Consider the following 70,700-nt stretch of genomic DNA (forward strand, 5'->3'; position numbering starts at 1 on the left):
GCTCCCACTACCCAACGAGCAATGTCCAGTTCCGCGCCCAGCGCGTTCGTGGCCAAGCATCCTCTAGCCCCCGCCAACAGAGGGGCCACGAAGTCAGCATGAGACCATCTCATCCGATCCCGTTGTCGCCCAGCGACAACCCAGGGTACATCACTCAGTATATTCCGCTCCCAAGTGACCAGAGGAGCTCCACCGAGATAATATCTCATCTCGGCTTGGGGTCCTGATAGACACGCACCCAAAGTCCTTTAACACATGAAAACCCAGTTTTCATGAAACACATGAACATGAATGCAAGTACACGAAAACCCAGTTTCCTTTACAAACATGATCATGCGTGCAATATGCCATGTACATGAAAAAAACCATACCAACAACCAACATTTCATAATACCAACCAAACACACAACTTCATCCACAATCCATCCGACCCCCGAACTCCTCAGACTCAGTCCGGCATGTCCAACCAGATCACAATAATATGGGTTAGTGCAAAAATATATTTAAATCATGGAAAAATACTTACAGTACTATATTATAATTTTTGAAGGATCACGGAGGTGCAAAAGGTGGTGACACAGCAACGTAACAGTTCAAAATGCACTGTGGCAGTGGGTCTCAAAAACTCACTTTTGAACGGAGATAATCCAAGACCCGAAATTGATAGAGTAGGGCCTAGAGAGGTCGGTGAAACCAATGGTGGTGGTGGTTTGCCGTGGGTAACGGCGCAAATGGTGGTTTTAGGCCAAAGATGTTCAAATTGGAAATGGAGATAGATAGGCTTCACCGGTGACGGATCGGAGCTGGGGTTGGGTCCATTGAGTTGCTAGGAGATCGAAGATGAAGTGGTGAAGAAATGGTGACAGTGGTGGCACGACGGCGGCACTGGAGTAAAGAGAGTGCCACGGCTTGATGTGGTGCGTGGGGGCGGTCGGCGGCGCGAGGGAGGCTGAGATTGGTGGGGTGGTGTCGCCGGCCGGTGGGAAAGCTGATGGGAGGGGCGATGAGGTGCACGGCGGGGCGACGGCGGTGGGTTGGGTGAGGCGACGGACGCACGGGGAAGGGGAAGGGGAAGGGCTGTCGCGCGCGGGGGGGGGAGAGAGAGCTGGGGGAAAGAAAAAGAAAAAAAAAAGAAAGGAAAGAAAAGAAAAGGAAAAAGGAAAAAGAAAAATGAAGGCAAAGAAATGAGGTCCAATCCTCACATCTTGGGTCACAGAAAATGATCCAACGAAAATGATTTTAAAACAGCAAATCCATTAAAATAAATTAAACGTAATGATACAATGAAAATAAAATAATTAAATCTCACAATCAATTAATTTAAAAAAAAAAGAACAATTTAAATGTACAACAATAAATAAATATTAAGAAAACATAACAATTTAATTTTCACAATTTAAAGATCATAAAATAAACCATTTAAAATATCCGATAATTTTAAAACAAGCGAATAAATTTTTAAATTATTAAAATAATCCTTCAATAAAAATACACTAAAATACGGGGTGTTACAATGAATAAGTCAAAGATAATTAAATGGGCCACAAGACTCAGGCTGTGTTTGGTTGCAAAATTCAGCTGAGCTCAATCTAATTTTAAGCAGAGTCTAACATCCAAACACCAACTCTTAAATTACTAAACTCATCTTAATTCAAAACCTCCTTACACATGGGACTTATAACATTTTTCAACTTAACACATCTTTATACGTGGAACCCACAACTTTTCTCAACCTCCCATAAAAAGTACTAAACTCATCTTAACATCTAAACATACTTTAAATTTAAACTCAGTTTAAATGGGCCCCACATAACTTCATCCACTACTCAACCCATTATTATTCATAAAAAACTGAGCTCATTTCATCTCAACATCCAAATACAACCTCAAGGTGCACAACTTCATACGAGACCAACAAAACGCCCAAGTTAGAAAAAAATCTACTGCCTACCCATTGCGCGGTAAACACCCTTGCAGATGCTGGGGAACTCAAATATTTGGCTCTATTATCAAAGAGCAATACCGTCAGACAGCTAGGTTGGGTTTGGTATACTTGAGATAGTCTACCATACATGTTAAGCATGGTTAGGTTTGTGCTTAGTTACAGTTTCTTGACAAGAAATATAGAAGCTGGCTTCAGAGGATCATTCGGCAACTGTGAAACCTGAGAATTTCAGAATAAAGCCATTTCCAAAGGGCTGTCGAGGTACACAGAGGCTTCCAGGGACAAGCACACCTTCATCGTTGCAACAAAAGCAGAGGCTAGAAGATTTCTGAAAATTGACACACGTGAGTCCTCCATTACCTTTTAATCTTCACCCTGGAAAAACATGGATTTTAACAATGTAATGTAGTTTCACCAGGTTTCAAAAAGGCGTTTAATAGCAAGATAAAAATATTTCCTGAACCACAAATCTGGGTATACTTGTGCAAATCATTTGGTGTTAATATGTTGTGTCATGCATTCAAAGAATATACAGGGAAAAAAAAAAGCTCTATTCTTTCCCTCGGGTTCAAGCATATTTTCTGCTTTTAGGGTCCTTCCCTTGATTTCATTTCAACTTGAGCTGTGTAGGCTCTCTATATATACTTCTGTGAAAAAAAAAATCTCATCTTTTTTCCAAATATTCCATATGGTCCAAGGATACTAAGATAGGTTCATATGCTCATATTGTGAGTTTCTTTATTTCTAAAAGTATAAGTGTTAGGCCAATAAATGTGCATGCATGTGAAATATTTTTGGACTAACCACGTTTATCTAGGCCTTTACATATTTTTACTGATGGAATTTGTTTTGAGAGTCAGCAACATAGGTGCTTGCATGAGAAGATGCACTCTCTATGTTATGTAGTTTACATGCCAGAAATCTTTACTAGTGATGTTATATTTTAGCAATAGCTAGGACCTCACTACTACTAACATGTTGATTGTCACGGCACATTTGAGAAAAATGATCATTTGTTTAATTAAACTAGGTCTCTATCCTTTGGATAGTGAAAATTTTAGAATATTTTCTATTTTGGACATTGATAGATACTTGTTATGTATAGTGCATACAGATATATATATATATATATCTTGTGGTTAATCACTCTCCTAGTTTCTGGTTGTTAACCCATATGGATCATATTGTTTGTTAACAAAAAATAACGTTCTTTCTTTGTAGCTAAAATAAAACTTGACACGTAATTTTTAAAATGGTGCAGCGGAAATGAGAGGAACAAAGAATTTACGAGGTTGACGTGCTAGCAATCACGCATCAGCTCGTGGTAGAGGCCAAGGGACACAGCCTCAAGTACGCATTTTAAAAGATGAGACTGTTTCATTTTCAGATGAATCCACTAAAGGACCGAGTGTCGGCCTAGAGGAGGACACAATTCCCGTCAATGAGGCTTAAATGCGTAACATGTATGTTGCAGATAAATTATAATCTTTCAATTATTGATATTGTTGCTAGTAATATTAAATAGAATAGCTAGCTATACTTGTGGTAATAATATTATAATAACTACACTATGATCTTTGTTCTCTAGCTCGACCCACTCGAAAGCATGGACAGGGACCAGCAAGGTGCACAGAATTTGACCACATTCGCAAGTTTGGAAAAATTGCAGTGGATATTAAGGATGGGCAAAGAGGATTATCATGTCAAAATGCGACGATCTTTTCAACACAGGTGACATGGATTATCAAACTATACGCCAACATGTGGCATGCAAACTGGAGTCGTGCTGACAAACAGAACAAGGATGAGCTAACAGATCGTGCCTGGGTACTAATTGTGGAAAATTCAGCAACACTCTTAATTCCCCGTAAAATTTATTCAAACTTTATTCACACTAACATCTTGTGATTAGGCTGATTTTGAATTGGATTGGACCAAAAGCAATCATCGAGAGACAGTGGCAATGGCACTTGCTCAAAAGTATAATGATTTTCACTACCTATTACACTGCAAGTACCTGGAGTATGAAACACATGAAGTTGCTATTTCTGGAGGGACAAAGATGGTGGACAAAGCTGTTTGGGAATGTTTATGTGAGAGATGGGTGAGTGAAAACTTTAAGGTAACAACTTCCCATCTTCAAGTATTTTAGAGTTTATTAGCTGCTTTTAATTAGTAATGATTAAGGATCAGAGTAGGTTTCATCATTTCATACAGTTTCTGATAATAAACAAACACGGGTGTAAATTGTAGAACCTATCAATGCGGAACAAAAATAATAGGCAAAATCAAAAGATAAATCACACGGGTGGCAGGAAGTCTTTTGCTAGACTAATAGAGGAAAATGTAAAATTATAAATTAATATTTCAACCTCAGTTTAATTTCTTAAGCAATAAAGAAGAATGGTGAATATAAACTGATAAATGTGAATTCATTGAAACAAGAACAAGCTCAGAATTATGTTGCTTTTCATAGAGAGGTGCATTGGTCTACAAAAAATTGGAGATTTATTACTGAAGTTGCTGAGCACAATTACTTGAGTTCTAATGACTATGCAGTTATTTTTTATTGAAATATATAGAGAATAATGGTTGAGATGCCTAATACTAAAATGCTTATATTGTAATGTAAAATATGATGCTTGAGCAGTTGAATGAGATAGAACCAGAAGATAACATGGATGATACAACTAATGCAGTGTTCGAGGAGGTAATGGGAACTTGACTGGGCTATGCTAGAGGTCTAGGAAGCTGGTTTGGATTCAGAGATGAGATGAGATGATTTTAGATAAAATATGAAAGTTAAAAAAAAAATATTGTTAGAATATTATTTTTTAATATTATTATTATTTTGGGATTTGAAAAAGTTGAATTGTTTATTATATTTTGTGTGAAAATTTGAAAAAATTGCAATGATGAGATGAGATGAAACATTTTCTGAATCCAAACTGGACCTAATATACCTGAATCATCTCAATCATTACTGTCCAATAGGGAGTTTCAACGTCTTAGGGAGGAGAATGAGAAGAACAAGGCTGAGGCGGAGGGCTTCAAGAGGAAACTTGAGACATTTATGAGTGATGTGGAAAAAATGAAGTCTTATTTTGATGAATGTGACAGGCTCAATAGCTGTGTTACAGAATTAGAGTCCCAGAGGGAGTCTCAACGGAAGACTCCGAGAGATGCGTAGGCATCCTCCCCTTATGCGGGTTGGGGATTTTTTTAACTTTGGGACTTTTTTTGAACTTGCTGGAGTACAAGTAAAAGCATAATGCATCTTTTTGTTGAGCATGTTGGTTGCTCTATTTTGTGGGGACTTGGTTGGAAGTGGTAATTTCTGCCAGGACAAAGATACTAGTAGTGAGCATGTATCCTTTGGACAGTAGACCCTTTGCAAATAGGAGAAAGATTAGCGAAGTGGCCTTAAGAGCAAGGTACAAGTATAATATACCCTAATGCTCTCTTAATTACTTAATGCATTTCCCTTGTGGTTAAGCGCTGCTATTTTACTTGCATGTTAAAGACTAGAAAATGTTAAAAAACTCCATATTCTTTATAATATTATTTGACTTGTAGTGAGAATATCAATTGGAGTATTTTAACCTGGATAGTAGAATAACATGTCAACAAAATTTAATGATGGTCACTCAATACTAAATTGGTAAAATGTGCTTGACTATGTATCTGTGCCAATAGTATTAAGATAGAGATATATGTGTTTGAAACATATATGGACTTGTTAATTCAAACTCTCGATAGTTTGTGAAAAGTCATTTATATTTGCATTAGGTTGTTACCCTTTTATAAAATATGTAGCTGGAATATGTAACATATTTGCATATGTTACCCTTTTATATGCAATCCTCTCTTTTTATATTTGTCTATCATGTTGCTTTGATATAATCATACCTGGACGATACAGCCAACTCACATTTGCTGATTGTACACATTATACCTCCTCTGTTTTCAAGTTTAATTGGCACCCAAGGAGTTGAAGTTTTGTTATTGGGTAGGAAAAGGATAATAGGACATGGTTTAAACTGATAATGTGCATTTGTTTTTTTGTGATTGTGGGACTTGCACTTGACCATATCATTATACACTGATATTTGACAATCTATTTTTTACTTTTGCAGCTATCAATTATAGGGACAAAAGATCCCAAGGGTGACGATAGAGTGCCTAAGCAGAACAAACTTACATATCCAAGCCTCCATGCATGCAACTTTAAGAAGAATGCTCCACTAAAGATATAGAATCAACTACTAAACCTTGTTGATTTGCACAAGTGTGTTTGGATTGATACATGCAATATATTTTGTGTAGTATGCTTCAATGCATGTTTTATGTAAATATATGCATGTTGGTGACATGCAATGACACAATAGACCATATCATCAATATATGCATGTTGATATATGAAGATTTTTCTTGTTGTTTTGGGCAAGATTTTCTCATTATGCTAGTCATTGTCTGAGCATAAATCTGACTAGCATTGAAGTACACAGCTTAAGAAGGATTTTTTTTTCAAACAAATAATTTGGAATTTTCCAATTATTAGGGGTTCATCCAGGATTAATGAATTGTTAATATTAATATATGTACTAAAATTCAAATACATTCGAACTGCAAACTGATCACCAGGATAATTAGTGGTTCAAATGTGGGCACTAATTGTGGCATAAGTTGTGGTTAACAGTGGTTCATCCTCAAAATAGAACTTTAGCCCCTAATATGCAATGTGAGAGATGTAATGTGGCAAAATTATTTGTATCAAATCAATTCCAACAGCATATTTCTTACAAGAAATAAGAATGTTATAAGTAAAAAAATAATAATTTAATACTTTTTCTCGTATACTAAGCATGTCCAAAAAAATTTATGATATGGGAAAATAGAGAATTTGTGACAATATAAATGATCTTGTCCAAAATAGTTATTATGGAAAACTATAATTAATTAATATTTTCTATTTCTGAAGAATTATTTATGTTCCAAGTCGATTATTCTCACAAAATACAAACATGAAAAATAAGTATTTCTCGCATGATATTACGGTAAGAAATACATTTCTGATAAGGTCAAAAGAGAAGAAAAACATATTACTCAGGAACCTTTCACGCCAGAAAAAAATTTTCGTGTAATAAGAAAAAAGATTTTGTTGCCATATAATTCGTCAGTATTTACTATTTCCGATGAGTTTTTATGTCCTAGTTAATTATTTCCCGTGGGGATAAACTGTGGGGAAAAACTAATTCCTGTCAATTGTCAATGCAAGAAATACTTTTCTGGTAAGCTGAGAATGCATGCAAGAGTAACGTTTTACTGATGAACTTTTAACACACGAAATAAGAATTTCCTGCTGTATATAATGTCTGAAATATTTATTACCGGCGAGATAGTCTTCCAGAATTAAATTTTCTGGCAAATATGTTCCACTAATGTTACACTTATTTCTCATGAGAATTACAATATTTCCAATGAGTGTCACATGCTAGAAATACAAGTATTTCGGACAGCAATTGAAGTCGGTGGCATTTGTTAGACACAATGGTTTTCTGAATTTCCAGATTGTATTAATGGTACTATGGCAGTCTATATTTATACACTTTTACAAGAGGAATAATTCTGTTACAAAAGATTCCAATAATAACATAAAGGTAAAAATTCTATATTCTAGAGTACTCTAAAAAACTAAGGTATTGTGTTAATACACCCCCTCGAGTCCAGTGGGGTGTCAATTCCATTGAGACTCGTATGAAAAAGAATAAAATTATCTAAAACTAAAGGTTTAGTAAAGACATCAGCTAGTTGATCTTTTGAGCTGTAGTGGAAAACTTTGAGAGTATTTACTGCAACCCACTCTTGAACAAAGTGGTAGTCGACTTCCATGTACTTTGTCTGCGAGTGGTAGACTGGATTTGCAGTGAGAAAAGTTGCTCCAATATCGTCACACCAAATAGTAGGTGGTTGTGACAAAAAAATACCAAGTTCATGGAGAAGTATTTGTAACCAAATCAATTCAGCAGTAGTAGATGCCAAGGATTTGTACTCAGCTTCAGTACTGGATCTAGCAATTGTCTTTTGCTTCTTAGAACTCTAGGAGATCAAGTGATATCCAAGAAAGATCCAAAATCCACCAGTTGAGCGTCTATCGTTTGGACACCATGCCCAGTCAGCATTGGTGTAGGCTTGAAGGTTGAGCTTAGAAGACTTCTTAAAGATCAAACCAAAATTCAAAGTACCCTTTAGGTATCTAAGAATCCTTTTGACAGCAGTCCAATGAAGGAGTTTAGGGCAATGCATAAACTGACATGTTTTGTTTACAACAAAAGTAATGTCAAGACGTGTCAATGACAGATATTGTAACTCTCCTACAACACTTCTGAACAAAGTGTAATCATCAAATTGAGGTGAGTCATATTGAGACAGCTTACGAGAAGCTGTCATAGGTGATGTTATGGTCTTGGCTAAAAGCATATTGCTTCGAGCCAACAGATCTTTGATGTATTTACGTTGTGACAAAAACAAGCCAGTATCAGTGTAATCAACCTCAAGACCAAGAAAGTAAGAGAGTGTACCAAGATCTTTAACAGAAAAAATAGTAGCCAAAGCCGAAATGATATCTTTAAATAGGGAAAGATCTGCTTTTGAAGCAGAAAAACCATAGTCCAAAAGCCAAGTACTGAGTTGGGCAAACCAGGCACGTGAAGCCTGCTTGAGACCATAGATTGCCTTATTTAACTTACAGACATAGTTAGGGTAATCAGAATTGATAAACCCTTAAGGCTGCTGCATATAAATTGTGTCATGTAAAAAAACATTCTGAATATCAATTTGGCGTAAAGGCCATGCTTGACTAATAGCTAGAGATAGGATCAAACGGATGGTGGTTGCTTTAACAACAGGACTAAACGTTTCATTATAGTCCAAACCCGACTGTTGGTGGTAACCCTTGGCTACCAACCAAGCCTTTCTTCGAGCAAAAGATCCATCAGAGTTAAGTTTAGTTCTATAAACCCATCGGCATCCAAGAATATTAAAAGTAGGGAGAGGGGGTACCAACGTCCAAGTGTTATTTTGAATCAAAGCATTATATTCAAAGGACATAGCATCTACCAGTCAGGAAATTTGGAGGCAATTGAAAAACTGGAAGGTTCATCTGGAACGGCCACCGTGGTGTTGAGACAAGTCCGTCGTGGGTAATGAATCATGCCATCCGTGAGATTCCATGGACGAGAGGAGTTGGTTTGACTCCGTGTGATGATAGGAGACCTGGGAGGAACAAGGGAGAAAGAAGAAATTTGATTTTGTAAAGGAATAGTGGAATTCGAAGAGTTCGTGTGAGAGGAAGGAGAGTTTGAGGGATGAGTGTTAGCAACAGAAGAAGATGAGAGTGAAGGATTAGGTATGCGAGGGGAATTAGGGTTTGGAATATTGAAAGGGTATGGGCTGAGATGATGGGCTGGGCCTGGACCAAGAATTGATTGTTAAAAGAGAGGAAGAGAGATGTGAGTTTGGGTCAGACTTGATGGAATGGAATCGGGCTTTGGTTTGGAGAAGGGAAAGTAGCCTTCATCAAAGGTTACATCTTTAGAGATGTAAAGTCTATTTATGTTGGGCTCAAGACATTTATAGCCTTTATGGGAAGTACTGTACCCTAAAAATATACATGAAACAGAGCGAAAATTTAGTTTGTGTTTGTTATAGGGCCTTAAGTTGGGCCAGCACTCACACCCAAAAACTTTCAAGGAAGAGTAATTAGGATCTTTATTATACACCATAAAATGAGGTGATTTGTTTTTTAGAGTTTTGAATGGAAGCATATTTATTAAATGGTCAGAAGTTTCAAAGGCTTCTACCCAATAAGTTGTGGGTAGAGAGGAATGGGCTAGTAGAGCATGCCCAGTTTCGACAATATGCTGATGCTTACGCTCTATTAGCCCATTTTGTTGATGAGCATATGGGTAAGAAAGTCTGTGTGTAATGCTGAGTTGAGAGCATAAAGTAGCCATTGGCATAAATTCAGCACCACCATCAGTTTGGAGAGTAATTAATTTACAATCAAAAAGACACTCAATGAAAGGCAAAAAACGTGAAAAGATAGTCTGAATATCGGATTTCATTTTTAATGAAAAAAAACCTGTATAACAAGTATAACGGTCTACAAAAGAATCATAGTAGCGAAAACCATTGTTTGAAACAACTAGAGGTGGGCCCCAAATATCTACACTAATGATTTGCAAAGGCCTAGTGTAAATGGATTGGCTTGGCCTATAAGCTAGCTGATGGCTTTTTGCAAGAGGACAGGCAAAGCACTTTCGGGAGGATCTACTTGGAGAAAGAGGCAAACAATTGGCGTGCACGATCTTGGAAATGAGTTGAAGAGAGGGATGACCAAGTCTTTGATGCCAAGTTGGAAGAGTAGTCCGTTCTCCGATGTTAAGAGAGGCAGCAATGGATTTTATTGAGAGAAAGGCATACAAGCCATTACGAGTTGGACATGTGAAAAGGATTGTCCCCATCTAAGAATCCTTCACAGTGAAATGAGTTGCATGAAACTCAAAAAGGCAAGAGTTATGGATGCAAAATTGAAAAACAGAGACTAGATTTTTCGAAATAGAAGGAACGTGAAGAAGATTTTTCAGAGTAAAAGAAAAAAAGTTAGAAGTAAGGGAGTTGTCACCAGTATGTTGGATGGGAAGGCACGATCCATCACCGACGCGAATTGTATCTACACCAGAGTATGGTTCACTGTGAAGATTGAGGTTAGTGAGATCATGGATAATATGGTGAATGGCTACTGAATCTGGGTACCAAGTTGGGTCTGAAAAGGATGTGGAAGAGGCAGGGTTTGCGGCATGGTTGGCAGAGAAAGAGGTAGGGAGATCTATTTTATATGAGTGGTTGAATCTGTATCTGCATTAAAGGGCAATATGCCCTTATTTGTTGCAAACTTGGCAGTTGGGTCTTTGGCCACCATGTGTTTGAGAAACGTTTTCTAAGGAGTTATATAAAGTGCGACCACCACAATTGTTTTGAAATCTGCCACCACGTCCTCTGCCTTGTTTGCCACCACGAAAATAACCTCTTTCTCTTTTATCTCAGCTACTATAATTAGCAGAAGACTCAATGGAAGGTTTAGTAATATTAGCAACATGAGAAAGTCTACTCTCTTGAATCAGCAGTAATTGATAAAGCTCATGTGCCGTGAGAGGGTCAGATCTCGTGGTGACTGAAGTCACAAAAGCTTCATATGTTGGTCCAAGACCAGTGAGAATATAAGTGACAAAGTCCTTGTATGGAAGAGGATTACCCGTTGTTGCCAGTGTGTCAACTAGGTTTCTGACCTTTCCAAAATATTTTGTAATGGAAAGATCACCACGGGAAAGATTTGTAAGTTGAAATTTAACTTGGAATTCTTTGGCTTGTGAATGAGATGCAAACATTGATTTCAAAGAGAGCCATAGCCCTCATGCTGTGCTTGATGAAAGCACTTGACCAAGAACAGAATCTGAGAGGAAAGAGAACAAAACACTGAGCACCAGTTGATCTGTTCGCCTCCAGGTAAGGTAATTTGGGTTTGCTTTTGGCTGACTACTGCCATCAACAGATAAAAATTGCTCAGGACAAGAAATGGTTCCATCAATATATCCATAGAGGTCTTGACCTTGAAGATATGCAGAGAGTTGAACCTGCCAGAGCAAATAATTGTTTGTACTAAGTTTTGTGGTAACTACATGTGAAAATGAAGAAAGTATGGAAGAGTGAGGCTGGGGAAGAGAGGAAGGTGAGGGCAGAGCCATGGATCACGAGACAGCTAGTCGAGCTGCTCTGATACCATGTTAGACACAATGGTTTTCTGAATTTTCAGATTGTATTAATGGTACTGTGGCAGTGTATATTTATACACTTTTACAAGAGGAATAATTTTGTTACAAAATATTCTAATAATAACAGAAAGGTAAAAATTCTATATTCTAGAGTATTCTAAAAAACTATGTGTTGATGTTGTATTTCGCGAGCCTGGGCAACTCCACGCCCCTGGTATACGATGTGAATTATTTGGAGCCCCCGACAGTGTTCTGGTGCGGCTATTCAGTGGCGTTTTGTAAGTCCATGGTAGTGAATGAAAAATAAGTGTTGTGAAAGTAAAAATAGATGACACTAAGATTTACGTGGTTCAGCAATATGCCTACATCCACGGGGGTTTAGGAAGGGAAGTCTCCAATATAATATATTTGTTTACAATCACTCATGGATCATCATATCTCAGTGCATAAAGAAGGTCTGTTGATTGTCTTCTTGATCTCTCAATCTGTTTTTCCATCCCAATGTCCATCTTTCATTAGTCTTCGATTTTTCTTTAATGTTGTCTAGGCATCCCCTTTTATACACTTGCCTAACCCCTTACTATACATGACAGCCTGCCTTGAGTTAGCAAATCTTCCTTGCGTGAACCCTTTGCCTTCTCGCCCTAATCCTCTGACACTTTACAGCCCTAATATCTCTCTTGTCCCCTTCTTACCTTCCTCTGATATTTGCAGCCCTCATGTCTCTTCATGTCCTTTCTTATCTCTTCCTGATCTCCTTTTTTATTCTTAGTAATGACTTAGTGGGCTGGACCCTAATTTTATAGGCTATGGTTATTTTTTTCCCTCACACTAAGGTATTGTGCTAATAGCATTGATAGAATCTTGGGCGAGTCATTTATGGAGACTTTGGTACGAGTTGAAATCGGCAAAAAAAAGATATTTCTAGCATCAATTTTGACTAATTTGGACAAAGTAAATCTCGAGAAAAGGACAAATTTGTTGCGGTGAAAGCTGATCGTAACTTTGACAATTAGAAACGCAAATTAATCTACGTACCCATGCATTAATTTACAGATAGAGTAACAAGCAAGCAGCTAGCTCTAGGGATAATATATATAAAAATGATCTAGCGAGCTAGCTAGCTAGCTAGCTTCCAATTTTTCCAATTCAGCGCCCCTTCTACGTAGCACGTACTTTAAAGTAGTTTGTGTCTCAAAATTCTTATTGCACTTCCCATATACGACCAGAGAGTCTCAGCTTCAACTCCTTCATATTGCCGCCAGAAAAAAAGAGTGCCAAGTTTCTGTGAATGATTAATCCATCTTGACCGTCTCTTACTTTCTTGTGGCTATCACGAATACTCCTTGGTATACCTTTCCAAGTAAGTTTCCTTCCATTTCCACCAACTTCCAGACTGTAACTAAATTGCTTTGCCTCCTCTTCCTCGCCCATGAATCGCAGGAAGGCCATGTAAACTGGTGCCATTTCTAGATGGAAAGCCTCAAAATGCAAACAGAACTGACGTCCAAAACAATTGAAGACCTGCGCGCAGTACCAAATTTAATTAATTCCTTTCAAAAATTGGTGTAAACTAAATAAACAGATCTAATTGATCAATAAAGGATCAAAGGGTGAGATAATATTCGTATATTTGGCTTAATTTGCATTCAGCTTTTCCTTTGCTTAAGCCTATTCCTTCCCGAGACTCAATGAAATTCAGATTGACATGCTAAGCTGTCTATGTTGCAAAAACAAATAGTAAACATACCTCTGCAGAAATTCATACTTCTACAGCTGACATGCATCTTAAAAAAAAAATTAAAAAAAAAAATGAGTGCTTTATTTATTGAAAAAAAAAAAAAAAAAGTTGTCTCCGCTCAAGGGCAACTGCGAGGTTCCAATGTTCTTTTCTGGTACTCCTACTTCATGTTGAAGCTACATTAACATTGAATTTAATTCATAAGGCAAGGTGGGATTTTCATCTGCCTTTTACCCGATCATATCATGCACTGATCATGCAGTGTCTGTGTGCAAGGGTGAGGGTGTTGAAAGAGAGATTAACGGATCTTACGCTTATCATCCATATAGCATCCCCGACTTCTTGGGGACTAGATTTCACATATCTGTGGTTGAAAGAACACCCACCATGCATGTCAACTTTGTGATCATTCTTGAGATGCCCGACAAGGAGCGGGATATCACCAGTGACAGAGCAATAATTTCCACTATAAGGGCAGTTGAATGGGCGATGTTTGCAGTGTTTCTCATGTTTGATTTTGCTGTAGTACGGGAATATGTCGTGACAACCTAATACCTGGTACCTGCAAGGAAGCTCTAGTGACTCCGATACTTTCTCTAAAGCCAAGCACCTTATATTTCCAAGCTCATGGCGACATGTCGGGCAACTGTTGTGCACTCTACCCTTGCAGTTTGAACATAGAGTGTGGCCGTTTGGACACTAAGACATCAAACAAAAAAGAAACAAGTTATTATGACCGATGGGATTCAGATTTTTTATGGAACTTGTTATTAGAAATTGAAATGCTTAAATTGTCAATCAGTTTATGACTGTTAATTGCAAAATAAAACAGAAAAGGGGGGGTTATGACGATGGATTATGTCCGATATTATCATGACAAAGAAACATATCTAACAAGTTAATTTGCAACAACTGAATGCTAAGAATTGTAATGAAACTGGAGTCCTTCTGACATTGTTCAGGTTCTAAGTTGGGAATCTAAGAAAAAAATACCTGGTATATTGGAGGGTGCATTAGATTCATGCAAACAGGACACTCAAGTAGCTCATGCACATCATTATCTGAGGCCGGCCTTCCCGGATTCCGGCCTAAACCAGGGGCCGTGTTGCTATAAATGGAATTTCTCAACTCTGCATCAGAAGTTGCCAGATCTGAATCTGCCGATGCAATGCAAAACTCAGTGGCTTCCTTCAAGAAGCCGCTTCCGCCAGGGGCCATGTTTTCTTCCCTAAACTGTCAATTCTGGAATGCCTCTCCTCAGAAACAATATCTACTCTCTAGAATCGCTTTCTTGTTGTTTATGGATGGATTGACCCGGCCATACAGATCACCATGAGAAGTTCAGCAAACTGCTGCATTTTATATATTACATGAGCAAGATTGTTTCAGGTAGTTATGTAAGCTTGATTACAAGTGCATTGAAATTCTTCCCGAGTCAAATTTCGCATGGGAAACGAGGTTCTATTGAGATTGTTTCGGTAAACAAGTGTTAAACGAGCAGAGATCTAAGTGAATTAGAACTCTGCCAGAAAACCAGAGTTCTTAGCCTACGGGACACCAGTTCAATCTATCTCTTTAGTATTTCAGAGGAAAAAAAAAAAAGGATAGCTTCAGTTGTTATCTCTCGTCTATTCTCAATTTTATTATGGTTAAACGTAAATATAAATAATATAACCTACATATTTCTATTAATTTAAACTTTTGTGATAAATATATTTCACATGGTACAAGAGCAAGAGATTCCGAATTTAAATCGGCCTTTCTCTATACTTGACCTATTTAATTAAATATAAATAATAAAATCTATTTTTTTCAACTGCAGTATAAAAAGCAAATTTATGGAGCATGATCTACTTGATTTTACAACATTGAAACACTACCCTTCCAAAAAACGACACATATCAGAACCTTATGGAAGTCCATGCAGCTGCAAATGGGAAAGCATAACTTGCACTATCCACAAAGAATATCGAATAGTTTCATATATGTAGTTGAACACCTGCTGTTGACTCGATCAAATAATTATCAGTAACTATTGAGCACTTCACTACACAAAAATATCACCTATTTCTATTGATAAAAACAATAAATAGTCTCAAAACGTGGAGTTATACGACTCTAAGATTTCATAGCTAAGACGTTGGCCATGGTATCACAGCCACATGATTTCAATTATAAATGCTAAACTTTTACTGGCCGCTAGATTGTATTCCTCAAGGTGGGATAAAATATACGTTTTGAACGCTAGGAACCACAGATTCAGAATATTCACAGTACCAAAATAGTTGTAATTCGTGGGGCATGCATATAAGAAAGAGAACTACGAAAAACACCGTCAAAAGCAAATTTAACATGTTAACAAAAACGATTCAATGTCTAGACCCGTTTCATGTTCTTGGCATCTTTTTTTAAATAAGCCCAGAAAATAGAAGTTGGTTTCGTACGAAGATTCAAGTACACATGCTCGATCAAATAACATTACAGGCAGAATTAGAAAGTGAATAGCAGAGAGAAATTAGAATACCAAAAACAGCAAAACCCAGACGAAAAACAGAGCCCCTGCACCTGATGAACTCACAAAAAGGCGCAAAATGGCAGAGAACTGTGGCACACCCAGATGATGATCACGAGAGATAAGTCTGAGCCGAAATACCTGAATATTCAATCCACTCGAGCATCCAATAATTGTATCATATTTGGACCGCAACGACAGGAAAGGCAAGCCAGGTGACTTATGAGGTGGAGCAATGTCCTTGAAAGATGGATGGCTCCGGGAATTGCGTGCCTTAGCCTGATTTGGAGGCGGAACAACTGAAGAAAAGAGTCAAAGAAAAGGGAAAAAACAAAAAAAGAGTAAAGATTTGGATATGCTGGCCTTCCACTTCATGCACATTGGTCACCTGGTGATTTGTACAACACACATGTTGGCCTGGCCTGCCTTGGGAGCAATGTTCGTGCATCCAAACCTTTCATTTTTTGTCAATATATTAGTCTCTTTTTTTTTTCTGCTGTTGTTGTTTTATACACACATGCATATATGAATGGGGCTCTGTTTCTTGCTTTCTTTTGCCATTGACATTTCCCGCACGCAACGTTTAAATATATTCAATTCAAGTTTTGGGTGGCCGTTAAAAGTTGGGATAATAATATACAATCGACGATGAGCTGTGTTGGGAGATCACGGATCTGGCAAGGTGGCTGAATTTGATTGGTTAAATAATGGATGAAGTCAAAGAACAGAGAAGGCGACAAGAGGCTTTTGAATGTGAGAGGCCCAATTATCCAAACCTCGTGCGGAGGTGTTCCCGAGCTTATAAAGAGCTCGGGTTTCTGTGATTACAAGACGTGTCTCGTTCAATCCATGAAGGAATCCAATGTAATCAAGGATGAACCGTCCAAAATTATTTGAAAGTGGGAAGTGGGCCTGGTGGTGGGCAGCGAGGCCCCGCCCCTGCTGCCCCGCCCCACTTTCCCACCACCCCCGTATGGGAAGGCGGGCTACCCCGTTCCACCCATGCGGGGGCAGAGATCACCCTGCATGGAGAAGGCCTAGCGGGGGCGGGATGACCCTAGCGGAGCCCCGCCCCGCCCCCGTTCTGCTCCATATATATATTTTTTATTTATATATATATAAATATATTGTATATTTATATATACAATTTATTAAAAATTTGAAATTGTAATCAAGTCATTAGATTACCTTGGCCTCCTAAGCCAACCTTTATATAAGAGACCAAGACAATACAATAGTCATCCTTAAATAATGTGAGACTTATTAACAAGTCTCACATTGCTTAAGGATGACTATTGTATTGCATTAGTCTCATATATAAAGGTTTGCCTAAGAGATCAAGATAATCCAAAATCTAACTCTAATGAGTTTAATTTCTTTTTGTATATATAAATTTTAATTTATAATTTTAATTATATTATAATTTGGGTCTAAAAAAATTTTTTTGGACCAAAAAATTTTTTTAGACCCAATGTACTGTCCTAGGCAGGGGGCGGGGGAAAAAACTCCACCCTCGCATGGTGTGGGGCGGGGTGCTGGGAAGGGTACCCCCGCCCCACACCATGCGGGTATCAGCCCTAAGTGGGCCTTGTTTTTTTAAAAAACAAATAATAGCAGATATAGTTTTAGAGTATGCAATTCATGTACATTCTCTTTAAAAGAAAGCAGAGTCTATCATGAATAAAATAATTTTTTATACAAGACTTGCATACTCTAAAACTGTAAATATCATTCTTCTTTTTTGTCTCTCGGCCAAAAGTAGAGACTCCAAAGACTATAGATTATTTATTCTGAACAAATTTTCTCAAATGTTTAGAACAATAAAAGTGGGATCTTTACCTTTCCACTTTTATGATGGGCGAAGTCTATTACTTGCATAATACACGACCCAATAAAAGAGAAATACAGCCAACATAAGCAAATGCAGAGTTTTCTACATAAAAATGAAGCCTAGATGCAAGCAAAGGGTATTTATGTTTAATCTTCTTTCTTCCTCCTCTTTTTATTCATCTCAGGCAAGAATATGTAATTTTGAGTGAACTCCATTGTAGAGAGCTTGAAAGCCCCCAAACTTATCACTTCATCTTTATTTATAATAGATTTTACATCATAAAATCACCTGTTAATTCAGATACCATCTCATTTATCTTCTTTTTATTCTAATTTATTATTTTTGTCATTTACAATCATAAAATTATGCTCCTCTTCCATTTTCATGTCATTCGCCACTGTTGATTGTCACGTTCAAAAAATAACATAAAAGGTACATAAAAGAATCGATTGAACCAAAATGTTTAGTCATTTTAGTATTTGAAATTGTTGATTTTTCTAACAAAAATGTATATTGAAACAAAATAGAATTTCATTTTTAAATATTGTAATTTGTCATTTATATCTTTTTGTAAGATATATATTTTCAATTTTTATAGATGTTATTTTGTTGACATTGTAGATCAATTTCCTAAGTCCAACCTATAAATAGTGATAACAACTTGAGGGAAAAATAAGACCTTTGTCATTTTAATGAAACACAGTCAAAAATAGGGATTTAATTTTATTTCTACACACTACACACAAGTAAAGGGGATGTAGCTCAGATGGTAGAGCGCTCGCTTAGCATGCGAGAGGTACGGGGATCGATACCCCGCATCTCCATCCTTTTTCACGTTTTTTTTTTGGCTTTCTGCGGTCTGCTTAGATTCATAGCATCCCAGAGGTAGCACGCTAAATCTGACTTATTTTGATGTTGACATCACTTAAGTTATTTATGTATAGTATTGAAAGGAGATAATAGAGTAAATTTTGCGCAATACATTTAAAATGAATTTAAATATATTTATAGGATAAAATAAATTTAAATATATTTATGAGAAGTTAAAAAAAATCATAAATTTCACATATAAAGAAGTATTTAGTTAAAAAAATATTATAAATTGTATGTATAAAATAATTTGAGTTTTAAAAAATAAATATTTAATATTAAATTAAACTCAATTCAGTTCACTCCAAGTTCGGAAGGCCTTAAAAAAAAGACTTATCTAATATCACAGCCCACCACTCCATAATCTTGCATCTCATTCAGGGAGCTACATGTTACCATATTTTAATCTGGATCTAATGGTTATAGCCGTTCCAAAGTATACCTTGGCAGGTAATAGTATCGTCTCACAACACCCAGTTCTCAGCCTCACCTCACAGGATAAATGTACACACAAATCAACGTTTCTCAGAGCCTCTTCCCCCTTGCATGTTTAAGATCGACAAAAGATTCTGGCTGAGTTTCATAAACTCATTGGATAGAAAGTGTTAAAGCTCACAAAATAATTAGACCCAGAAATTGAATTCTTGAAAATGAGTTCTTCAAAGACAGTTAGGAAGTTGCAGGTGGTGTCCCCAGTCCCAGCAGACATAGACATTGCCAACTCAGTTGAGCCTCTCCACATCTCTGATATTGCCAAGGAGCTCAATTTGAGTCCCAATCACTATGATCTTTATGGGAAATACAAGGCCAAGGTGAATTTAATCTCAAATCCCACTTCAATGTAATAGATTTGTGTTGTATTATTATTGTTTTCCCTCGCTCTCGCTCTGTTACGACCATCTCTCGCTTGGTCGAGGACATAAGCGGGTTTCTTTTTCCTATTGTTTTTCTTTTTCTTTTTTGTGGGGAACAACGCAATACAAGTTCAAATTGAGAAGTCAATTGACCGAGCAAGCGAAAGGAAGGTTGATTCGGTTTTTGTTGTGGTATTTTGGATTTGAATGATTTGGGTTTATATCTTGTAGGTTTTGTTATCTGTGCTTGATGAGCTTGAAGGATCTGAAGATGGGTATTATGTGGTGGTTGGAGGGATTACTCCTACTCCTCTTGGAGAAGGCAAGTCTACTACAACTGTTGGGCTCTGTCAAGCACTGGGTGCTTTTCTTGATAAAAAGGTAATAATTCTAATAATTACATTTGATCGTCTTTTTAATGTCGACTTCTCTGAGGATCCTCGTTGGCTTGGTCAAATGCATCTTTAAAATTTAACCAATATCACACTTTTTTGCATTTGTCTATTCCATTTAAATTCAATCCCCATATCAGATTAACCATTCACTCTCTATATAATAATAAAATATTATTAAATTAATAATTATTTAATCTGGTGAAAATGCAGGGTTTGGTGAAAATTAACCAAGCTTATCTAATCTGGTTCAAGCCCGGTGTATAAATAATTCTATTTCCAGGTTCATTCAGGCTTGAGCTTTTTTGTTAGCATAATCTAACACTCAACTAAAACTATTTCCTATGCCTATAGATAAGGTTGTAATCAAGCCAAGCCGGGTTTTCCGAGCTCGGCTCGACTTAAAAAACTTGAGCTCAAACTCGAGCCCAAGCTTGAGATTTTTATTTAATCTTTGTTCGAGCTTGACTCGGCAAGCTAAACTCCCAACTCAAGCTCGGCTCAAGCTGTTTAATTTTTTTTTTTAATAAGATTTAATAACTAATAAATTAGATAAATAAAACATCTAATATTGAATTTGTACAACTAACAAGTAAAATCTCTATTGAATTATAAATTTTAATTTTTTTTTAATATGTAACTAATTGATATTTATCCATAATAATACCTATCAAAAAATATTTATCCATAATAATAATATGTTATATGCTTACATAAATTATTAATACATACACATAATATGATAGCATATATCTATTTCATATATGGTTCCTGCATACTAGTATATGAAATTATTAATCTTATTGACTAATTATTGTACAAATTATAAAATATAGCTATGAAGCATATTCAATATATAGGCATAAGTAATTAGGTTACATATTATATATTTAATTATAAAAGTGTTATGCTTATATTATTAGCCAATACATATGTATATATATAGATATGTATATACACATAAGTGTATGTATTTATTTATCAATAGAGATTTAATCAAGCCAAGCTAACGAGTCGACTCGGGCAAAAATGAGCGGGCCTTAACAAGCCTTAGTCAAGTCTAGTCGAGTTTAATCGGGTATGTATCATTTACTAATCAAGCGGTATCTACTTTCACGGTTGAGCTTTTTTTTCCACGAGTTGAGTTCGATTTGAGTTTAACATGGCGAGTACCGAGTGGGCTATAGAACAGACTGGTTCATTTACAGCCCTACCTATAGAAGGGATAGGAAAACATTCGACAATGACATACAATCCTTGGATTGTTTGCTTTTCTTGCTCCATATCAATTGGCAACCATTGTGTTGCTCTTTCTTATCTGGAGCTTCATTGATGTGATTCACGGAGCAGCTGAGCCTGAGATCTTATGGACATGAGTCGAATCAATAACCTTGAGAAAATATTAGTAAGATTTGAAGGTGTGTCTCTATTCAATAAAAGAAGGTATGTTGACATAAGATGCCTCTTTATTTATGTGGAGGAACCATAGGAGTTTTATTATTATTATTATTTTGAAGAAATGAGGATTTGGTTGACTTGGAAGATTTGTTATCAAATGTGAAAGTTCTTTCTTCTTGCCAACTTGTTCTCGTAATCAAACAAGAATTATGATTATCTTTATGATTGTTTGGATGTAAAATCTGCCCATGTGAAATCTTGCAGTTTTGTTACTCTGCATCAGATTCATTTTAGGCAATTTCCTGACTAGAAACTCTGTGTTTCTGATGCTAGGTCGTTACCTGCCTTCGTCAACCATCACAAGGACCTACTTTTGGAATCAAAGGGGGTGCAGCAGGTGGTGGTTACAGTCAAGTGATCCCAATGGATGAGTTCAATCTTCACCTAACAGGAGACATCCATGCAATAACAGCTGCCAACAATCTTCTAGCCGCTGCCATTGATACCCGGGTTTTTCATGAGTCAACCCAGTCAGACAAGGCTCTCTTAAACCGTTTATGTCCACCAAACAAAGAAGGAAAACGGAGCTTTAGTGACATCATGTTTAGGCGTCTGAGGAAGCTTGGTATCTCGAAGACCAGGCCTGAGGATCTTACACCTCAGGAAGTTAAAAAATTTGCTAGACTTGATATTGACCCCGAATCAATCACATGGAGAAGAGTAATGGATGTAAATGACAGGTTCTTGAGGAAGATTACTGTTGGCCAGGGTCCAGAAGAAAAAGGGATGGTGAGAGAAACAGGATTTGATATTTCAGTTGCTAGTGAAATCATGGCTGTTTTGGCCCTGACAACGTCTCTTGCTGATATGAGAGAGAGGCTTGGGAGGATGGTGATTGGAAATAGTAAGGCTGGGGACCCTGTAACTGCAGATGATCTTGGAGTTGGAGGTGCTTTGACTGTACTAATGAAGGACGCTATTAACCCTACTTTAATGCAGACTCTTGAGGGAACTCCAGTTCTTGTTCATGCAGGTCCTTTTGCAAATATTGCTCATGGGAATTCTTCTATTGTGGCTGATAAGATTGCATTAAAGCTGGTGGGACCTGGAGGGCTTGTGGTCACAGAAGCAGGTTTCGGTGCTGATATCGGAACTGAGAAGTTCATGAATATAAAATGCCGATATAGTCACTTAACACCTCAGTGTGCTGTTATCGTGGCAACAATAAGGGCCTTGAAAATGCATGGTGGTGGGCCAGAAGTTATTGCCGGGAAACCACTTGATCGTGCCTACATAACTGAAAATGTGGCTCTTGTTGAAGCAGGTTGTGTGAATCTGGCCAAGCATGTTTCAAACACAAAGGCTTACGGTGTGAATGTCGTTGTTGCTGTGAACATGTTCTCTACTGATACTGAGGCAGAACTCAATGCAGTGAGAAACGCTGCTTTGGCTGCTGGGGCATATGATGCTGTCATATGCACTCATCATGCCCATGGTGGAAAAGGAGCGGTTAGTCACTCTGTTCCCTTAGATATTTTTTTTAATTAATCCAAAAGGTCAACACTAAGCGCATGATGAGTAACAAAAATTAATTGATCTACGACCATGACTGGTCTGTGAACAATTCCAAGTGAGTGCATGGCTTGGTTTGCTTCCCAAATCTAGTATATGCCATGTTTCTTCAAATTGAACCCAATTTTGATCCTTAGATAATCTCTAATTTCCCATCTCATCCAGCCTTATCATTAACTCATTTTCTTAAATCGAACAAAAATGGTCAATGAAGTATTACATTAAATTACATTCATTCCTACTTGTCCTGCAGTTCTGTGCCTCCTTGTTTTTGGTTGTTAGATATCCTGACAATATAAACACTGTATAATGCTTTAAGTGCACCTAAGTGGGCTTTTAACAACACTGGTATGTCTCAATGTTTGTTGTCATTGTATCCGTTGAAGCCAGAAGATGGATTCGCTGACATCAGTCAAATCCCAAATTTTACTCCTCCCTGTACTTGTGCAGCTGACAATTTATGTTTCTCTAAAAGAGATGGGTTTTTTTTTTTAACTATTTGATAGACATTATCATGGTCATCAGGTTGACCTAGGGATCGCAGTTCAAAGAGCCTGTGAGAATGTCACACAACAATTAAGGTTCTTATATCCTTTGGACGTTAGTATCAAAGAGAAAATTGAGGCAATAGCCAGGTCATATGGTGCCAGTGGTGTTGAATACTCTGACCAGGTAAATTCCTGAATTCTGGAATATTTTTTTTACAAGTTCACTTTCTAATTGCATGGTCAACTTTCTTTAGATGTCCATCTTTTATGGCTTTCAAATTCAAGTTGGAAATAAATATTGATTGACATGTACACTTTGGGATTTCTTTCTCCTTTTCTGTTGATTGAAATGTATTAGAACCTGAGATTGGGATTTCTTTTGTTCTTTGTTTCTTTCTTTTTTTCTTGTCTGGGAATTTCTTAAAATAAACTTTGTTCAGAAAAAAATGGGCGATATGAAAAGAATTTCCAACACTTTTGGCTTGCGATTTTGAGACAAATATAGCTGGGAAAGGCATTTTGAAGCTATTTTCCAGCTCATGGTAAATTTATCAAAGAAACCACTTGCTAACGGTCATGAGGAACCATATAAATTTTATCAACATTGAACTCTTGTGTGCCGTTTTCACTAAACTTCGTTGGTTTTTCTATTATCGTGTTAAGAACCAAGATTAAAGAACAGCTGAAGTGCAAATGTCATTTCTTTGCAGTATTGGAGAGCTTTTGAACCTTGCTTATAATCTTATTGACTTGGCTGCCTCTTTGCAAATGTAGGCTGAGAAGCAGATTGAGATGTACAGCAGGCAAGGATTTACAGGTTTGCCAATCTGCATGGCGAAAACCCAGTATTCATTTTCACACAATGCTGCCCAGAAAGGTGCACCTAGTGGATTTGTCTTGCCAATAAGGGATGTGAGGGCTAGCATTGGAGCTGGATTTATCTATCCTTTAGTTGGAACAATGAGTACAATGCCAGGGCTTCCAACAAGGCCTTGCTTTTACGACATTGATCTTGACACATCCACTGGAAAGGTTATTGGTCTCTCTTAATGCTCTACGAACGTCTTTCCAATAATGTGTTGTATGCAGTCTTGAATCTTGTCGAGGCAGCCCTTTTCAAAGATCATTGGACCACATCAGAGTTTCAGCCCCCTCCCCATTCATCTTCTGGACTTCTGCTGCTGAGCTTTTTCCTGTTTTTTCTTTATGAGCAGGCCATATAACTTCCAAGTGTGAAATAAAAGTTTCTTGTCTAAAAACAGAAGTGTGAAATAAAAAAGTTTCGTTTATTTTGCTTTCACCTTTTTCCTGATCTGGTTTAAAGAAAATGTGCCTGAAAGATCTTTGTTTGAATTTTATTTAATGTGTGATAAAATGACTTTTGCTTTATTTATGATGGTAAAATATGTCCGAAGAGTTGAAGATACTATTTCCGGGTGACTTGCATTAGATTATTCTCCAGAAGGTTTTAATTTTTAAATGTCTGCATATGGAAAAGTTACTGTTTTGGGATGACTGCTCTTTAATTGTTAGAACCATTCATGCTATGAATGTTTGAACGTCGGAATTCCTTTTCTCTTCTGCTGCAACGATAGAGAAATTATGGCATCAGCATGTATGATATGGTCCTATATAAAAGAAAACAGAGGTGCTGAAAAGGTATAAGTAGAGCTGAACTCCTAATACAAGAAGTTTCCCCCTGTTATCTTTCATCATACCCGGATTTCCTTTTATACAAGAAGTTTCCCCCTGATTTCACCCATGCTACAGTCGCTTTCTTAGTGAGTATACGCAACCTGGTAATCAATTGACCGTCAAATTTTGATCGAGCATGTGAATTACAATTTTCTTTCAAAAAAAAATTAATTAATTAATTTAATTGAAGTGTTGAGTATACTAAGAATCGTCGAGAGACTAGCGGCAAGTTTAGACACTTGGAGTATTTTATAATTTTGTGAATAATAATGAAATTGTTAATTGAAATATTTTATTGAATTTTAGAAAATGAAAGAGAAAATATTAAATAAAATATTATATAGTTAAAAAACTGTTTGAATATAATTTTTAATATTATTGTTGTTTTGAAGTTTGTAAAAGCTGTATTATTTTTTTTTTAAATGATTAGATGACAATATTGAAAATCTAAAATTGAAAAATATTTTATATTTAAATGATGTTTGGAAATAAAATTATGATAAAATTCTTTACTTGTCCAAACTCATGCCACATGATATAAAAGGAATGACACAATTAAGTTTAAACAGGATCCACAACTTTCACAAAAATTTATATAAAGTTTCATCTCCAACTTTTTAGAAAAAAAAAAATAAAAATCTCAAATATTTTTCTACGCTTCTCAACGTCTAAACAACCACTATGTAATATGTGTTGCGGAGTCTCTATTATGAATTGCAAAGAGAACAGGTGAAATCTTCGTTGAGTTGAGAAAGGAAAGAAAGCTGACCATCATACCTTTGTTGGGAGGGATAATCTATATACCAATCCAGAATTTGCTATGCCCTACTGAAACAATATTATGCTCACTTTCACAGAGAACTGAAAAATGTTTCATACATCTCCCAAAAGTTGTGCTTAAACGGCAGTCGTTTAAAAAGGCCAGGACACCATTTAAGATAGCATACGCTCAAGCCTTAAACCCTAAACCCTCTGATGGTCGAAGAAGAAGCAGCAGAAGCAGAGCAAGGAAACAGATTCTCAACCGCCCAAAGCCCATAACTTTGTTTGGAAAATGCTGAGAATTGCACGAGCCCTCTATTCCCCTCGAAAGGTCAAACAACCCCTCACCCTTTCCCTCTCATTCTCCGCCCAATCCCTCTCGAACCCTTCTCTCTCACACCTCTCTGCCCCTTCTCCTTTGGTTCCGAGACTACACTTTCAATACCCCCAATTCCCGCCCCTTTGCTTCTCTTTTTCTTCGATCCCGTCTCTGTCCCTCACCCGCGATGGGAATTTCGACGAAGCCACTTCCCACACCCTCCTCGTCTGCCCGGTTGCGGGGTTCACATGCAGGACTCTAGCCCTAAACACCCGGGCTTCTTCCTCAAGCCCTCCCAGAAGAGTCCCACTTATCGCTCGCGTGCCCATCTCTTGCCCCTCGCTCAGGAATCCGAATTCCCCGCTTCTCTCAAGAAGGGACTTTTAATCGAGCCCGAGACCCCCGATTCGGTCGGGGAGAGCTCCGAGAAACCGGTTGTCTGTGCGCGGTGCCATTCGCTGAGGCATTACGGGAAGGTGAAGGATCCGACAGTGGAGAATCTGTTGCCGGACTTCGATTTCGATTACACGATAGGGAAGAGGCTGGCTTCCACGAGTGGGACCCGTTCGGTGGTGTTGATGGTCGTGGACGCGTCGGATTTCGACGGATCTTTCCCGAGGAAGGTGGCGAAGCTGGTGTCGACGACAATCGAGGAGAACTCCGCTGCGTGGAAGCAAGGGAAGTCGGGGAACTTGCCGAGGCTGGTGCTGGTGGTGACGAAGATCGATTTGCTGCCAAGTGCTGTGTCGCCGACCAGGTTGGAGCATTGGGTGAGGCAGAGAGCGAGGGAGGAGGAGCGAACAAGATAACGAGCGTGCACATGGTGAGTGCAGTGAGGGATTGGGGATTGAAGAACTTGATGGATGATGTGGTGGGATTGGCCGGTCCGAGAGGGAGCGTGTGGGCGATAGGGGCGCAGAATGCGGGCAAGAGCACGCTAATAAATTCAATCGGGAAGCTTCTCGGAGGAGGAAATATTACGCATTTGACAGAGGCACCAGTGCCTGGGACAACTTTGGGGATCGTTAGAGTGGAGGGGATTTTGCCAGGGCAAGCAAAGCTGTTTGACACGCCAGGGCTTTTGCATCCGCATCAGATCACAACAAGGTTGACGAGGGAAGAGCAGAAACTTGTGCACATTAGCAAGGAGTTGAAACCGCGGACTTATAGGATAAAGGTTCTGCTTTTCTTTTGTTTTTGTTATGGCTATTGTTTGTTCATTGAAACACTGACCTCTATCATTCATGTAGTATTTTCTCACATCAGATTGTTGGCGATGTCTATTTTCTTAGTGAGAGCCATAGGATTCTCTGGTTCCCTTGTTGCAAGAAAGAATTCATTCCTGCTAGTTGATTTTGTGTGTGCTTAATGTTTTTATCATTCGATTGTAACAGGTTGGCCATACTGTTCATATAGCTGGGCTAATGAGGCTGGATATAGAAGAATCATCTGTAGATTCCATCTATATATCGGTTTGGGCATCTCCTTATCTCCCATTACACATGGGAAAAACCGAGAACGCAACGACAATGCTAGAGGAACATTTTGGCCGTCAATTACAGGTAATATTTTCCCATGGATATTTACTCTGCAAGTCCTTTCCTTTCTCGTGATTTGTGCACACTAGTAATCAATAGTGTAACTAAAATTTTATGGATGGGGATTATTATTTTTTTCCTTATGCACCTAGTAATATGTGTTGTGGGAAAAATTAGTTGGTTGGCATATTCTTGTGAAAACCTGTGTAAAATTGTATTGTAACAAATATTGAAGCGGTATAATATGAAAATGATTGAAGTATGCTCAACACGGCTCAACTGGTACTCGACTAGCGCTCGAGCGGAACCTTCCAAAGAGGTTCGCTCGATGTGCGCTCGATATAGGTTCCAGAGAGGTTCACTCGATGTGCACTTAACGTAGTGCTCGAGTAGAACCTTCCAGAGAGATTCGCTCGATGTGCGCTCGACGTAGCGTTCGACGTAGCGCTCGACATAGCGCTCAAGCAAAACTCTTCCAAAGAGGTTCGCTCAATGTGCGCTCGACGTGTCGCTCGAGCAGTTTTTGAAAGTTGTCTTGAACATTGGCTCGAGCGAAGTGTCGAGCGCAAGTTGAGCGTTGTCTTTCAGAAACTACTCGAGCGCTATGTCGAGCGCACATCGAGCGAACCTCTCTGGAAGGTTCCGCTCGAACGCCAGTTGAGTATACTTCAATCATTTTCATGTTACACCGCTTCAACATTTATTACAACACAATTTTACACAGGTTTTCACAAGAATATGCCAACCAACTAATTTTTCCCTCAACAATCTCCCCCTTTGGCATGTCTGTGACAAAACCTCTAACCTATACATAGGACCTAATCCTAACACACCCAAAACAGGATTCCCATGATTCAAGCATAGTCTTGAACACGTTGAGATATTTCTGCAAACACTTAGCAAACGGTTAAACAAAAATATGCAATAAATATTCTCATAAGTATATCTATTCGCAAATTACAAATCAGAATACACTTATAGAGATGACAAGCACAGTTTTTATAAAAAACTTTTCATTAAGCAATTAATCAGACATTGAGTTCAATTAGACAAACAATAGCAGCACAAGCAGCATGTGATACAAAAACAAAAGTTGCTTCCCCACAAAAAATTGTGTTACTAACACCAAACAAAAGCTGCTCCCCCACAAAAAATGTGTTACTAACACCTATCCTTCTTCCTTTCATGCTACACCCCCTACATCTATACCACTCCCCCTGAATTTATATTACTCCCCCTTTTTGTCACAACAAGCCAAGGGTCTCAATTATCACTATCACTCTGACTGCCACCATCATCATCATCATCGAGGCGCTCCTCTATATTGTTGAAGCGTTGAGTCACAAGCTGGTGCAGGCTTTCAACTTTAGCATCAAGGCTATCAAACCGGGCATCAAGGCGGGCTAGGTACTCAAGGACCTGCTGAAGGCTGGGCTCGGTCGAACCTGGTGTCGATGTGAATGGTGCTGATGTGGATGGTGCCAAGCGAGGAGGTTGTGAGCTGGAACGTCGAGAGCTCGATGGCTGAGAGGAGGGTGCAGGAGGATGCTCAACACTCAAAGGGTGAGGGGTAATGTGAGCACGATTAAGCTGCATGATCCTACGACCAATAGGAGCCTTAAGAGGAATTCTAGGCTCATGGAGAAGAAACACAACTGACTGAGAGAGGGCTAACCCAGTGATAAGGCAGGCAAATGGCAATCCAGTCCATACTTTGGTGGAATTAAAAGCCTTAACAAGACTCGGCACAGATGACTCCCCAGATCAATGGAGCATCATTGATCAGTGCATACAGAAGAGTGGCGCGATCAAGACCCACATCACTCTGATGACCAGTAGGATACAAATTTGTAAAGACAATCCTACTGAAAATGAGATATTCAGGTGGAAATCTTACAGTTAGAAGGGGTGACTTACCATCCCAACTACTATACTTACCATACAAACATTGAGCAATGACTGGCGGACTAGGAGGAGATGTTCGTGTATAGGGATACACTGGATTGGACACATGCGGTGCTTAGGTCCACTAACATGCTCGGAGTTACCCGGAAGAGAATGTTCTGGAGACTAACCTCGATAGAGCCATCTTCAGAGATGACATGAATATTGGAGTAAAACTCCTGAACCAACTCTACAGAAGGAGTGGGATGACCAGTGGTCAAGGCCTGCCACTGGTGAGACTAAAAAATACGGGGAACAAAGGTCTCAGTAAGCTCACCGAGAGAGACTTCATGCTCGACAATAGGAGAATGGTGAGAGAAGTTTTGAGTATAAAGCTCTCGTGCCCGAGCATTGTGGAAATGTGCTTGAGCGGGGGCAAGAAAATTATGGCATGGACGAACACGTCGAGACATGACTTTGGCTGTGGACAGAATCAGTGACTGTTAGACAAGGCTAAATGTATTGTGAAGATTCGATGTATGCATGTCTAATATGCCCAATGCATAATCCAATGCACATGCCTAATGTAAAACCAATGCACATGCCCAATTCAATGCCCAATGCATACTTTGCCAAACTTGGTTTTAGAAACCCATTTATGCCAAACCCACTATTCAATGCTAATGAAGAAATGAATTCACAGCCCCACGCTTCATTTACAAACCCATTTGGCATTTCATCAAGCCCTTCAAGTGCAACTAAGCCAAGGTTGGGTTTTAAACCCAATGCAAGTCCCATGACCCTCCCATAACACAATCCATCTTCAAAAATTCAATTTCATGGCAAACACCATCCCAACACTAGGATAGACATGAAATAAGCATGGGAACAATGCTATGCTAATGCATGATGAAAATGAGAAACCAAACACCATTGAGGCATTTCACCGAGCATTTGGAGTGTATCCAAGCAAAAACCAAATCCAAAACTTCATGGGAGTTCCAAGAACCTCCTAAATACAAGAGTGAGAGAATCATTCTCTACACCCAAATCACAAACCAAAAACACCCAAATCATTTTTTCCATTTCGAAAACCAAATCAAAATGCCCAAATGTAACAAACCCAAATGGGAAAATAAACAAACCCTAATGCCGAAATGAGGAAAATAAACACAAATGGGAGAAGCTGACCGTGATTAGGATGGGATTTCTTGAGGAAATCAAGTGAAAAACACACGGAGAACAAAAGGTGAGAAGTCGCACAAAGAGGGGAGAGGAAACGGCACAGAAAATGAAACGGGTCTGGGGGGAAAATGAGGCTGGCTTTTTTAAGTCGTTTTCGCTCGAGCGGAATTAAGTTTCGCTCGAGCGACATCCCCAGAATTTTCAAAATGTTGCATATTTTTTTTTTCATTAAGTGATTCAAGTAAGTCAATTTTGAAGCCTCAAAATCACATCAAATGTAAAAGAGCATCATATTATCATAATTTATGCAAGTAGTAAAAACAGAGTGTCACAGGTAAGATGAACATGCGTGTTTTGTGAATCCTAACTCAATCAAGAAGTTTCAACCAAAAGATGTGAGTGGGATTGGGCTGAAACATGAAACCATAAGTGTTTGGGAAGCCTTTCCATGATACAGAAAGTAAAAACTAATGTTGTTAGGACCTAAATACTTCTGTTTGAATTCTTGTATCAGTATTGGCCTATCGAGTAATATGACCCATTTTTCTTCTTCTTCTTCTTCTTCTTCTTCCTTCAATTTTTTATTTTTTATTTATTTATTAATAGATAGAGAATTTTCAAAGGAAGAATTTTGATATATAATCTGTTGAGGGAAAAATTTGTTGGTTGGCATATTCTTGTAAAAACCTGTGTAAAATTGTGTTGTAACAAGTGTTGAAGCAGTATAACATGAAAATCATTGAAGTATGCTCAACATGGCTCAACTGGAGCTCGACTAGCACTCGAGCGGAACCTTCCCGAGAGGTTCGCTCAATGTGCGCTCGACGTAGCACTAGAGCGAAACCTTCCAGAGAGGTTCGCTCAACGTGTCGCTCGAGCAGTTTCTGAAAGACAACTTGCGCTTGACTTGCGCTCGACACTTCGCTCGAGCCAATATTCAAGACAACTTAAAATTCAAGGAACATTGGGCATATTAGACATGCATACATCGGATTTTCACAATACATTTAGCTTTGTCTAACAGTCACTGATTCTGTCCACAGCCAAAGTCATGTCTCGACGTATTCGTCCACGCCATAATCCTCCTGCCCCCGCTCAAGCACATTTCCACAATGTTCAGGCACGAGAGCTTTATACTCAAAACTTCTCTCACCATTCTCTTATTGTCGAGCATGAAGTCTCCCTCGGTGAGCTTACTGAGACCTTTATTCCCCATATTTTTTAGTCTCACTAGTGGCAGGCCTTGACCACTAGTCATCCCACTCCTTCTGTGGAGTTGGTTCGGGAGTTTTACTCCAATATTCATGTAATCTCTGAAGATAGCTCTATCGAGGTTAGTTTCCGAAACATTCTCTTCTGGGTAACTCCAAGCATGTTAGCGGACCTGCTAAACGCCCCGCATGTGTCCAATCCAGTGTATCCCTATACACGAACATCTCCTCCTAGTCCGCCAGTCATTGCTCAATGTCTGTATGGTATGTATAGTAGTTGGGATGGTAAGTCACCCCTTCTAACGGTAAGATTTCCACCTGAATATCTCATTCTCAGTAGGATTGTCCTTACAAATCTGTATCCTACTGGTCATCAGAGTGATGTGGGTCTTGACCGCGCCACTCTTCTGTATGCACTGATCAATGATGCTCCATTGATCTGGGGAGTCATCTGTGCCGGGTCTTGTTGAGGATTTTAATTCCGCCAAAGTACGGACAGGATTGCCATTTCCCTGCCTTATCACTCGGTTAGCCCTCTCTCAATCAGTTGTGTTTCTTCCCCATGAGCCTAGAATTCCTCTTAAGGCTCTTATTGGTCATAGGACCATGCAGTTTAGTCGTACTCACATTACCCCTCACCCTCTGAGTGTTGAGCACCCTCCTCTCAGCCATCGAGCTCTCGGCGTTCCAACTCACAGCCTCCTCGATCGGCACCATCCACATCGGCACCAGGTTCGACCGAGCCCAGCCTTCAGCAGGTCCTTGAGTACCTAGCCCACCTTGATGCCCGGTTTGATAGCCTTGATGTTAAAGTTGAAAGCCTGCACCAGCTTGTGACTCAACACTTCAACGATATAGAGGAGCGCCTCGATGATGATGATGGTGGTGGCAGTCAGAGTGATGGTGATAATTGAGACCCTTGGCCTGTTGTGACCAAAAGGGGGAGTACTATAAATTCAGGGGGAGTGGTATAGATGTAGAAGGTGTAGTATGAAAGGAAGAATGATAGGTGTGAGTAACACATTTTTTGTGGGGGAGTAGCTTTTCTTTGGTGTTAGTAACAGTTTTTTGTGGGGGAGTAGCTTTTGTTTTTGTATCACATGCTGTTTGTGCTACTATTGTTTGTCTAATTGAACTCATTGTCTAATTAATTGCTTAATGAAAAGTTTTTTATGAAAACTGTGCTTATCATCTCTATAAGTGTATTCTGATTTGTAATTTGCGAACATACATTGTTTATACTTATGAGAATATTTCTTGCATATTTTTGTTGGTACGTTTAACTGTTTGCTAAGTGTTTGCAGAAATATCTCAACGTGTTCAAAACTATACCTGAATCATGGGAATCCTGTTTGGGGTGTGTCAAGATTAGTTCATATGTATAGGTTAGAGGTTTTGTCCCAGAAATGCCAAAGGCGGAGATTGTTGAGAGAAAAATTAGTTGGTTGGCATATTCTTGTGAAAACCTGTGTAAAATTGTGTTGTAACAAGTGTTGAAGCGGTATAACATGAAAAAGATTGAAGTATGCTTAACTGGCGCTTGAGCGGAACCTGCCAGAGAGGTTCGCTCGATGTGCGCTCGACGTAGCGCTCGAGCGAAACTCTTCCAGAGAGGTTCACTCGACGTAGTGCTCGAGTAGTTTCTGAAAGACAACGTGCGCTCGACACTTCGCTGAAGTCAATGTTCAAGACAACTTAAAATTCAGGGTTTTGAGCGCCGTTATCAACAGGGACTATATATAGACAGCTTATTTCTGTTCTTTGGTGTGGAGAAACAGAGCAAAAACCCTAGTTACTTCCAAGAGCCATTGAGAGAAACTTTCCTCACATTGTTGAATCTCTCTTGGACAAACATATCTCCACCACACCACACACAATATCAAACTTTATTTGAGTCCATTGGCCGGAAGGTTTCCAGAGCTGCTGTTGCTATAGAGATCGAGAGGTTCTCGTGGGATGCTATAGAAAGGTTGGAGTTCTGACACTACATGCGTGTAGAAATCGAGTGGGTTACTCGTGATGTTGCAAGCCAAGTTTAGGAACTACAAAGGTTTTGTGAGTGTTTCTATATTGGTTGTAACAAACTTTTTCTATAGTGGATTTTAGTTGGTATCTTACACACGGAGTGGTTTTAAAATTTGAAGACGTTCTTCAAATGAGTTTCTACTTCGTGACCAAATTTCTGTATTGATTATTTGTGTGATTTATTTCATCTTTTTTATTTGCTTACTTGTCAATATATTTTATTAGACCAGAAAATTCGAATTGCACCTATTCACCCCCCTCTAGGTGATGCATTGGATAGAACCACTGTTTTTTCAATATGTTTAACCATGGCTTCTTTTTAGGTCCCTCCTGAAGATCTATGAAGCATTGTAGTATCCACTTTTGACAATTTAGACAAATGTGATTCTCCTCTTGGTCATTTAGGGTGCGTTTGGTTACCAAACTCACCTCAACTCATCTCAACTCATTATTACAATTTTTTCAAATTTCAATATAAAATATAATAAACAATTCAACTTTTTCAAATTTCAAAATAATAATAATATTAAAAAATAATATTCTAACAATATTTTATCATCACAACTCAACTCAACTCAACTCAACTCAACTCAACTCACTTCAACATCCACACACACCCCATTTAGAATTCACCTGGCATGACTTCTTTTAAAAGCATTATTTTCCAGAAACTGCTGGAGAAAATTTTTGAATGGGGATTTGGTCAAAATCATATAATTACAAAGAGTTTGGCACAGGCATCTGCCTAAGCCTTACTTTCTAGTGCCTAGTTTTTGCAATTGTGGCCCCATTATTTAGGATTGAGTCTTGAGATCTCGTTTGTTTTCGCAGATGAGATGAGTTGAGATAAAAGTTGAATAAAATATTGTTAGAATATATATTTTTTAATATTATTTTTGTTTTGGGATTTGAAAAAATTGAATTATTTATTTTATTTTGTGTGAGAATTTGAAAAAGTTGTAATGATTATATGAGATGAGATGAGAATGATTGTGAAAACAAACGAGACCGAAGCATGTTTTTCACGTTTTTTAATCTTATGGAAGATGCATGTTGCATATTGTTCTGTATTATATAATTGTAACATCATTGTGAACTGGTCTTTGCTTCAGCCACCACTTGGGGAGAAGAAACGAGTCGAAGAACTTGGTAAATGGGTGAGAAGGGAATTTTGTGTCAGTGGTAATAGCTGGGACTCAAGTTCAGTGGATATTGCGGCTTCTGGTCTGGGTTGGTTTGCTGTTGGACTTAAAGGAGAGGCAGTCCTAGGTGTTTGGACCTATGAAGGAATCGATGTTGTTCTTCGCAATTCATTAATTCCTTACAGATCACCTAATTTTGAAGTTGCAGGGTTTACAGTCTCGAAAATCGTCTCCAATGCCGACCAAGCTTTGAATAAACTGCGCCAAGATGTAAAGAAAAGGAAACAGGGCAACCCAAAAGTATCTGTAACAGCTGAATCATCGCTGTTAACAGGCGATGCAGACTCAAATTCTTGTTGAGATCGGCAACAATTCATAAAGGGTGATGTGTGAAATCAAGACAAACGGTTTCCATCATCGAAATGGTTTTTGGGTGAGCAAGGCACGCATAAATGCAAATATGAACCCTAGCTTGCGAGAGCAATGCTAAACCTTGCAACACCATTGCGCTACAGATGGAGTGGTTGACAGCTACTTGAAGCGTGCAGGAGGATTTTCATATTGCAAGCTTTTCTTCTCGAGGTACAACATCTTGAACATCTAACTCTGAATCAGAATAGTGATGTTCCATGACTTCCATTGTGTTTGGAGACAAAACAAAAACACTACAGGAAAGTAGAGGAGGAGTTAAACTTGCGCAGTGCCTTTGACAAAAATTGCTTTTATTGTTGGTCTTCCTGACTAAAACCATGTAATCCATTTGTGTCATTTTTATTTGTTTAGGAATGTTTTGCTTAAATTTTTTAGTATCGATATTATTATTGAAAATGGTTTGGCCGCTGCTTCTCAGAGTGCAAGTGGCATTTCCATTACTAGTTATCTCTTGATGTTCAGTCTGCTGATAATGTATATGAGCCTTCTTAAATTTTTATTATCAATAATGTTATGCAGTGATTAAGATAAAAGAGTATATTACTCAAATTAATTGGTGGCAGACTTGGGCACAAGTCACATTCCACCTACGAAGTCCAGCTCTCAGCCATAAGATTTTTTTTTTTTTTTGTTTAATTTGTTCAACAAGAGTTTAATCATTATTAGACCCTAGATTGAACCTAAAATTTTAAATCTTTTCAACCCAAAAATGAAATCAAAAATAAATTAGACATGTAAAAAATTTTAAAGCTTTATTTGATTACACAGGTGAGATGAGATCAAAGTTGAAAGTTTAATAAAATACGAAAAAATCTAAACATAATCAAGTTGGTGCACTCCTTGCACACTCCTGATAACATATAAGGATATTAAATGAAATGGTACAGATTGGTGAAATTGAAAGAAATTAAAGACTTCTTGAAACGGTGTGTTGAAGCCTCCTTCCTAAAATTCTCCCCTCGTCGAAGTTGAAGCCCGTAGTTCCCCCCTCACCCTCAGTTCATTCGTGAATGGAGACGCTAGAAATCACTTCTTACTAAATCCACTCCATCCCACGACGAAAGGCTAACCCACTCCATTTGCCCTCCTCCGTTCAACAATGAAAATCAAAACTTTTAGAATTTTTCCCCTGCAATATATTTTATATATATATATATATATATATATCAATCTCTCTCCTTTGTGTTTGGTTTTATAATTTAATTTAGGTTGATTAGGATGTTTGGGTATATGGATGGTTACAAATCTGCTCTCCTCCCTCCTATATTGTAACAAGGAAATGATATGGAAATGGATAGGTGTTGCTGCAATGGGTAAATAGAATGCACAATAGATGTATGGAAATGAGAAACAGAGTCACAGAATTCTCAAATGGCATTTTCTCAACCCATAAGAATGTAGGGGAGGGATAAGTCATGAATTCAACATCCACCAAATATTAGTATACATTATATTACATTTTTTCATCTTTTAAAACTGGTATCTAAAAAAACAAAATTATTTCATCTTTTGGGGGATTATCATTTGTTTGCCTCGTCTTGATGATTGTGAAACCCGAATCCGAGGTGCCCAGACGTGCCAGTGAGAGTCGTGCCCAAACGTAATAGTGGCGGAGACGTGCCGGTGCGGAGCGGTGCCGATGGCAAAGACGAGAGGGGGCCTGGGTATCGTGTATTTGCCTTCTTGGTTCATGCTGAGCGGGAAAGACGAAGGCCTCTAGAGTCTAGAATCCTTAAAGCAACTCAAATTGACGAAATTATCCTCCAAGTCAGCAAGGGGTACACGAAGGGTGCGCGAGAATAACTATCCGTAGCAGAATTGATAAAATATTGTTAGGATACAATTTTTTAATTATTTTTGTTTTAGAATTTAAAAAAATTGAATTGTTTATTACTTTTTGTATGAAAATTTAATAAAATTATAATAATTATATGAGATACACATCTACCAAACCAAACCAGTCCTAAAATTTCGTAACACAAGAAGAGCTTGCAGTTTGAATCCATAGTTTTGATGTAGAAATTTATTATGTATCAGCTACATCAGTAACTATTTACTTTCACACCTCACACTTATAATTTTGTTATATGATTTGAAAGTGTTTTATATAAAAGATAAAAATATTTTTTATAAGATATAGAGTATAAGATGATAAATAGTAACTGATAAAAAAAAAAATTTGTTCGTGCTAACTATGCCTCCTAATTATTGGAACCTCGTAGACGAGGCAGCCCAGCATCCATGGTAGATTGGTAGGTAGCAACCCTACTCTTTATTACTGGTTTTTTTGGGGGGTGGGGTGGGTGGGGGTGCCATCTATTAACGAGTTGGACGTTACATTTTTAAAGAGTTAAACTGCAGTCTGTCCACTCCGAGCCAAATGCCCCCTGACCTTGGGACTTACGAGTTCTGAGACTCAGAGCATGTGATGTTGCTTATTATTTTTCTCTCCTCTTTTATTCAATCAGAATTACTGAGCCGGCAAGATGAGAGCTGAAATAAAATATTATTTAAATCTTATTTTTTAATATTATTTTTATTTTAAAATTTTTAAAAATTAAATTATTTATTATATTTTAGATAAGAATTTAAAAAAATTATAATAATTATATGAGATGAAATGAAATGATTTATAAAAACGAATGCTGAATGTTGGGAGGGTTGAGATTTTAACTAATTTTCTGTATATAATATCTTATACGATTTGAATTTTAGAGAGAAATGGAAACTACTTATGGATTCTGCCACCCTTAACACTTTCTATAATTTATGTTAAAAAGTTATGGAAAATTTCGATCCGACACGTTCAAATATATATGGTTATTCTTTCTTAATTATAGAGTTTTAATATCAGAATATTACTTATGCAAATTGACAATTTCAAATCCTTCACCGTTTCAGGAGTGATGGATGCATATAGGTCTAATTTAGAAACTTTCTTAAAAAAAATAACATTTCTAAATAATTTTAATACAAGTAATATCGTTTGTCTACCTTTTGTTGTGTATTAAATTGTACACATGACATAAGTTTGACTATATATATATATATATATATGTATGTATGTATTAATAATTCTTGTTTTAATGTCTTAAATTGGATAGTTTAGAGCCTTTAGACACCACAATAAAATTTGGATATTTTTTAGAGTGCAAAATGGATTTCTCTCTAAAGATAATTAGGTATGCAACAAATTAGGCAAACTCTCCAAAATAGCATATTAATTATATGATAAGATCCAAACAAGAGTCAACTTATCAATCAACATTAGTATCCTCATTTAGTTTTTGGGGTCAGGTGTTTGGAAATAGTTATCTCTGGCTTATAATGATTGCCATTTTTGGCATTACTTCCCAAAAAAAAATGATAATAAGAAAAGATATTTGTAATCGTAAATTGTGAAACTGCTCATTGCTGCATAATCGTTTTGAAAAAAATAAATAAAACATGAGACTCATATGAAAAAAATTAATTTTTTAATAGTAGACTCTACTCTTTTTCAAAACGATTACACGACGTTTATACATTTCACGATTGTGTATTGAATTACTACTTTTGTATAAGAGTGATGCTAGATATAGTTTTAGGATTTGTAAGCCCGCATACTCTATTTGAAAAAAAATAGATCGACCATTAAAAAAATAATTTCCTCACGGGAGTCTCAAATTTATTCACTTTTTTTAAAGAGAGTTCGCATGACTTGCACATATCATGATTCATGACTGTAAATATCATTCATTTTTACACCAACTTGTAAATAAATCATTTTCATTAATTTATCCCAAATAATCCTTAGACACGATAATTCTCTCATCTTAAACTTGCTGGATAATTTTAGCCCCATATAAAGATTATGTCATGCTAATACTAAATAAAGCATTAGATTCTATGCTGGATAATGAGGTGGTCAAGTGTTGAAAAAGAATTAGTCTCATGCATGATTTTGGATAGCTTTTTCTTTACGTTGAAAAAAGGAGGTTTTAATAAATCATCAGAATTCTAACATGAGTTGTGATTCATTTTGCTGAGATCACTAGAAAAGTTTTCCATAATCAAAGGATATATAGTCAATAAACTTTATTAAAGTACGTAAGAGAAGAAAATTCACTTCTTTCTTTATTAAAAATGATAAATTACTGGTAAAGATTTTGTTTTTGTTTAATTGTCACATTTTTGGTTGAGTTGGAGTATTAAACAAGTGCAGATCAATTGTGTCAATCTCATATTTTATTATGTGACCCACCACAGGTTTTGTTTGTTTCCCAAGAAGATCATGTCTTTGTTGTGATTCTACCTTTGAAAAACACTTTTTCAGTTTGTTTCACTTATCATCCGGCTTTTTTGACACGATGTTTGTGTTTTCTGATGCAAGCATGCATTTCTTGTCTATTGTTTTGGACAGGTTTTTTCTTGTCTATTGTGTTTTATGAGGTTTGTTTCCACTTCCAGCATTTGAGAGATGAGATTTATGCATCATTGGTATACAAAATTTTTAATGTGATCATGGCATGGCATTGTAAATAAAATACTGGTATCTATATCATTGGATCAAGAAGAGTAATATTATACACTATATTCTCATCTTATTCTGATCATATTAAATAGTATGTGGCACATTCATCACTATTATATAATAAAAAATATACAATAAATGATCATTTAATGATAATAAATGTCTCACATCATACTTAGTGAAATAAAAGTAGAATGGTAATATAGTATATAGAATTTTTTTCAAATATTCAAATACATATATCAATTTATTTATATTTTAACATATCTCTACAAAATATTATTATTTATAAATTAATTCAAATCGTCTCGAATCACCCACCAACATCTAAATACAGATGTTTAGACATCCAGCTCTTTGCTGGCTGTTGGGACTTGGGAGCGGGGCTTTGCATCCACGTATATTTGTTCAAATTTGATACGAGTGGCCCATTTTGTATGCCATTATTGTTTTATCCACCAAAGGTCAGCATTTAGAATTCTTTCAAGTATTGGACCGCCCGTACAATTTTGATCTTTTACGGTTAGCTTATAGTAACTGATGTCACTGAGGTTGTTTTGTTGTTTCACAAGATGTTCTAGGCACACACGGACGGATATTTTCAGGAATGGAGGACTCGGATCCGAAAACGCCGATGCTGGGACGTAAGGATGACCGGCTCACTCGGCGGTACTCCGTTAACTCACTGAGGAGACAGTTTGTCTCAAGACTGCCTGACAAGCTCCGCTCTGCTCGCGACCTCGAGTCTTCCACCTCCGACCTTGATCTTTCCAGAACCAAAGGCTTAAGCAAAGGTCTCCCTCTCTCTCTCTCTCCCCCCGTTTGGATTCTCAGAAAATAAAGGGAAAAAAAATGTGTTGACACGTATTTTTATGCAACAACGGGATTGCTTCACTCGTGATATGATCGACCTTGTCTGGTTTCTTCGTAAATTGATTGCGACGTTGTCTTGTCTTTTCCCTAGGTGAAAAGGAGTACTATGATAAACAACTCGACACCTTGAAATCGTTCGAGGAAGTCGATGCTGTGATGTCATCTGACTCCATCGTTGAGGAAAACCTCGATGAACAAGCTCAGCATGAAAGAGCGATGCGGATCTCTAATTATGCCAATGTAGTGCTTCTGGCGTTTAAGGTTGTATTCAGATCTAACTATCAATCTCACATAATTGAAGTTGTCTTCCTACTTGGATAGAATTGCTTTGATGCTTCGTGAGATGAGAAATACTACAGTTACTACTTATTTTTTTTTATCGGTAAACAAAACTTTTTCATCGTAATGATAGGCATGAGAACAAGTATACGAAACATATACAAAGACATCCCCTAAACGTGCTAGTTTAGTGATACAACTACGTACGTACAACACGCAACTGGTGTTAAATATTAATTTTTTTCACTTTAATTCAAACACATGCGACAGTCAGCAGCTCAAAAGTACTGAAAATTTTATTTTTTTAACACTGGTGTTAAAAATATTGTATACATAACTCTATCATTTCTGTTGTGGTGGGATATTTAGAACATGTGTTTTTGTTTGTTTGCTTGACTGTTTGTTTTGAATTTATATCATACATATATCTGTATTAAAGAATTCATACACCCCCAAAATCACTTACTTCATCTTGTATGATAGTGTTTATTTATAACTCATTGCCGTACGTACATATTTCTCTGAATTAACAATATGTATCACAATTTTCAGCTGTATGCTACAATAAAGACTGGATCCATAGCCATTGCAGCGTCAACACTAGATTCGTTTCTTGATCTCATGGCCGGTGGCGTACTTTGGTTCACTCACCTGTCAATGAAGAGCATAAATATCTATAAGTACCCTATAGGAAAGTTGAGGATGCAGCCAGTAGGCATAATCGTCTTTGCCGCTATCATGGCTACACTTGGTATGTTGCAGTGCCTTAATTTGCTGTAAGCTTCCATTGGTTCTCATCTTTCACATGATTGCTGATTGCTATACATTTGTTGAATTTCTTCGTTAATTGAATGAGGTAGCTTTAGTCAAAAAGAACATTTGAAATGATGAGAAAGCAATTGTCCATTTGTTGTTTACTACGATCACTAGCATATAGCTGATGCAGTCAATGTTTAAAATTTTATTTTCTTGGTAACAAGTTGCTGTATTAAACGAATTGAAAACACAATACCCTTAATTGGAGAAGTTTTTTATACAGACTAAACATTTGTATGGATGTTTAGGCAGAAAGTTTAGTTACTTACACTTAGTCTGATAATTAAACTAATCTTAACTTGTGTTAGGGTAATGCTAGATACAGTCATAGAGTATGCAATTTTCACGTACTTCCTTTGAAAAACAGTGGACTATTAAAAAAATAATTTTTTCATGTGGGTCTCATATTTACCCACTTTTTTCAAAATAAGTGCGCGAGACTTGCACACCATAGGACTGGAAATATCATTTCTCCTTGTACTATCATCTAAAGCCAATTTGCTTTGGTAATATATGACCCCATCCCATAACCTAAAACAGGTGACTTAGAATGTTGGAATGAGGAGAGGGGGAGTTCGTTTTTGTCTCTCTGGATACTAGCAAAAGCATCAAAAGTTAAGAAGAGTTCATGTACATGACCAAAAAACAAACTAATCAATCTAATCTGATCTGATATCTGCAAAAGTCCATCCACTGCATAAAAAATTATCATTCTACCATGTAGCCATTTCTCTAAAAAAAAATTCCAAAATTTGACTCTAAATTTGGAATGCAAAGTTGTGTGAAACTCATATAGGCTACCGATCTCAAGAGGTAACTTTCATTGGTGATTGTATCTTTCTTTTAAAGTCAAACATGAATTGATAACAAAACTTAACATTTTGAGGTCTTAAAGATTTAAGATGTTAAGATATAAAATAAATAATAAAATCTACATCTTGCCATCAGCTTAAACTTTTGGAACAAATGGTGATTTCACATGATATCAGAGCAAAGATCCTAAGTTCAAACTTTGACTCTACACTCTATCTCATTTAATTAAATATTCCATGTGTTGGGTCATCTATTGAGAGAGAGTTTGGCTCACGCATGAGGGGGAGTGTTAAGATATAAAATAAATAATAAAATCTATATATTCTCATCAGTTTAAGTTTTTGGGACAAGTGGTGATTTTATATAAGACAACAATTTGGTCTTTCTCCTTTTTTCCCCACCATATAGACGACCTCCTGGATATGCATGGCTCATGCTCATATGACAATCTTTATCATAGTAGCCGTGGAACAGTAGATTTAGCCTGGTGGTGTTGGTTTCACGACAAGAACAGGATAGAATGTTGGGTTTGCCCTATTAGGCATTTGGTTGTGACAAGTGGACGAGGCCCTTTGAAACCAAATGTGCCTTTGGATGAAATCATCCATATGATGTCATAGTATAGTTATCACTTGGCCTGGTTGCCATGCCTTCAAATCCCTTCTACTCACATGCATCAACTACTCGTTGGGTCCCGCTAATGACCGCAGATCGTGGTGGAGCTCCAATGTTCATGTAATTCTACCTTCTTTCAATCCTTATCATTGCCATGTGTTTTTGCTAACAGCACTATCTTTTAAACTTGTCAGTTTCCCTCCCTTCGTGCCTATATAAAGGCCTGAGCCTTTGAAAAGTTTCTTTATGACCAGATACAAGTTATTTAGTACCTTAGATTGTTCAAAGTAAGAGAAAGATCATAGTTTCAAACCAATCCCTTCTTTTCAATGAAAATCACTCCCAAGAAATGCTTCTCTTTGGCGTCTTAGCCGAGGCCACTAAAGACTCATCCGAAACCATATCCTCCCTTCATGTTGTCAAAGATCGTGAGGAAGTGAATTTAAGAGCCACTGCTGAAGAAGAGGCCATGAAGGAAGAGATTCCTATCGAGGGGTCAGAAGGAGGCCCTGGGGAAAGTATGCAGCCGAGTTAAGGGATTCCATAAGGAATTAAGTGAGAGTTTGGATAAGAACTTTTGACACTGCTGAGGCTGCAGCTTTGGCTTATGATCAAGAATCATTTGCACTGAGGGGTTCAATGGCTATCCTCAACTTCCCAGCCGAGATAGTTTGTGAGTCTCTTCACCAGATGAAGTATGTATATGAGGAGGGGTGCTCACCAGTTTTGGGGTTAAATAAAGGCACTCCACGAAGAGGAAGTCAAAGAGTAAAAAGAAGAAATAGGAGTTGAGGTCAGAAAATGTGGTGGTGTTGGAGGATTTTGGGGTGGACTACTTGGAGGAACTTTTGCATATATCTGAGAGTGCTAGTCCTTGGTGAATCATTGTCACCAGCATCAGCTTTTCTATCTAATTTCTAGTACTTTTTTATATAAATTTCTGGAATATGAAATTGTGGGAAAAGACCACTTTCTTGGATAATCTGTCTGCTTCTTTTGTAAAATGTTTGAGATAAGGGAGGATTCAACTTTCATTTGTACACTGCTGACCTTAACCGTGTGGCACAACAGCCACTGGTATATTTTAAGAATATGATACGAGTTGCAACCGCTGTCAAAGTCTTCATTTTCCACTCTTATCAGAGATTCAGAAGTTTCTAATGTTCTTTCTTTTTCATTGAGCTTTCCAATGATAACTTGCAAATGTTTGCATCTTGACGCTTTGATGTTGTAATGGTCTACTTATAAAAAATGTCATAATTTTCGGTCATAACATATATTCTCTTTCTAGAATTAAATGTCATGATGAAATTATAAGATGTTTCCTGAGTTATATACAACTAAATCTTTAACTGCTCCAACATATTCCTTTTAAGTTGACATTTTTATACCCTTACATTTTCTTACAGGCTTTCAGGTATTGATCCAGGCTGTAGAACAACTAGTTGAAGACAAAGGTTCTGAAGACATGTCCTCAAGTCAAATGATATGGATGTGCACAATCATGATATCTGCTACTGTGGTGAAACTTGCCCTCTGGATATACTGTAAAAGCTCGGGAAACGAGATTGTCCGTGCTTATGCACAGGTTTTCCTTCTCTACTTTTATATCAATAAGTTGTACACATTGGTCTTTTAGTTTTCAGCTGCATAACTTCTTAAAATGCCAACACCCAGGATCACTTTTTCGATGTGATAACAAATGTAGTCGGCTTAGTTGCAGCTGTTCTTGGTGATGAGTTTTACTGGTGGATTGATCCTGTTGGGGCCATCATCCTTGCTGTGTACACTGTTACAAATTGGTCTAAAACTGTCCTAGAAAATGCAGGTACTTTCTGCCTCGTCTTTGTTCTGTTCGATCTCAGAATCTGTTTTTTGATGCAGATAAAGAAACAGATAGAATAAAATGAAAGTTCATTTCTAGAATCCCAGGATTTTTATGTTATATTTTTTCCCCTCTGTCCAATTTGCTACTCTTTATCCGCCATTTCCTTTACCGAACTCATATTAGCCCTACAAGATTGGTTATGCTTTGCTTTGGACGTTTACTCACCGAAAAACTTTCTTATTGAATCCACAATATGCCCAGTAGATAGTTGAAGCTGGATTTTTTCAAATTTTCATTGATTTCAGAGATTTGCTATTCCAGCTCTTTATGTTTGATTGATATCTAGTAATTTACCAGTGCTTCGTTTATATATTACTTTGGCTGCATTAGAATATGATTTTATTTGAATCAATACCACTTCAAAAGTTTTTAAGTTTTTTATATGAGAAATGTGATTTTACCTAGTAGAGCCAAAAACACAAAAATAAACAAAACAAGATGAGGAAGAAAGAATATGAAAACACATCTTCATCTCATATTGAAGTTATGGGAATTAGCCGTCTTGATACTGGTCAATGCCAGACCCAAACAATAATTTTAAAAAAGAAGTAGGATTGAAGTTATTAGCCATGCAAAACTTATAGTTACCGATACAGTCTACTTTGTTTTTAGCATTGCTTTGCAAATTTTAAATGGTTATAATATTCATATCTACACTGTCTCTAAGAAGGGTTTCTTGTTGCAGTTTCGCTTGTGGGACAGTCTGCACCTCCTGAAGTCTTGCAGAAACTGACATATCTTGTCATAATGCACCCTCAAGTCAAGCGTATTGACACTGTCCGTGCTTACACATTTGGTGTTCTTTACTTTGTCGAGGTAAGTCGTGTAAATCTCTGATTAAATAGTGACGAGCTTTTGATCATAGTTTTAATTCCGTCTCCTTTTTTTCCAAGTTTTTGGTCTACATTAAGAAATCAACCACCCTTCTCCATGAGAATTCTTTCTGATTTTGCCATGCTATGAGTGACGGTATGTCTGTCATATACCATCAGAAGATGCATTAGTCTCGTTGGAGCATTATAGTTTTAATATGTGGCACAAGGACCTCATTACATTGTTGAAACAGGTTGACATTGAACTTCCAGAAGACTTACCATTGAAAGAAGCTCACTTCATTGGAGAGACTTTGCAGGATAAGATCGAGAAACTTCCAGAAGTCGAGCGGGCCTTCGTTCACCTTGATTTTGAATGTGAACACAAGCCAGAGCACTCTGTTCTCAGCAGACTGCCCAACAGCCAGTCTTGAATTTGGAATGCCTAATCCAGTTTTCACAGAGAGACTCCTGTTCTCGTTGATTTTAAAATTTTGACTTTGGTCACTTTATGATCATCCTTTGGTTATATCAGTAAAATGCTTTTAGCCTCTTTATAGCTTATACTGAAAAGCACCAAGGAAAAAAAAATTCCAGTAGTCTTTTAACTAGGTTGTGTTTTTCTTCGTTATAAAGGTGGAAGTTTGAGGTTTAATCCGCCATAGGTACGACATCAGCTTCTGTTTTTTCCTTTTTGGCAATAGGTATTGAAGTTAATCAGTGAAACCTGTTTTGGAGATTCTATACGTGATCTGTCAATTCCTGAGATCCAAAAAATAAACCAACAAGACCAACCTTACAGAATAGCCACAGTTAAATGATAGGAAGAACATGCACTGAATTCAATACATTTTCAGCTCGATAAAGAAGTCCATTTTCCACATCAAACAAATGTGGCTTAATGGTGATCATACAGTGTTCAAATCGCTAGAAGCTTTTATACTAGCCGATGCAATAATCATGTGTAGCTAAGTGAATGAGTTTGGTGGTGTAAAGTAAACAAAAGGACCTCCTCATCAACCCAAATTGCATGCAACTTTGGCGAGTATAAGCTGTACGGTTAGACCATGTCAATGACCCTAGAACAGGGAAAAAGCTTCTATATTTGTGCTGCTCTTTGGGGTGCAACATGTAGTCTTTACTCTCTGCCACTTCTTTGTCCAACAAATCGAAGTGTATTCTTGTGGTCAAATAGCCTCTAACTGCACCATTTCAATGATGTGACTGTAATTCAAGCATCAATATGCGACCATGTTATCATATGTGCAGTTAAAAAAGGTCTTCTATATTATATAAACAGGAGAATTACTTGGATGTAAAATGACTTACTTTAAGACCTCGGTAGCAGCCGACCGTTGTACATCTTATCAAGCAATTGTCGCGCATCAGGCCTCCTGAGAAGGCCTTTGTTATTTGGTAGACCAGTCCCTAAACAAACAGGACACACAAGTTTCCCTCGACCTGCCCACAACAAGAAGAGGTTAGTAATGACTCATCAACTAATTTCAAACCACAATTCTAAGGAACGAAAAAACAGAATGGACAGAAGCTGTTGTACCACATCCAAGAAAGTATCATATATTACAACTTCTCAGAGGAAAAAAAGGACATGAGTGTTTGGACTTCTAGAGTTGATCATAGCCCCAATTTTTGGTTTGCTCATAGAGTAGCTCCCCATCACTTGAAGTGTGCCCTTATCTAAGACTTTTTGCTAAACCTTTCATATGCATTCTTCAGCATTTATGATCATGAAGAGCTATGTGGAGTTTAGCACTCAGAAAATATCCATGTTATTGAAATAAAGAGCATGGGTGCTAGGGGGCTCCAACTGTACCCCCATACTAAAGGCTTTTACCATCCCTTCTGGTAAGTTTAAGACATCAATCTAGACCTAAGATGGGAAATATGTCTACTCAGTTTCATGTAGAGGAAAAGTTTTAAGAATGTCTTGATTGAGATTTCAACTACTATGACCTGTGGCATTGACTCCATTATTAAGGAATGGTGTGTATTCATTTCCATTGGATATCAGAAAACACACCATATCTTCAATTTTTTTTATCGGTAAACTAAACAGCCCAAGTCTTCAATTAAGAATGAATAGCAGATAAAGTTCAGGGGTGATATACATTCAGAATAAGGATAAAACAATTGAAAGCAGGAAATACCTGTTTCTATGACTAAATAACTAACAGGTAGATGGGAGCCAAAATGTACATACCATAACAATTTGGACATTCTGTAAACTCATAGACATCTTTAGCCCGTTTTCTGTTGAGAGCTTTCCATTTTCCTGTACCACCACACATATCACCTAAATAGAAAGCAAATGAACCTCTTATGGAAAGGAAATGAGTAACAAAGGTAACACAGCATGTATTAAAAGGTCAGTTCGCACTCTCAACGAGTTCTATATATATTGCAAGTTGTGTACACTGTACTAACTTCAGACCATTCTGGTGATGAGACTACTAACATGTAACATATGGAAATTCAAACTTACAGAGAATGGCACCGCTACCCCCACAGTTCCGGCATACTGGCCTTTCTTTTCCTTCTGAAGCAGTTGCCTTTTGTATGGAAATTGGTGTACCAAAATTGTTCATCAAGGACAGAGTGGAACATAAACAAGTGACACAACTGCGTCGAGAGATTGATGATCGAGAACCCTGTGGTGAAAACAAGAAATCCAAAGTTTGTTGAACATGAGAATTTCTATGAGTTCTGAAAGTACTGCAGATATCATTGAAGTAGTTCGTATAACATTTAGTCAAATATTAACAATTTTCAGTACCTCTACCATCAAATTACTGAAGTGATTGTCATTTCAAGGACTGTTATTACCATAGAACATGAAATCCAATCCATGGCACAATGACAAGTCATCTAGCAGAAAATGTTATAAAGAGAAGAGTAATGCTACTCATCATCCCAATTTTCATCATCCTATGATGTGGCATTAGGTGATTGGAAATTATTTATTACATTTTACTTATTAACCTATCATCTAATGCCACATCATTGGATGATGAAAGGATAATGGGAGTTGAGATGATGAATAGATTTTTTTCTAAAGAGAATGAATGAGTCCCTTCTCTTGCATACCATTGGTCTATACACACACTACGCGTTCAATTTATCAAAACCGATTAGTTAACATGCTGGTTAACTGTATTTCAAAACATGGAAAAAAATCATTGTCATATCAATTATCTATTGAACTGTGAAAAAGATTCAACAAAAGACACATGTTAATCGCACGTGATGCACGAGGAGGCAGCTTCCATACTTGGAGAAATCCTAGCAAACCTAACCATCACATTCTACTAAATGTTAATCGCACATGATGCATGAGGAGTTTGGGACACATAATAGAATGCAACGTGCATGTCCCTAAATGAAAGCAATTGATGATGATTACAGCTCGTCCCCTTACTTCCCTACAACCCATGTCGTCCTTATAGAAAATTTTGCATCTAAGGATTAACTGAAACAAAATAGATGCTGATGAACCATAAAATCTTTACCTTTGCTGGTTTCGATGAGTTGTCTGAATCACCTGTACTCTGTTGCTCATTTTCCAAACTAGATCTCACAGGAATCCTAGCTGACTTGAAGTTGACTGTCATTTGATACAAAAGGAATGGATAGTTAAAGCCACTGTCCTCCCAACAGTATACGGCCTAACACAAATATAATCTTCAAAGCAATCACAAACAAAAATGATAAAAAGAAAACCAAAATTTGAAACAATTCGTGCATGAACATCCCTGACAAACCAAATAAGTTCATTTAATTCGGTTAATCATCACGGGAAACGATGGCGTCCGTGCAAGTTTAAAAAAAATCTCTCCATTGATCGGTTCTCAGACAAGAAGAAAAAACAGCTCGTTCATAGCTTCAGCGCATATCTAGTTGAAAATGGAACTCAGTGCAGGATTGACAAATATGGCAACTTCTACTCCACCAAAAGAGCCCAAAATGAAGAGTTGCCCAACAGAGATAGAAAACCAAGTCGGACCCTTTTGGAAGATTCGTCCACGAAAAATAAAAGCTTTCGAAAATTCCATGGAAATATGTGCAGATATGGTCATTCTACTTATTTTCATGAAACAACAGGAAATTCAGGCAACATACTCCGGATAAATTGAGATGTTAATTCAACGCTAAAAATTAAAACAACTCAAAGGGTTCATGTTCCTATATGTAGCACTTCTCAATAAGCTTGAATTCATTAGTTCAGAGAGAGAGAGAGAGCTCACAGTGGTCCGAGGAAGCTAAAGCAGAATGTTGTGGGATGGCCGAGAGCAGAGAAGAAGATGCCATTCTCTCTCTCTCTCTCTCTCTCTCCTGATACGCAAAAGCACACTGTATGGAAAACACAGTCGTGGAGGACCTCACATTCAGGATTCACCGTTACCCAGAGAATCTCGAGACTCAAAATGCTACCCCTTGTCGCAACTTTGTTTGAACGCAGAAGGGAAGCGTCGCCGTTTCGCCTTAACTTTTTCAAAGCTTTTGCAGTAGCGACTACATGTTATGGAGGCGATACTAGTCGACGTAAATACATATTGGTAACGAGATGCTTCAAACGCACCAATCCCCTTGAAATCGTTATCGCCTTATCTGCTGCTTCCATAAATCTCTCCAAAGAAATAAAAACTCGTACCTTAAAACAAATGTAAAATCTATCAATCCCACGAAGACATTAATATTTAAGTTGTAAGTTGGATTCCCCCTATTGGCCTTTAAAGCAAACCCACGAGGGACCACTGGGAAAATAAGTCAAAGAGCCCAGCTAAGCTCATTCAAGTTCAACAACCCTCCTCTAAAAAAAGTCAGTGGGCCTCTACGGAGTACTCGACCCACGAGCAAAACCCACTCACGAAGCAACCCACGCGTAAGGAAAGTGGATGGTAGGGGTAGATGGGACTCACCGCTCTAACACCAACCCAATGACAAACTACCATCAGGAACCTGCACAAGCAGATGGACGAAAATTATGGAGAACCTGTGATCTCCTGACAGCATGCATGGAGAGGCTTAACAGGGAACGTATGCTGGGTAAAGTGAGTTAGGGAGCCATGCTGCATTAATGGCGCTACTCCCCAAACTCCATGTCGCATTAATGACGTTGCCCCAGAGGCCACACCGTATTAAAAGATTCTTACTAGATGAATTGTGGGAAGGACAAAGGTCCCTCAAAGTCAAGGATGAGTTGTCTCCACCCAAAACCTAGTATAAAAGTCGATCCTCAAGTACGAAAAACTCTCTTTGGTTCTTTTAAGCCTACGCACAAATTACTAAGGAGATATATTGACTTTAGCATCAGAGACTTCCCGACCACCACTAAGGCCCCCCATTCTTCGTGTTTGCTTAAGTGTGCAGGTGAAAGACCGAAGACCCAATTTGCTGGAACCCGGCCCAAAGGCGTGCAAAACACAACGTTAATAGTGGTGCCATCTGTGAGATCTTTATAGACTTCATGTGTCCTTCGTATGCCTATGACAACCCGTTCTCAGACAACTCAGGGACAAGAAGAAGCGACTCGACAAATATGGAAGCAAGGCTCGCCACAATGGAACAATTGGTAAGAAAACTAACTACCGAGATGGAGACCCTCTGAAAGGAGAATGAGACTCTCAGAGTAGCCACCAATGAGCTAGAAAATGAAGTAGAACCAAGCAACAACGAGCACGTGGGATCCAGAAACGTAGGAGGGGGAGGTGACACAGATGAAGAAAGAAAAAACATGCAGGACGAGCTGCGTAACCTCAAAGATAAGTACAAAGAAATAGCAAGGAAGATGGACACATCATCATCAGTAGACCAATTGCTCACTAGTACGAGCTTACCCTATAGTAAGGAAGTGATGGTCGTGCTCCTACCACCAAAGTTCCTAGTGCCCCTCATGGACATGTACGACGGGACTAAGATCCCCTTGAACCAATGTTTTGAATACCGTACCGGACGCCGTGCCGGTCAAGGCACTGGAACGAAATATGTCAGTACCGGTACCGTTTCGAGATAGCGTTTCGGGATAGTCGATATATAAATAAATTATATATAAAAATTATACTCTAAAATAATAATCTATATATAAATAAATTATATATAAATACGTATATATAAAAATTATAAATAGTCTAGTCTGAATTAGGGGTTAAAAAATAAGCTTGTAGTTTGAAAAAAAAAACACAGGGCTAAATATCGGCCGGTACCGGCCGGTACTACCGGTATTTGGGCTGATACGAAACAGGTATAGTACCTGTACCGGCCGGTACGAAAAATATCGGTCGTACCGGCCAGTACGGTACGAAATCTGAAACTATGCCTTGAACACCTATAAACCTTTAGGGCTCACATGACTCTGCTCAATTTTCCGAGAGAAGTGGCCTGTAGGGCTTTCCAGCTGACCTTGAGGGGGTCGACAAAAGTACGGTTAGGATCTTTGGCACTCGAGTCCATAGACGGCTTTGGGAAGCTGGCTCGCCAATTCCTCACACAATTTATGGCGAGCCAAAGAAGGAGATGCCCCGCAGCATACCTCTTTACCATTAAGCAGGGAGAAGACAAGAGCTTGAAGACATACATATTCAGGTTCAACAAATAACGAATGACTACATATGACCAGGACGAGAATATAACTTTGGCGGCGCTCTTAGGAGGAGTGTGGCACCGATCCCAGTTCATGGCAAAATTGGAAAAGAGAACTCCCACCACACTGCGAGAATTCATGGATCAAGTTGACAACTTTATTAATACCAAAGACACACTTCGAGCTTTGACCGAGCCGAGGAGAAAAGAATTGAAACTAGCGAAAAAGAAAGGGGAGAAGCCAGAGAAAGGGTCGCACAACAACAGAGAGAATAAGTCCTTACAAAGGGCCTGGGGCTTCTATTTGACCAACCGGCGCCCGCCATCCAGAAAGACGATCGCCAACCCGCCCAAGAAGATGACTACAAGAGCATCAATTGCCTCTATTGCACCTACTACCAGTCCATCACTCATAACACCGAAGATTGTCTTTTCTTGAAAGAGGAAAGAGAATAGGCTGGGCAGCAGAGACCTCGGTACCCTCGGTTGGAGGCCAGAGTGGGTGTGGAGGCGGAGATCTCGAGAAAGAAGTGCAAAAAGAGTCAGAAGGCCAATGAGGGAAGGGAGCCCGAGGCAAAGGGTGGTTGCACAAGGACCCTAGCGCAATTGCCCCTCTCACCACATCAAGAAGGGTCATTGTTGGGGGAAATTAGAACCATCGCGGGAGAGTTCGCTGGCAGGGCGCAACCTCATACTGGCGGAAGGCGCACTCCAGATAAGCAAGATACCAAGAAGTGTATTCGGCAAAGTGCCGCCCCACCAAGTACAGAAGAAACGACCCAGCCCCCATCATTTCCTATGGAGAGGATGGCGAGGAGGGGATCCTCTATTAGCACGATGACACCCTGGTACTGACTATGTTGGTCGCCAACTTCACCACTAGGAGGTCCTTATCGACAACAACAACTCAGTAGACATCTTATTCTGAAAAGCCTTTACACGGATAGGGATAGATGCCTCCCAACTCCAACTAACCCCATCTCACTGAAGGGTTTCTCCAAGGACATGGTTCAACTGGTCAGAACCATCACAATGTCCGTCTTGGCGAGCAGCGCCCTTTCGACGTCCTCTGTCATGGTCAACTTCTTAGTGGTAAAGGCTCCTTCATCATACAATGCTATAATTGGCAGACCCACCCTCAATAGTCTAAGGGCAATAACATCGACCTATCACTTAAATATGAAGTTTCCAACCTCTCAGGGGGTGAGAGAAATTCGAAGAGAATAGGTCCTTGCATGGGAGTGTTACGTGCAAGAATTGAAGTCAATGAATGGCGGGGTGCACATGGTCCACGTCCATAGGACCCCAAGCATTTGTGGAAGTTTTACTGCGAAAGAGCCTTATGACTTCTAATTTATATTTACATGTCGATAGTGTAAATTCTATTAATGAGAGATAAAATGTGTCTTGCCTATCTCGACTTCTTACTCCATCAACGTAATCTCCATCAACATAATCTCCACCAACGTAATCTCCATCAACGTAATCTTCATCAACATAATCTCCACCAACGTAATCTCCATCAACGTAATCTCCATCAACGTAACCTACATCAACATAATCTCCATCAACATAATATCCACCAACGTAATCTCTAGCAACATATCTCCATCAACAAAATCTCCATTGACGACACTTACCTCCCCACGAGGTACCAAAGGGATGAATTAAACTTAAGGCTGCTTTTTCCCTCTCGCGGTGGAAAGTGAGTTAGCCATCGGCTACCGGACACTTACCTTCCTCGTGAGCTTCAACAGGCAGGAACGGGTCCAGTCCCAAACTGCCTGGTAACTTACCTCCTTGCCGAAGGTAAAGGACGAGATAAGCCTTAAAGCCATCTCGTCCCTCCCACGACGGAGAGCAGGTCCAGTGTTTCGGCTGCCCGACAACTTACCCTAACATCTGCCACGACAAAGAATGGGACTAGCATCGGCCTGACCCAACATTTACCTTCCCTATGATGTCAACGAGCAAGAGCGGGTCCAGTCCCAAATTGTCCGACTACTTACCTCCCCAAGATGGCTAAAGGGTGGGCAGGCGGCCCAACCTCCCTTGCGGGGAGAGCGCGTCTAGCTTCTAAGCTCCCCAAACAACTTACCTCACCCTCATCACGGTAAAGAGCAGACCAACTGCTCAGCTTCCGAACACTTACCTCCCTACAAGGCACCAAAGGGATGAGTTACTACTAAGGCTACTTTATCCTCCTCGCACCGGAGAGCGAGCTAGCCCTCGACTACCAGACATATACATTTCTCGTGAGCATCAACATGTGGAAGTGGGTCTAGTTCCAAACTACCCGGTAACTAAATGGCGAGATGTGCCTTAAGGACATATCGCCCCTCCCTCGTCTGAGAGAAGGTTCAGCCCCTCGGCAGCCCGACAACTTACCCCGACCTGACCCAACACTTACATTTCATGTGGTATCAACGGGTGGGAGCTGGTCCAGTCTCAAACTGTTCGGTAACCTACCTCCCTGTGAGGATCAATAGGTGGGCAAGCGGCCCAACCTCCCTTGTGTGGGAGAGCGAGTCCAACCTCTCAACTGCCAGAAAATTTATCCCACCCCCATCACGGCGAAGAGCTGACCGACTTCTCAGACATCGAACAAACTACCTCATCGGGAGAACCAAATAGGCAAGTTTAGCCTAAGGCATCCCTCTTCCTCCCTCGATGGAGAACGGGTTTAGTCCTTCGACTACCCCACATTACATCATATCCAACAACGGAACGCCAAACGAGCGACGTCTTAGACTCTTCACCTCACTCCTTCTCCACCAAACGGAACACCAAGCGACTAATGCCTAACGTCTATAGTAAAACAACACAGGTTTGCAAATTCTGCTTTCGTAGATCGAAAATGAATTATACTAACTTATTTATTTTGTCCAGTGGTATGTTAGATGTCCCCTACTTGCCTCATGGCAAAGAGCGGACCACCCTTTCAACCGTCTGGCAAGCTACCTCTTCAAAAGGACCAAAGGGATGGACTTGACCTAAGACATCCTAACCCATCCCCCGATGGAGAGCGGCTGTAGTCCTTCAACTGCTCGACATAACTACATCTCCAAAGACGGAATGCCAGACAAATAATGCCTTAGAATCCTCACCGAGCTCCTCCTCAGCCAAATGAGAAGACAGAGCAAGACGACTCCTTCACTACGCGGCGGCTCACCCCCACCCCCACCCCCACGAAAGGCCAAAGAGGAAGGTTTAGCATAAGACATCCCGGGACCCGGCTTCTCTCCTCGCGGAAGATAGGCCCGCTCTCTCCACAACCCAAGAAATGCGTCGATACAAGAAACAGTTGTCCGAGAGTGTGCATGGGATCAGGCATCACCGTGTCAGCAAGGACTTGGCCGTCTACAAGGCTGAGAGAAGACCAGGGAAGCCATGTACCGTGTTTCCACGGGCTTGCCTAACTAGGGATGCTACCAGCATGGTGCGGGGTTGGGGCACCCCATCCCTGCCCCCCCTCCCTGTACCATGCGGGTGGGACGGTTTCATACCCCGCCCAGGAGGCGAGGGCAGGGCCCCCTCCCTGCTACCGAGGGGTGGGGTTCCGCACCCTCCTCTCCCCCCATTCAACCCAATGTCTAATTTTTTTTTTATCTAAAATTTTTTTGACCCAATTATAATATTATTGAAATTTATACATTTAAAAAAAATATAAACTCATTAGAGTTGTATTTTAAATTGCTTTGGTCTCCTAGACTAACCATTATATAGGAGGCCAAGGCAGTCCATTAATTTGAAATTGAATTCAAGTTTTTAACAAATTGTATATATCTAAATACAATATATTTATATAAATATTAAAAATTATATTTTTTTATATTAAAAAAGGGAGGGGTGCGAAGCGGGGGGCGAGGCCCTGCTGGGGTCAACCGGCCCCCACATGGGGTGTTCCATGTAGGGCGGGACGAACGGGGGCGAGGCCCCGCTGCCCACCCCTATGCCCAACCCTTGTCTCAGTCTACAAGGCCGATGAGAAGACTAGGGAAGCCAAGTACTGTGTTTCCACGAACTTGCATCACCCATTGGCCCAGCTTACAACACCAGCGAAAAGGTCGGAGAGTCAAGTATCGTGTCTTCACGAATTTGACTTATTCCTCTCATCAGGCCCACCAAGCTGACAGAAGAAAAAAGCAAAGGAAAAAGAACATTAAGGAAGAAACAAACATCCAAGGCCTAGCGGCAAAGAAAATAGACAATTTTATTGATAAGTTAAATGTATACAAAGCACGATCAAATGGCCGCAAGGGCATCTAAAAATACTCGGTCAAAGTTCTTTACAAGGAAATGAAACAATGAACATAACTTTACAAACAGAAGAAAAAGAAAATACATTGATACAGGAATGGAAACGTTCAGCTGGCGGGGTTGCCACTATTAGGGTTTGTCCGAGAGTGCGCTCGGGATGAACTTTTTCCCTATCAAGGCACCACGCTTCAGCCCCGCTGGGCCTGGAAGGAGTTCTTGCACTTTCAAAGCCCTCAAATTGTTTTAGGGATTAAAAGTACATGATCTCTTATTCTCTCCAAACCCTCCAAGTAGCCATAGTTCCAGGCGTCGTCGCGGACATGCAACAACTCTTTGCGCAACTAGGGAAGGGCGGTTTCAACGCTTTCAAGGTGAGAGCGCAAGTCCAAAATGGTGGCCTCATGGGCGGTTATTACACAATTGGCCTCGATTTTCTTGAACTCCAAGGCCTTCACTCTCTTATCTTTGGCCTTGAGAGACTCCCTCTTTTCCTGCAGAGATTTGGAGGCCTCCTTGAATCTCCCTTCCAACTACTTGTATGACCGGGAATCAGAGTCGTGTTGCTTGAGCAACTTCGAGTTGTCGACTTAAAGCTGCTCCAACTTGGTCTGCGACCACACCTAGAACCTTCAGGAGTCACTCGATCGCTAGCTGATGCGAGCGAGTCAGCCTCCTCTTGGGACCTCGCCAAGCCGGACTTAAGTTGGGTCTTGCGACGATGAAGCTGGAGTATCGTCTTCTACCTCTGCCACCGACTGAACTGCACTTTGACAAGGGTTTCCTTGAACTCCTCATTTCTCTCCCTTTCTTCTTTGGCACAACGCAAGGTCAACTGAGCCAAAGATCGGAGTGCCCAGTTCTCGCCTTCTAGTGCCTCTCAGTCATCCATAATGAACGCCGCCAACTGCCCTACACTCTGCCATGAAACTTTTAAGTTAGCAACAAAGGAAAAGGCACCAAGAAAGCTTAATATGATAAGTCAATAGCAGAACTCGGAGAAAAACTCCCTAAGCCTCCTAGCCATGCCCTAGACACAGGCAGAATGGTCCCCGCCTACTGCCAACCTAGGGGCAGCATCCTCCATCTCCTCAGAAGAGTTCTTGAGCACCATGCCATCACCCCTTGCCAGAGATGGACCTCCCACGGCACATTTGAGAATCTTTACAACCCTTGTGCCCTTGGAAACTGCTGGAGCCTAGCCAGCCAGCACATCTGTAGCGATCTCTCCCATTTTGGCACCAGCCCCTATCAACACTAAGGCCAGGATGGTGTTAATGAAGGATAGAGAAGCGCCAGCGTTCGCCAATATGGCCAGGACCTCACCACTTCGACCTTAACCCTAGCTTCCATCGAAGCCAAGGCCAAGATGGTGTAAGCAAAGGGCAGCGGAGCCCCGACGTCGGCCGCAACAACAGAAGCTTTGTTGACCTCCACTGACACCGCCACGACCTCAGTTTTGAGTGTGCCTGCCAGAACCCCCTCAGCCTACGACACGGCTTTCTCTATCTCCCTCCCAAATACCACATCATCGTCCCGTAAGCTAGGCTCGGTCGAGACAACCTCGACTTTAGGGGAATAAGTGATGGGAGAATTCGGGATGGAAACCCGGTCAAGGAGATCTTCACCCCTGACTAGGCGCTCTTCGAATAAAGGTGAAGGAAGCCTCTCAAGATCAATGTCGAGAGACAGGGGCACTATATGGGACTCACGAACAGGACGGTCCAAAAGGACCCCATAAAATTGCATAGAGAGCAACTCCTTTCCACGCGAAAGTTCCACAACCCCCACATTTTCCCTCGGGGTAGGGGAAGAAGCCTTTAAAATAGCTGAGAGAACCTCCCTATGCTGTATGAGATCGGTTGTCGGTGGATCAGCCAAAACATGCTGAAGAGAATCAGAGCCACTCGCCTTTCATGGGAAAGAAAAAGAAGAAGAAGGCACGGCATGAGGAGGCGGTAAGATCACTACCTTCTTCTTCGGTGACCTCGACTTTGGCCGTTGAACGAGCACTGCAACCGAAGATTGCCTCGGAGGGGGAACGAGCATTTCTTCATAATCGATTTTGGCAAGAGACTCCCACTTGAGTTTCTTCCATTTCCTTTCCATCGGTGGGCTAGGGAAACGCCTACGAACCTGGGGTACAGACACCTGTATCAGTACAGTCCGGTCAGTAAAACGCCTGTTGGTCGATGGAGGCAAGTATCGCTTAAAATTGCCCTCATCCAACAGGGCCTCGAAAAAAATATTGTCCGAGTGGGCTTTCACCCAAGTGTGAACGACCTCGATCTGGCTCACTTCCTCGGGAGTCGCCTAGGGGCTGGAGCTCTTGTCATCACCCACAACCCCTAGATGATGCGAATGGGGTAGTCACGCCGGTTGGCTTGCTCGATCAGGAACTCCCATCCTCTACCGGAAAAGAAGAAAAAGTGACGGCTCCACCCCTTCACCCTATTGTACCACGACTCCAAACAAGCCAACACTTGAATGGACCTAAAACTGCAAGTATTTTCACTCTGCTTCAAAAGATTGTGGGTAAGGAGGAACTCACACGCGATGAGATCAGGGAACTCGGAACATGCCTCCTCCAACGCTTGCCGCCAAATGACGCAACACGTTACCAAGATCCTTCATGCATTTAGGTGGAGTTGGGCAGGTGCCAAGTGCAGGTAGTCCAACACATCACGAACTAGACGACAAAAAGACAACCTACAGCCGCTGGAGAACATGCTAGGATACACAGCTACCTTCAATGCATACCCCTCAGAGTCCACGACGCCTTCATTGGGAGACAACACCTCAAACTCTACAATGTCAAGCACCTTATAAGTTGACCTCAGAGACTCCAACTCACTAGGAGTCACCACTGACTGCTAAGAGAACCCGTCATAACTCTGTGACTCAGTGTGGACTTCCGAGGATCTAGGCCCCCGGGACTTTGCAAAGAACTGTAAGGCTTGGCAAGTTTAGGACTTTTAGGGACAGAACATGAGAATTTCCTCGAAGCCATGTGAATGTGGAAATGGAAGAAGGAAAAAGGGGATACATGCAGAGGGAGATTTAAAGATAAAGGGAAGAAGCGTGGAGAGATCTAAGAAAGGAATAAAAAGCAAATTGGCTCCAACATCGAAATAGGAAATTTAAATAGACCCCATCAACAGTTGGCATCCCAAAGTCGTGGGAACGCACACGCCCTACTAAACTGGCAAGATATGTACAAATCCCGCAACATGTACTAGACGACGTGACGTGGAGAGAAGGAGCCGCCTAACACCCTCAATGCTAAAAGGATTGGAAAGAAACAATCAAGTGCGAAATCCAACCGTCAGAAAACATGTTAATGATGTCGGAAGGAGAACCGTTGCCTAACATCATTAAAATAAAGAAAAAGCCACATAAGCATGATCTAGAGCCCGGAACCTAACAAGTAAAAGAGTCGGGAGAGGAATAATCGCCCATTCCTTGGGAAAATTATCTCAGTAGTGGCGACAACGTGAAAGTATATAGCGTGAAGACGAAGACAAAAAGAAATTTCTATCGGACTAGTCCGATAAGAATTGGCGGGGTAACTGTAAGGGGATTTTCCCCTCTATCGGCCCTTAAAGCAAGCCCATGAGGGACCGCGGGGGAAATAAGCCAGAGAACCCAGCTAAGCCATTCAAGCCCAACAACCATCCTTTAAAAAGAGTCGGTGGGCCTCTACAGAATACTCAGCCCACGAGCAAAACTCACCCACGAAACAACCCATGAGTAAGGAAAGTGGACGATAGGAGTAGATGAGACTCGCCGCCCTGATACCAACCCAATGACAAACTATCATTGGGAACCTGCACAGGTAGGTGGGAGGGAAATATAGAGAACCCGTGATATTCTGACAGCAAACATGGAGAGGCATAACAGGGAACATCTGTCGAATAAAGTGAATTAGGGAGCCACGCCGCATTAATGACTCCACTCACCGGACTCCATGCCGCATTAATGGCGCTGCTCCAGAGGCCACGCCGCATTAGAGGATTCTGACTAAACGAACTGTGGGAAGGACATATGCCCTTCAAAGTCATAGATGAGTTGTCCCCACCCGAAATCTAGAATAAAAGTCAATTCCTAGGTACAAAAAACTCTCACTAATTCCTCTAAGGTTACGCATAAACTACTAAAGAGATATACTGACTTTAGCATCGAAGATTCCCCAGCCACCACCAAGACCCCCCACTCTTCGTGTTTGCTTAAGTGTGCAGGTGAAAAACCGAAAATCTGAGTTGTTGGAACCGACCCAAAGGCGTGCGAAACACGACATTAACATAAGTGATTCTGTTAAAAAGAAAAAAAAACTATTTTTATTGGTGAGAAAAAAAAAACAATTTAGAATTATTATATTATCAAGGCGATGTGTAAAATACATTATTCACATTATTTAAATAGTAAAATTTGATTTATAAGATTTTAATTTATTTTCTAAATCAAATTATATCACATAAATAATATATAATATAAATATATTAGAATATTAATACTCGTCACACTAATAAAAAAATGAATAATTCTACATGCAACCTTGAAGTACGTAAACGCCACGTAATCGTTTTGAAAAAAAGTGAGGTATACGATTAAAAAATTAATTTTTTTCATATGAATTTCATGTTTTATTCACTTTTTTTTAAAAAATTATATAGCAGTTATACAATTTACAATTACAAATACATTTTCTCTAAAAATATAGAATACAAGATGGAATCACGTGTTGAAAAATCAAGGTTTTCTCATAGGAAGGCCTCTCGATACGGTTTGGGGATGCTAAACTTTAATTATAGAGTAGATCGGAGTCGATTTAACAAGTGAAATTAAGAAAACAACATCTAATCGCATGACTTAACGATATAGCGTCGAAAAAAGTCGACGCAATAAGTTAACTAATTAATGCAACTTCAAACTTGTTACTTCAGAGCCTTTTTTACGTCCACTCTACACACACTCGTAAGCTGCGGGCCCACAAAGAATGCTGACGTGGTGATCACATACTCCGAACCCCGTTCTCACTTGGCCCTCCGTTCCAACACTACCCAGGGCGGTCTCTGTGATCTAACACGCTTCGAGACGGCCTCTCTCCCTCTCTCTCTCTCTCTCTCTCTCTCTCCGCTCCAAATTTTTACCAAACCCTAACCCTTTTCTTCCCCAATATCAACCCCGATTCCATCCAGTCTTATCTAGTTTCCGCTGAATCGAGGCATCGGATCCCCGTCCTTTCGTTTTTCCCCAAACCAAAATCTTCCATTTCGGCCATGTGAGCTGAGCAATATAATGATCGGATTTTTGGACTCTGATGCCTATTGTATGGATTTGAGCAATGCCGGAGCTTCGCAGAGGAGTCCGCCGAGGCCGTGCTAAGGTCGCGCACAAGCGATCGGAGCCCCCGGTTGGAAACTACGTGAAGACCCGTGCCGCGGTCGCCAGGGCAAAGAAGTTGAAGCTAGAGAAGGAGGAGGAGGAGGAGGAACAGCTGCAGCAGGTGATTGTGATTTCCGAGAGGGATAGTGGTTCGGAGGAGAAGAAAGGAAAGAAGGCTGTTGGTAAGGAAGACAAGGGTGCGATGGCTGATGATAGTGGCGGTTTGAGTGCCAATAAGGCCGCTGGGCAAGAGGAAGAGGGCAGCACCGCCCCTTTTCCCGAGAAGGTATGCGGGCCTTTTTTATTGTTTTTCTTCTTTTTGTTTTTGTTTTTGTTTTTGTTTTTGTTTTTTTTGCAGATTGGGTGTGTTGTTGTTGCACCAAAAAAGTTTCTTTCGTGGGTCGAACTTGGCGTTGTAGTCGCATTTATTGATGTTGATGATTCTATGGTAGCTTTATTCAGCGTTGTTTTGGTGTTTCTCAATTTTTTGGGAGGTATAATTGCAAAAAAAAAAACTGATGTGTGTAGTTTAATTCGTGGTGTTTTGGGGTGTCCTCGATCGGGTTATCGTTATAATTTCAGAAATATGGTTCTTTGGCTGTTGATTTAGTGTTATTTTGGTGTTTCTTATTTTGGTTGCTGTTCTGATTTCAGAAAAGGTTCTATTGCTAATGATCTACTGTGTAGTGCTGTGTTTATAAGTAACTAGTAGTATGTGAGTTTTGAATATTTTTGTTTGCAGAGCTAATGTGTTGTGTTGAATAATTTTTCTTCCTTATATTGGTTAAGTAAAAAGGTTTGTTGCTATTACGAATTCACAGATTATGTATATGCATATATCTCTCATTTTTCTTGTTGTATTCTCTTATGTAGATTAATATTGTGTTTATTGTCAGTGAAGCGTCTATTGAACTGTATATTTACTTGATCTTGATATCGTTTTGTTACTTATCAAATAAAAATTAATAATATTGTTTTCTTTGGTATATTGAGCTTTTTTTTTTCTTTTTTCTTTTTTTTTTTTTTTTTGTAATTTTTCTGAAGGTCACAGTGGGAGGATCACCCATATATAAAATAGAGAGAAAATTGGGCAAAGGTGGGTTTGGTCAGGTATTCGTTGGTCGACGTGTTTCAGGTGGAACTGAACGCTCCACAGGTCCTGGGCTTTGGAGGTGAGCTCAATTCAGATTCTCTTGTACTCTTTGAATTTATGCCTGTTAGTTGAATATAATTTATATTATGTATTATTATTTTTTCTTATATCAGGTAGCTCTGAAATTTGAGCATAGAAACAGCAAAGGCTGCAACTATGGCCCACCATACGAGTGGCAAGTTTACAAGTAGGTCCTTATTTTCTAGGGGGCTTGTAAATTAATTTACTCTACATATATGCATGCATGCATGTACACAGATGTATGAATTAATGGTTTTTTTTTTTTTTTATAGCACTCTTGGTGGTAGTCATGGAGTGCCTAAAGTACACTACAAAGGGAGGCAAGGAGACTATTATGTGATGGTATGATCAACACTAATCATATCTCCATCATCTCTCCATTATAACTTCTTGGTTTAAGTCATATACTTGTGATATGCAGGTTATGGATATGCTAGGTCCCAGCTTGTGGGATGTATGGAATACTTCAGGACAGGCGTGAGTATCCGATGCTCATATCTTTCCTTGTATTCTGGCGGTTTTCATATCTTCTCTTGCTGCATAGTAAAATAACCAAAACCATCCATTAAAATAAAATTTTCATTTTCTATTTATTGTAAAAAACGAAAATAATGATCCACCCTTCACCCCTTCTTTGCCCACCCAAAACCAAAGAGGAGGGGGGGGGGGATCTCACCATACTCTTCTAGGGGTGCAGAGATGTGCAGTGATCTCATAACTTATGTTTAGCTTTCTATAAGTGATCCCATAACGAACTCGCAACCAGGCGAGGAACCCCCAATGAGAGCCTAGAAGGTGATGTCGACGGCAGGGGAGTTGACGGAAATGGAACCATCAAATGTTTTAGCTATGTTCTCACCGTCGTGTGCCGGATCTCTAGAACATCATAGCCATAAGACACCGATGAGTAGCAACTAGCAAGGAAGAGGATTCTATGGATTCCCAGGTGGTAGCCTCTTCGGCGAAGGATATATAGAAGGTGGACGTGGCTCGAGCATTGTTCATAGTAGCTGGAAGTGAAGATGGTCCTCCAAGTGGGCTGCTAATCCCTACACAAGGCTACCCTAAGTGGGAAAGTAGGTCTCTGATCACCAAGGAGGAGATGGGGGTGCAGATGGATTCACAGTGGGCAACAAGAGATGAGATCGACAGAGTGGGGTAACCAATACCCCTAAATTGTTTGTTACCAAGTCAACATAGTGTTTCTAATTGGGTTGAGCACAAGGTGAAGGAAATCCAACACTGTGTAGGGATTGAATGTGAGGGGTTTGAGGAACAATTCATGGCCCTACTTACCGCCATTGAAGTGGGTCATGTTCAGCCCAAGAAATCGGGTTCCATAAAGCAAAGGGAGCTAAAGAGACTAACATGGTCTATCAACTATGAGGGAAGGGGCCAGCACTCTCTATATGAAACCGAAGATTGTATCTTGGAATGTCTAAGGGCTTAATGGGGCTAATAAGTGCCTTCAGATAAAAAATTTGTTGCGTGAGTGGAAGGCGGACATTGTGTGCTTGCAAGAAACCAAGTTGGAAGTGATTTCAAGAAGTTTAGTTCGAGGCTTATGGAGCTGTCCATATGTGAACTGGGCTTATCTTGCATTTGTTAGGGCTTCAGAAGGAGTATTAGTTTTGTGGGATAGAAGAGTGGTGGAGAATATGGAGGAGTACATAGGGGAATATATAGTGGCATGTTCCTTTAAGAGTTTAGAAGACAACTTTATGTGGGCTTTCGCTGTTATCTATGGGCTGAATTTAGACAATGAGAGAAGACTTCTATGGGATGAGTTAGCTAGAGTACATAGCTGGTGGGACCTACCATGGTTTATAGGTGACGAATTAATGTCACACACTTACCAAGCAAACGCTCAAGAGAAGGTAGGCTGCGGCCATCAATGATGGAGTTCTCAGAGTGTATTTTCGACTCGGGATTGGTGAATATTCCTCTCATGGGCGGAGCATACACCTGGTCTAAAAACCAAACGTGGCCTAGATTGGACAGATTCCTCGTCTCCTCAGAGTGGGAAACTCACTACTCGGAGCTATGTTAGAAGAGTCTTCCTCGCCTCTGTTCAGATCATTTTCCCATCTTGCTAAACTATGGATGCATTTAAGGAGGGAGGAGGGAGGAGGTATTTTAAATTTGAGAATATGTGACTTCAAATTGACAATTTTGTGGACAGGGTCAGACAATGGTGGTCCTGGTATCAATTCCAGGGCACTCCTAGTTTCATCTTTGTGAGCAAACTGAAGGCTTTGAAGAAAGACTTAAAGCTTTGGAATGCTCAATCCTTTGGCGACATAGGCAACTATAAGAAGTCTATGTTGGAGGAGCTATAGGAGGTAGAGAGGGTACAAGAGGGTCGGGCTCTCTCTCTAGGTGAAGTCTCTCAAAAGACAGAACTAATTTTAGAACTCGAGTCGAGTAGGTTACCTTATTAGAGGAGATATCGTGGCTGCAAAAATCACGTGCTTTGTGGTTGAAAGAAAGAGATTGAAGCACGAAGATCTTCCATAGAGTGACCAACTCTCATAGGAGAACTAATACTATTGAAAGACTGAATATAGATGGTGCGGTATGTACAGAGGCCCCTGTGATCAAAGAGCATATTGCTAGATTTTTCGAACATTTGCTTACAGAACAGGTGGGGTGGAGGTCAAAGCTTGATAGACTAACATTTGAGACCATTGAGCAATTGCATGTCTCTTGGTTGGAAAGGCCTTTTGAGGATATAAAGGTTCATGGTGTGGTGAGGAGGATGGTCAAAGACAAAGCACCTAGTCCAAATGGTTTTTCTATGGGATTCTTTCAGTCATGTTGGGATGTGGTGAAGGAGGATCGAATGAAGGTGTTCCAGGCATTTTCGTCAGTTGGAAAATTTGAGAAAAGCCTTAATGCCACTTTTATTGCGCTCATTCCTAAGAAGATTGGGGCATCAGAGGTGAATGAGTATCGACCCATTAGTCTTGTGAATGGGGCATACAAGATCATCTCCAAGGTGCTTGCTAACCGTTTAGGGGAGGTATTGAGGCGGATCATTACGAAACCCCAAAACGCATTTGTTAGGGGTAGGCAAATTTTGGACTCGGTTCTCATTGCCAACAAATGTATTGATAGTAGATTAAAGTCTGGCCATCCGAGTATCTTATGCAAGCTGGATATGGAGAAGGCCTATGATCACGTCAATTGGAATTTCCTACTTTACTTGCTAAAGAGGTGTGGTTTTAGAGAGAGATGGTGCTTGTGGATCTGGTGGTGCATATCCACGACAAAGTTTTGGTGAATGGCAGCCCATATGGCTTTTTTAACAGCTCTCAGGGCCTAAGACAAGGGGATCCTCTATCACCACTCCTTTTCCTCATTGTCATGGAGGCACTCATTAAAATGATTTCTGTCTAGGTTAACAGTGGTTTTGTGGCTGGTTTTTTTGTGGGTACTCTTAATACTTCCCATTTGTTGTTCGCATATGATACTCTAATTTTTTGTGAGGCAGAACAAAACCAGAATTGGTTTTGTTTTGAAGCTGTTTTGAAGCTGTATCAGGCCTGGAAATGAACTTTGCCAAGTCAGAATTGGTTCCAGCTGGTAATGCTTGCAACATCCGGCAGTTGGCTAGCTCTCTTGGATGTAAAGTTTCTTCTCTTCCTATGAGTTACCTCGGACTTCCTTTGGGAGCTGCATCAAGGGCTTTATCTATCTGGGATACAGTAATTGAGAAGATTAAACTTAGATTGGCAGGTTGGAAAAGATTGTACTTATCGAAAGGCGGAAGGGTCACCTTAATCAAAAGCACCTTGTCAAATCTACCTACTTATTTCTTATCTTTATTCCCAATTCTAGCGAGTGTGGCTACCTGTATTGAGAAACTTCATTGGGCTTTCCTTTGGAGTGGAATAGGGGATGAATGCAAATTCCATGTTGTAAAGTGGCTGGATTTGCCCACTCTTATGGCCATTCTACCAACACAGTGGCTGAATGTCGTGCATTCGTAGAAGGTTTGAGGCTGTGTAAACAGTTAGGCCTAAGGAACATTTTTGTTGAATCTGATTCAAGTGTCGTTGTAAGATGGTTTACTTCTGATTCTTGTAATTATTGATATTTGTTGGATTTTTGGGAAGAAGCGAGGTGTCTTGTTGGTTCTCTTAGGCTGCGTTGAGATGTTGAACTGAGTTGAGTTGAGTTGAGATGATAAAATATTGTTAGAATATTATTTTTTAATATTATTATTATTTTGAGATTTGAAAAAGTTAAATTATTTATTATATTTTGTGTTGGAATTTGAAAAAATTGTAATTATGAGTTGAGATGGGTTGATGATCCAAACGTACACTTAATGTTCGGGTTTGTCATATTTTTAGAAAGGCTAATATGGTTGCTAATTTTCTAGCAAAAGAGGGGGTTCATGGCCGGGTCATGGAGTTTTTAGGAAGTGGTTTTGATTCGGGAAGATTTCCTGGTCTTGACTCTTGTCCGCACGGATAGATGGGGTATCCTTTATATTCGGCAGTAGTCTTTGTTTTTCAGGAGAGTATTGTTTTATTGGGGGTAAAGTTGTAATCAAGGCTATTCCTCCACCTTAGTGAGGGTATTTTGAATAAACGAAGGTGCCACCCTCCTTTTCTTTTAAAAAAAAAAAAGGTGTGCTCCTCAATTTCATCCAATGGGTTGGGCATTAGAAACTTGAGGGTTTTCAATAGGGCCTTTCTTGGGAAATGATTGTGGCAATGCAATATGGAACCGGAAGCTCTATGGAAATTGGTAATTGATGCCAAGTATGGAGGTTTATGGGGGAGGTGGAGCTCTATGGAGGTACATGGGGCGTGTGGAGTCGGGAGTTTGGAAGCATATTAGAAGAGGGTGGGGGGTTTTTGCTCATCATACTAGACTTGTGCTGGGAAATGGATCTAGAATTAAATTATGGTACAGCTTATGGTGTGGAGATAATGCACTCAAGGATTCTTTCCCTTCAGCCTTTAGGATTGCATGTGAGAAGGAAGCCTCAGTGGCCGATCTCATGGTCATAGCTGGTGATCTAGTACAATGGAATGTGAGCTTTACTAGGGTGGCTCAAGATTGGGAAATTGACAGCTTTGAGGATCTCTGTAGACTTTGATACGTTGTGGTGGGCACTTGGAGGGAAAGGTACGTTCTCGGTTCGCTCTTTCTATAAGTCACTCACAATCACATAACAATCACTTCCCATGGAGGAAGATCTAGGGAAACAAGGGGCGCCCCCCAAAGCAACATTCTTTGCTTGGACAGCTTCTTTGGGTAAGTTTTTGACGATGGATAATTTAAGGAAACACATGGTGATTATAATGGACTGGTGATGCATGTGTAAAAGAAGTGGGGAGACTGTGGATCATCTTCTTCAGCATTGTGAGGTTGTTAGAGTGTTATGGGAAGATGTATTCAAACAAATAGAGCTTGCATGGGTTATGCCTGACACTGTGGTTGAGCTTCTAGCTAGTTGGACAAATCTAGGCGGTAATCCACAAATCACAGCTATGTGGAAGATGATTCCTATTTGTATTATGTGGTGCATATGGCAGGATCGTAATGACTGAACGTTTGAAGAGCGCTCACTGGAAGAGCTTAGACTACTTTTTGTTAGAACCCTATTTATATGGGTCAAAGCTGTTGATTTCAACGGCCTTGATTTTTCATGATTTTCTTATTTCTATTTCTCACTCCTAGATAGGTGTCACCTCTTGTATAACATCTTGTGTACTTGGGTTATGCCTATTCTTTTAATAAAATCATTTACTTATCAAAAAAAAAAGTGAAGATAATTTGCTTGCCTATAGAAATATTAAGTGGAGGTAACTTGTTTAATTCTTGGTGAAGAACATTCTGTGTGTTTTTTCAATCACTTAAATTTGCTTGTGTGTTCATCTGTGCACTTTAGCTTCTGTTACCAGGTGTCTTATTTTAGTTTTTTTTTAAACAACATATAGCATTGTAAGCCACTTTGTTATTGGTTGTTATTAATTGCATACTTTGAACATGAAATGGATTTTTTATGTTATCATTCTGAACATTTTGTATGTATTTTAAAATCCTTTAATTGATCGAACGCAGTTGCCTTGGTTTGGGATTGGTCATGAGTAGCGCTGATGAATCCAATTAGTATATAATTTTTATTTTTTTAATTTGTTATATGTACACAGGATGTCATCCGAAATGGTTGCTTGTATAGCAGTCGAGTCCTTATCAATTCTAGAGAAGATGCATGCGAGAGGGTATGTGTTTGAATTTAGTTTTTATTGATTTCCTTAAGGTTCGTTTGGATAGAAGAATTTTGATTTAGATTTGAATTTGAATTTGGATTTCAAATCAGCCCCGATTTCAAATCCAAGATCTTGAAAAACTTAAAAGCTTGTTTGGAGTGCAAATCCAAATCCAAATTTTATTATATGATCCAAACAAGAAATTTAGATTTTAAAGTCCCAAATCCAAATCTTTCTCTCAAATCCATCTATCCAAACGCACCGTTAAGATTGGTTTTCCTTTTTCCTCCCCCTTCAGAAATTTGATCTTGGACGATATCCCATCGGATAGCTTTTCCTGGTCCTTTGTTTTGAATTATTAAAACTCCATTAATTCTAATCACAATTTTGTTTGATATTAGTTATGTCCATGGTGATGTAAAGCCAGAGAACTTTTTACTTGGCCAGCCATCTACGGCACAGGAGAAGAAGTTGTTCCTTGTTGACCTTGGATTAGGCGAGTAAATTTGATGTAATTTTTTGTTATGACTAAAGAAAATTCTATTGAGAATAGGAATAGGAATAGGAAAATGCCCAAGTACACAGGACATATACAAGAGCATCACCTATGCATGCTAAACTAGTGATACAAGAAATTCATGAAAGTTCCTGTCATTAAAATCTATTACAATCCACCAATGAAATAAATTCATGTAAAATTATCACTCATTAATTTATTTTACACATTTTCTCATGTCTTCTGTACCAACACATGATATTGCAGCAACAAAGTGGAGAGATAGCTCGAATGGACAGCATGTTGAATATGATCAACGTCCT

The 70,700-nt window shown here is 39.3% G+C and overlaps 5 protein-coding genes, 1 non-coding gene and 1 pseudogene across 11 annotated transcripts in view; 5 read left to right on the plus strand and 2 right to left on the minus strand.

Annotated features, from left to right (window-relative positions):
* Positions 1-12,793: 12,793 nt before the first annotated feature.
* Positions 12,794-16,462, minus strand: LOC121240098 (E3 ubiquitin-protein ligase SINAT2-like). 2 transcript variants are annotated; one of them, XM_041137575.1, is made up of 4 exons: positions 16,044-16,462; positions 14,513-14,868; positions 13,832-14,218; positions 12,794-13,302 (listed from the first exon to the last, which is right to left on the minus strand). In XM_041137575.1, exons 2-4 carry the CDS (start codon positions 14,735-14,737, stop codon positions 12,982-12,984), a joined length of 933 nt encoding a protein of 310 aa, XP_040993509.1. In that variant the 5' UTR covers positions 14,738-14,868; positions 16,044-16,462; the 3' UTR covers positions 12,794-12,981. The 2 variants fall into 2 exon arrangements, with proteins under 2 accessions (XP_040993509.1, XP_040993508.1); XM_041137574.1 differs by having other exon boundaries at positions 14,513-14,871.
* A 2,151-nt stretch (positions 16,463-18,613) lies between these two features.
* Positions 18,614-18,686, plus strand: TRNAA-AGC. Its single transcript has one exon. It is a non-coding gene; the product is annotated as a tRNA-Ala (tRNA).
* Positions 18,687-19,100: 414 nt separating this feature from the next.
* Positions 19,101-24,736, plus strand: LOC121239159 (formate--tetrahydrofolate ligase). The gene is made up of 5 exons (XM_041136300.1): positions 19,101-19,544; positions 19,818-19,967; positions 21,710-22,885; positions 23,474-23,620; positions 24,211-24,736. The coding sequence occupies exons 1-5, from the start codon at positions 19,383-19,385 to the stop codon at positions 24,484-24,486; spliced, it is 1,911 nt and encodes a 636-aa protein (XP_040992234.1). The 5' UTR covers positions 19,101-19,382; the 3' UTR covers positions 24,487-24,736.
* A 1,247-nt stretch (positions 24,737-25,983) lies between these two features.
* On the plus strand, positions 25,984-36,037 carry LOC121239715 (GTP-binding protein BRASSINAZOLE INSENSITIVE PALE GREEN 2, chloroplastic). The gene is given in 5 exon segments (XM_041137012.1): positions 25,984-26,444; positions 26,447-26,998; positions 27,001-27,389; positions 27,607-27,774; positions 35,168-36,037. Coding segments are annotated over 5 exon segments (1,758 nt in total). The 5' UTR covers positions 25,984-26,185; the 3' UTR covers positions 35,558-36,037.
* Positions 36,038-40,684: 4,647 nt separating this feature from the next.
* Positions 40,685-46,802, plus strand: LOC121239833 (metal tolerance protein 4-like). The gene is made up of 7 exons (XM_041137164.1): positions 40,685-40,936; positions 41,107-41,276; positions 41,847-42,045; positions 44,948-45,126; positions 45,216-45,366; positions 46,112-46,242; positions 46,493-46,802. Exons 1-7 carry the CDS (start codon positions 40,750-40,752, stop codon positions 46,670-46,672), a joined length of 1,197 nt encoding a protein of 398 aa, XP_040993098.1. The 5' UTR covers positions 40,685-40,749; the 3' UTR covers positions 46,673-46,802.
* A 254-nt stretch (positions 46,803-47,056) lies between these two features.
* On the minus strand, positions 47,057-50,673 carry LOC121239834 (protein PHOTOSYSTEM I ASSEMBLY 2, chloroplastic). 4 transcript variants are annotated; one of them, XM_041137167.1, is made up of 6 exons: positions 50,501-50,673; positions 49,766-49,860; positions 48,742-48,907; positions 48,460-48,552; positions 47,548-47,699; positions 47,057-47,440 (listed from the first exon to the last, which is right to left on the minus strand). In XM_041137167.1, the coding sequence occupies exons 1-5, from the start codon at positions 50,562-50,564 to the stop codon at positions 47,569-47,571; spliced, it is 549 nt and encodes a 182-aa protein (XP_040993101.1). In that variant the 5' UTR covers positions 50,565-50,673; the 3' UTR covers positions 47,057-47,440; positions 47,548-47,568. The 4 variants fall into 4 exon arrangements, with proteins under 4 accessions (XP_040993101.1, XP_040993102.1, XP_040993100.1 ...); XM_041137168.1 differs by having other exon boundaries at positions 47,057-47,462; XM_041137166.1 differs by having other exon boundaries at positions 47,568-47,699; positions 50,501-50,671.
* Positions 50,674-62,135: 11,462 nt separating this feature from the next.
* LOC121239266 overlaps positions 62,136-70,700 on the plus strand; it is a 14,195-nt pseudogene continuing 5,630 nt past the window's right edge. The window contains exons 1-8 of the transcript XR_005935268.1: positions 62,136-62,763; positions 63,522-63,649; positions 63,744-63,817; positions 63,924-63,993; positions 64,073-64,128; positions 69,822-69,893; positions 70,283-70,377; positions 70,645-70,700. The exon at positions 70,645-70,700 is cut by the window's right edge and continues 11 nt beyond it. The product of XR_005935268.1 is annotated as a casein kinase 1-like protein HD16 (transcript). The remainder of the gene's footprint in view (positions 62,764-63,521; positions 63,650-63,743; positions 63,818-63,923; positions 63,994-64,072; positions 64,129-69,821; positions 69,894-70,282; positions 70,378-70,644) is intronic.

Source organism: Juglans microcarpa x Juglans regia, chromosome 7D (assembly GCF_004785595.1).
Source record: "Juglans microcarpa x Juglans regia isolate MS1-56 chromosome 7D, Jm3101_v1.0, whole genome shotgun sequence".
Lineage (NCBI taxonomy): Eukaryota > Viridiplantae > Streptophyta > Magnoliopsida > Fagales > Juglandaceae > Juglans > Juglans microcarpa x Juglans regia.

Excerpts from the sequence above, each read along its gene's own strand:
- LOC121240098 (XM_041137575.1), bottom strand. The coding sequence starts at position 14,737 with ATGGCCCCTGGCGGAAGCGGCTTCTTGAAGGAAGCCACTGAGTTTTGC. Across the intron at positions 14,219-14,512 it reads TGCACCCTCCAATATACCAG|TGTCCAAACGGCCACACTCT; the intron begins GTATTTTTTTCT and ends TTGATGTCTTAG. Across the intron at positions 13,303-13,831 it reads ATGCTATATGGATGATAAGC|GTCTTCAATTGTTTTGGACG; the intron begins GTAAGATCCGTT and ends TACTGCGCGCAG.
- LOC121239159 (XM_041136300.1), top strand. The coding sequence starts at position 19,383 with ATGAGTTCTTCAAAGACAGTTAGGAAGTTGCAGGTGGTGTCCCCAGTC. Across the intron at positions 19,545-19,817 it reads ATGGGAAATACAAGGCCAAG|GTTTTGTTATCTGTGCTTGA; the intron begins GTGAATTTAATC and ends TATATCTTGTAG. Across the intron at positions 19,968-21,709 it reads GTGCTTTTCTTGATAAAAAG|GTCGTTACCTGCCTTCGTCA; the intron begins GTAATAATTCTA and ends TTCTGATGCTAG.
- LOC121239833 (XM_041137164.1), top strand. The coding sequence starts at position 40,750 with ATGGAGGACTCGGATCCGAAAACGCCGATGCTGGGACGTAAGGATGAC. Across the intron at positions 42,046-44,947 it reads CGCTATCATGGCTACACTTG|GCTTTCAGGTATTGATCCAG; the intron begins GTATGTTGCAGT and ends ATTTTCTTACAG. Across the intron at positions 46,243-46,492 it reads GTGTTCTTTACTTTGTCGAG|GTTGACATTGAACTTCCAGA; the intron begins GTAAGTCGTGTA and ends TTGTTGAAACAG.
- LOC121239834 (XM_041137167.1), bottom strand. The coding sequence starts at position 50,564 with ATGGCATCTTCTTCTCTGCTCTCGGCCATCCCACAACATTCTGCTTTA. Across the intron at positions 49,861-50,500 it reads TTTAGCTTCCTCGGACCACT|TCAACTTCAAGTCAGCTAGG; the intron begins GTGAGCTCTCTC and ends ATCAAATGACAG. Across the intron at positions 48,553-48,741 it reads GGGTAGCGGTGCCATTCTCT|GTGATATGTGTGGTGGTACA; the intron begins GTAAGTTTGAAT and ends CTTTCTATTTAG.